This window comes from Chlorocebus sabaeus, chromosome 11 (assembly GCF_047675955.1).
Source record: "Chlorocebus sabaeus isolate Y175 chromosome 11, mChlSab1.0.hap1, whole genome shotgun sequence".
NCBI classification, from domain to species: Eukaryota; Metazoa; Chordata; class Mammalia; order Primates; family Cercopithecidae; genus Chlorocebus; species Chlorocebus sabaeus.
Window position 1 is genome coordinate 10,427,659 of NC_132914.1, and position 70,024 is coordinate 10,497,682.

At 40.6% G+C, this 70,024-nt stretch overlaps 1 protein-coding gene and 2 pseudogenes across 1 annotated transcript; 1 reads left to right on the forward strand and 2 right to left on the reverse strand.

The window, feature by feature from the left end:
* Nucleotides 1-17,873: 17,873 nt before the first annotated feature.
* Nucleotides 17,874-18,876, reverse strand: LOC103218543 (non-selective voltage-gated ion channel VDAC2 pseudogene; annotated as a pseudogene).
* A 2,305-nt stretch (nucleotides 18,877-21,181) lies between these two features.
* Nucleotides 21,182-28,663, forward strand: LOC119622682 (heterogeneous nuclear ribonucleoprotein A1-like; annotated as a pseudogene).
* A 15,025-nt stretch (nucleotides 28,664-43,688) lies between these two features.
* On the reverse strand, nucleotides 43,689-65,005 carry KLRG1 (killer cell lectin like receptor G1). The gene is made up of 5 exons (XM_007967537.3): nucleotides 64,834-65,005; nucleotides 62,235-62,339; nucleotides 59,238-59,407; nucleotides 46,121-46,221; nucleotides 43,689-45,786 (listed from the first exon to the last, which is right to left on the reverse strand). The coding sequence occupies exons 1-5, from the start codon at nucleotides 64,913-64,915 to the stop codon at nucleotides 45,675-45,677; spliced, it is 570 nt and encodes a 189-aa protein (XP_007965728.2). The 5' UTR covers nucleotides 64,916-65,005; the 3' UTR covers nucleotides 43,689-45,674.
* Between the last annotated feature and the right edge of the window lie 5,019 nt (nucleotides 65,006-70,024).

Below are 70,024 nucleotides of genomic sequence, written 5' to 3' on the forward strand. Positions count from 1 at the left end.
ATGTGTTACTGGAGAAGTATAAGTAAGTACAGGTTGAGTATCCCTTATCCAAAATGCTTGGACCAGAAGTGTTTTGAATTTTGAACTCTTTGGATTATTTGAAGTATACTTGCCAGTTGAGCATCCCTAATCCAAAAATTGGAAATCCAGAATGCTCCAGTGAGTATTTCCTCTTAGCATCACATCAGCACTCAAAAAGTTTCAGATTTTGGAGCACTTTGGATTTCAGAGTTTTGGATTAGAGATGCTCAACCTGTATAGTATATCCTCTCTTAACATCACTGATAGGTTCTTAGAAACTACAACTTTAAGTGACATGACATAGAACAAAACCAATTTTACCCTAGGCTAATCCATATAACCAAGGAATAAGATCTAGTGTTCAGTAGCAAAATAGGGCAACTATGGTTAACAATAATTTATTCTTCATTTAAAAATAACTAGAATGGTGGAGTTGGAATGTTCCTAACACAAACAAATAATAAATGTTTAATGTGATGAATATCTCATTTATCATGGGATCATTACATATTGTATGCTTGTATAAAAAAAGTACCCTATAAATACATGCAACTATTATGTATCCATAAAAATTAAAGATTAAAGAAGTCAATGAACCATTATTTTTCATAAAAAGTCATAGGAAAATTTGCCTTTTTTAAATTTTGCACATAACTTTGGTGATAAAAATTATATTTAAATTTAAAAAATAAAATGAGCTGTTTCTACAGCATATATCTGATCACAGAAACATCACCAAACTTCTAAATGAAGACCCAAAACACTGCTAATATTGAACATTGAAATAAATGTGATAAATAAATAAAAACAAGGCAACTCCCCAATTTATGGTGAATCACTGAGTGACAGCATTCATAGTGTTACGTGACCAACAGATTCATATGACCAGTGCACAATAACAGACCAATTACACGGAGACAGCAGGATTTGCAGCAGAGAAAGAGTTTAATGTTCACAGGGCACCAAGTGAGGAGATATGAGGAGACCCTCAAATTCACCTCCCTGAAGAGTTCTGGGCGGGAGCTTTTAAGGGGATCGTGGAGGGTGAGGAGCTGGAGAATTGGGATCATTGTTTGGTTGGGTAAGGCAAATGAGTTCGTCAGGACATGAAAACTGCATTCTTTGGTGAGTCAACTCCTATGGGGTCCTTCAGACCAGCTGATGTCAGTAGTTTCACTAGTATGCAGGACCTGAAAGGATATCTCAAATGGAAAACTTTACATTTTATAATGTTCAAGTTGTTAACTGTAGAGCAGTTAAGGGGAACTACGATCCAGGGTCTGTGTGATTCTAGGGCAACAGGCAGCAAACAACTAGGAGGAAGCAGGTCGAAGCATAGGCTGACCTAGTGCTTAATGCTGAGCGTGCTGCAAGCTGGGTTTATTTTCATTTCTCCCCCTTCCTTCTTCCTGATTACCTTTACAAAGTTTATAGGGATGGTTTCCATAGTGGTGATGGGTTAAGTCAAGGAAGAAATGTTTACAAACCAAAATTTTGGTAGAAGGTGGCACCTCCTACCAGCATGCAGTTCAACAACAAATGAGAACAAATGTGGTGGGGCTGCCAAGCATTTTCATCCTGCCTCATTTATTGCCATGTATTTGTATAATTATCATCTACTTTACAGGGTAGACATCTGATGGATCCCATTCTAGCCATTAATTTCACAAATTATTGTGAAGTTTTTACTTCACAATAATTTGTATTCATTCTTTCTTTCTTTTTCCAAGCGACTTATTCTAGTTCAGGGTCACAGGTGGTCAGAGCCTTTCCTGGTAGCTCACGGCCAAGGTGGGAACAACCCTGGACAGGACATCCCGTCGCAGGCACACTCACACCCACCCTCACACTCAGACTGGGACCATGGAAACGTGCCAGTGAACCTAAAGCGCATATCTCTGGGATTTGCAAGGAACCTGAAGTGCCCAGAGGAAACCCACACAGACATGGGAGAACATGCAAACTCCACATAGACAAGTGGCCCTGACTGGGAAGTATTTTTTTTTTCTCATCAACATTATAACAAAACGAGGTTGAACAGAAACAATCTTATTGGAGGGCCTGCTGTATAGGAACAAGTTTTCTAAGGAGATTTCAAAAATGTAGAAGCACAAAAGAGGTAGACAGGTTAATTTTTTAAAAGGCAATAGTGAGTATCTACTATCTGCCTGGCACTGCTTTAAGCATTTTGTTGGTATTAGGTAATTTTATCCTCACAATCACATCGTGATGTAGATACTATTATTAATCCTATTTTTTAAATGAAAAACAGAAGTTTGGAGAAGTTCAGAAACGTTCCCAAGCTCCAAGTGAAAAATGAGGCAAGATTTTAACCTGGGCATTCCAGCTCCAGAGTCCATGCCCTTAACGACTTCTCAGTGCTACTCAGCTGTGAGGAAGGAGACAACTGTCTCCTCTTTTGAGACTTCAGATGATGGTGGGAGGCTGAATGCAGAAAGACAGATGTGCTTGAAAGAAGAGAAAGTATGTAAAAGCAAAGCAAGAAAAAAAAAAAAAAGAAAAGAAAAGAAAAATGGGGCAAAGAAAACAGGAAAGGCATCTGTGAGACCCTCGGGTGAGTTCATGTCTGAGAGCTGTTGGCATCAGCATGGAGCGATTGTCCCTTTCTTCTGTGAGGCACGTGGTACTGGTAGACTGTGACCAGGGCTGCTCATGATTTGAATTTGCCTTTCCCAAAGTCAGACTATGCTGAGGGAGGCAAAAGGGTAACACCTACAAAAGGTCTTGCTTAGAGTCTCTTTATTTAAAGATTATGTGGCCTTACCTTCTTTCTTCCCAGAGTAGAGAAAGAAAAGAGCCCCTCAGTGTCCTCAAAAGAGCCAGTAGACTTATAACTAGATAATACGATGGAGTCCAAGATTATGAATCATCCACTATCCTGTATTTAATAAAAGAGTCAGAGAATCTCCATCCTCAGAAAAGGATCCAGCCATGCCCGCAGATACTGGATCCAGCCATGCCCGCAGATATTGGATCCAGCCATGCCCGCAGACACTCTTACATAAGGCACATGCGATTCCTGTTGTAAATCTCAATCACAAGAGGGCTACATCAGCATGGGGCCCAGATTTGCAGGGCTTCCCAACAAATGGACCCAATGGAGAATGCCACCTTTGTGCATAGTGCTGTATTTGATGGGAAACAGAGGAACAGAGAACATCCTGTTGATTGGTCTCTGACTCTTAATGCTCTGATATTTTTGTCTAATTGCAGTGAAAAGATCTAAGTAAGGCTTAGGACAGAAAAGGAAGCAGTTCTCAATTGGGGCCTATGGTAAGAGAGTTAGACATGGTTTAATGTTGAAAAGTCAGGACAGTGTTGATGGCAGTGATAAAAAGTGAAGCTAGAGAAATCAGTTGAGACTCATTTATCAAGGGTGTTAACAGAAGTTTACATGTTAGTTTATAAGTAATAGTCTTAGAGGATTGCTCCTCTCCACAGCTGGCCTCCTGGAAGGGTTGCTCCTCTCTGCAGGTCTCTGAAGCTGTCAGCAGAGAAGGTAGTTCCTCTCTGCAGCTGTGTCCTCTCTGTAGACAGGTCATCCTGACATCTCCTGTCAGCAGAGAGGAAGCCCTGGAGAGGGCTGTTCCTCTCTGCAGCTGGCCTCCTGGAGAGAATTACTCCCATCTCTGGAAGTCTCTGAAGCTCTCAGCAGAGAGGGTAGTTCCTCTCTGCAGCTGGTCTTTCCATTGAGTCCTCTCTCCATTCTCTCCATCCTCTCTTGCTCTGGCTGAGCCTGGGGCTTTTATGGACCTCGGAGAGGAGGAAGTGTGTGCTGATTGGTCCATGGGCATCCATGGGTGGGCAGGAAGAGGCACCACAAGTCCCCACTCCAGTTGGTGGGACTGGCAGCCTGGCCCCCAGCCTTCAGGCCCTTCCTGGTCTGAAGGTGCAGCCTTACTAAGGACCTGCCCCCTTCCTCCCAGGACTCTGCCTCCTGCTTCCATTCATGGCCCCCAAGTCCCCATTCCAAGATCCAAGCCAGTGCCAGGAGCAGAGAGAGGCCAGGCAGTGCAAGCAGACACCCCTGAGCTTGCAAAGACAGGAGTGTGGGAGGGACCTTCCTGGGCCCATGAGGGTGCACAGTGCAGAGATGCCCAGGTCCTGTGCCAGGGAAGCTCCTGCCTCACCAGCTTGGAAGGGGCAAGGTTCCCATGGGCCCCTGGCTCCTGCTTGCTCCGTGGAGCACGAGGCCCAGGTCTGCAGCTGCAGACTGGGCGGCTGCAGCTGCACCCAGAAGAGCAGATCCTGCCTACTCCTGCCCCCTCCAAGAGCACAGGGAGGCTCATATCCACAGCCGCATTTGGGTAGCTGTAGCCCCACCCAGGAGGACGGGGCTCCTGCCTGCTCCACAGAGCAGGAGGCCTGGGTCTGCAGCTGAGATTTGGAGGACTGAGGTTTGCAGGGCTGCAGCAGCACCTGGGGGAGTCCCCACCCCAACTCAGAAGAGGCGGAGCTCCCATTGGCTCCATGGAGTGTGCAGCCCCAGCTGCAGGGGGCGTGATGGCAGCAGCCAGTGCCATCAATAGGAAGCTAATGAAATCTTTTAGAGACAACAGTGGCAAGATCAGATTTTGTTTAGGATGATAACAAGTGGCAGAGTTAGTGTGAGAGAGACAGGTCCAAGGAGAGTATTACAGTAATCCTTATTTCTCATGGAAAATTTTCCTGGAAAATGGACTATAAGTATATTCTACTTCTTAAAACTGTATTTCTTACCACTTAGGGAAAGCCAAAATGCTTTGCACCAATGTGACAAGTTTTAGACCAACTGAAAGCCTACAAAGAGCTCTATTTTAAGAATTGAGTCTACTATAGATTTCAGGTTCAGCTTCCTACGAAGATTTTTTTTCTGGAGTTTATTAAAATCAATAATTGACAATAGGTGGCAAGTCAGGATCAATAATTACTGTGTTCTCAGAGTAGTTATGCATCTTGATTTGAAGTGAGGAATGGGGGAGTACTATAAGGTTAGACACAGACTAATAGGATTCTGAAAGACATATACTGATATGTAAGACATATATAGTGGATATCAGATTCATGCCCCAGATACTGAGCGGTATTATTTTCAAATACGTTTTTAATGTGCTTCCCCTACACTTACTTGTTCCTGTTTGGATGGCTTAGCAGAAGCTCCGAGATGCCCTTTTCATATACAGTAATAAAAGAAAGCCACAGGGTGGCAGCAAAGGTTAAAAAAGTTGAGTGCTGCCACTTTATTAAAAATCTTGTAAACATAAAAATAAAAATAAAGTTAGGCAACGGGAACAGAAGAGAGGAGTAAAATAACCATAGAAACCGGAAATGAGAAGATAAAATAAGGTGCTAGCACAAATCATCCTTATCTATGGGTAGAATTGCATCCACAACCCTGGAAATAGCTGATTTTTGCTTTAAGCTTTGTTTTCTTAGAAACAATATATTCTACAAGAAATAGCACATCCCTTTATTTTTCGTAAATAAAATATGACTCGAAACCCCAGCTCCATTGGACTGACAGGAAACTTATTTCAGACATTTTGGGTTCTTCATACCTGGTGACCAAATGCAGGATCAGGATATTGCACCCACTCCACCACGGCCATCTGTCTGTGTCCGCATGACCATTTTAGATCCACCATTCTGTGGCCACATGATCATTCTTGGGGGTAGCAACCTTTGACCAAGAACAGGAGGCTGGGCCTGGAACCCAACCTTCCAAGTGCTCCACACAGACCTTCCTTCTGAAGCCCTGATACTTACTCAGAGAGTACCAGAAACTAGAGAAGGTCCCTGCTCTTAAGGGACTCACTGACCTCTCTCTGTCCAGCCTAAAAGAATCATTTTAGTCTTGGGAAAGTCCCCCTCAGCATAAACTTCTGTCTCTTAGTTGGCTTTCTTCCTTCTCAAATTCTGTTTCTCTTGTTTATTCTTTTAAGATTAAAAGCCAGGTAACCCTGCCCCAAACGTTCAACTCCTTCAAGATTTTCTGCATAGCCAACCATGTAATCTGTGAACAAAAAGAGTTTCATTTCTTCCTTATCAGTTTGTATGCCTTTTATTTTATTCTCTTCTCTTATTTCATTAGCTAGGAATTCCAGGACAATGATGACTAGGTGTAGTAAGAGTAGACGTCCTCGTCTTGTTCAGGATTTGAGGGGAAAGTATTTAGTCTCTCACCGTTAAGTATAACGTTAGCTGTAGATATTTTTTGTAGATGTTCTATATACAGTTGAGTTTGCTGAGAGTTTTTATCCAGAATGAGTGTTGAATTTTGTCAAATGCTTTTTCTGCATTTACTCATATGACCAAAAGTTTTATTTCTTTAGCACTTTAATATGATGGATTACATTAAATGATTTTTGAATGTTGAACCAGCCATGCATAGCTGGAATACATCCCACTCTTCATTGCACATAACTATTCTTACACATTGTTGGGTTTGGTTTTCTAATATTTTGTTGAGGATTTTGGGATTTTTGTTCATTAGAAATATTAATCTGTACTTTTCTCATCTTGTAATGTATTTCTCTAGTTTTGGTATTAGGGTAATGTTGCTCTCATAGAATGGATTAGGAAGTGTTTCTTAGTTACTTGTTTTCATTTTTATTTAGTTCAACATATTTTTTTAATTTCTCATAAGACTTCTTGGACCTATATGTCATTTAGAAGTATGTTATTTAATCTCCAAATATTCTGGAATTTTCTAGCTATCTTTCTGTTATTGATTTCTAATTTATTTCCATTGTTTTCTGAACACATACTTTGTTTGATTTCTATTCTTTTAAGTTTATTAAGGTGTGTTTTTGAACTAGGATATGACCCATCTTTAAGAATGTTCCGTGTGAGCTTGAGAAAAATGTGTATTCTACTGTTGTTGGATGAAATATCCTATAGATATCAATTAGCACCAATTGATCGATTGTGCTATTCAATTCAACTATATGCTTACTGGTTTTCCTTCTGCTGGATCTGTCAGTTACTGATAAATGGGTATTGAAGTCTCCTGTAATAGTGGACTTGTATATTTTCCCCTGCAGTTCTATCGATTTTCCTCCACATATTTTGACCTCTGTTGTTAAGTATACAAAACCTCAGGATTGTTTTGACTTCTTGGAGAATTGGCCCCTTTTTCCTTGCTCTAAGATGTGCTTTGTCTGAAATTAATATAGCTACTTCAGCCTTATTATTAGTGTTAACATGGCATATTTTTCTCCATCCTTTATTTTCAATCTACCCTTTATATTTACAGTGAGTTTTCTGTAGACTACAGATAATTTAGTCTTGTTTTCTTATCCACTCTAATAGTTTGTCTTTTAAATTGATGTCTTTAGACTATTCACATTCTGATTTATCATTCATATATTTAGATTTACTCTCTACCTTATTTTAATTGTTTTTTATTCATTTCCCTTGTTCTTTGCCTTCTCAGATTCTAATTAAGAAATGTATACTATTTCATTTTGTCTCATCTCTTACCATATCAATTATACTTAATTCAAACAAACATTTTCAGTGCTTGCCTAGAGTCTGCAATACACATTTGCAACTAATCTAAGTCTGCTTTCAAATAACACTGCACTGAGTCACAGGTGGTACACATACCTTATAAAAGAGAACTGCCAATACCTCACTCCCATCCCTTATAACATTCCTGTTACCCATTTCACATATCTGTAAGTTTTATTGCTACTAATAATATTTTATGGCTACTAATCTTTTGAACAAACTGTTATCTGTTAGGTCAGTTAAGAATAAGAAAAATAAAGCCAGGTGTGCTGTCTCATGCCTGGAATCCCAGTGCTTTGGGAGGCCTAGGCAGGAAAAGCACTTGAGGCTAGGGATTTGAGACCATCTGGGCAACACAGCAAGACTTTATCTCTAGAAAAAAATTTAAATTTAGCTGAGTATGTTGGCATGTGCCTGTAGTCCCAGCTACTCAGGAAGCTGAGGTGGGAAGATCCCTTGAGTTCAGGAGTTTGAGGCTGCAATGACCTGTGATTGCAGCACTGCACTCCAGCCTGGGTGACAAGGGAAGACTCTGTCTCAAAAAATAAAAATAAAATGAAGAACAAGAATAAGAAAAATGAAAGACTTTAAATGCTCTCCCTTTCTTTACATAGGTCCAAATTTCTGACCTGTATTGTTTTCCTTTTCTATGAAGAACTTCTTTTAACATTTCTTGAAAGCCAACAATTTCTCTCAATTTTTGTTTTTCTGAGTTTTTACTTTCCTTCATTTTTAAAGAACAATTTACCTAAACATACAATTCTAGGTTGGTGGCTTTTTTCTTTCAATACTTTAAATATTTCACTCCACTCTCTTGTTGCTTGCATGGTTTTTGAAGAGACATCTGCTGTAATTCTCACCCTTTGTTCTCTATAAGCAAGGCATTCCCTCACTGTAGCTTCTTTCTAGATTTTCTATTTGTCTTTGACTTTCTGCAGTTTGATTATAACATGCTTAGATGCAGATGTCTTGGTATGTATCCTGTGTGGTGTTCTCTGAACTTCCTGGATCTGTAGTTTGGTGTCTGTCAGTAATTTTGGAAAATTCTCAGTCATTATTACTTCAAGTATTCCTTTTGTTCCCTTATCTTCTTCTCCTTCTGTTATTCCCATTTTGTGTTTATTATACCTTTCATAATTGTCCCATAGTTCTTGGATATTCTGTTCCTTTATTCTCAGCCTTTCTTCTCTTTGGCTTTCAGTTTGGGGAATTTTCAGTTTCACTGATATATGTTCAAGCTCACTGATTCTTTCCTCAGCCATGTCCAGACCATGTTACATAGGTAAACGTGTGCCATGGCGGTTTGCTGCACCTATCAACCCATCACCTAGGTATTAAGCCCATCATGCATTAGCTATTTTTCCTGATGCTCTCCCGCCTACCCCCCACAGTCCCCGTGTGTGTCGTTCCCCTTGTGTCCATGTGTTCTCATTCTTCAGCTCCCACTTACAAGTGAAAACATGTGGTCTTTGGTTTTCTGTTCCTGTGTTAGTTTGCTGAGGATAATGGCTTTCCGCTCCACCCATGTCCCTCCAAAGGACATGATCTCATCCCCTTTTTATGGCTGCATAGTAGTCCATGGTGTATATGTACCACATTTTCTTTTTCCAGTCTATCATTGATGGACATTTGGGTTGATTCCGTGTCTTTGCTATTGTGAATTGTGATGTATGAACATACGTGTGCATGTATCTTTATAATAGAATAGAATTACTGTACTTTTATTCCTAGCATTTCTTTCTTTCTCTTTCTTAGAGTTTCAGTCTCTCTGCTGATATTCCCCCATCTCTTCTTGCATGTTGTCCACTTTTTCTATTAGATCCTTTAGCATAATAATTATTATTTTAAATTTCCAGGCTGTTAATTCCAAAATCTCTGTCATATCTTAATCTTGTTGTACTTGCTTGGCCTCGTCAAAATGTGCTTTTCACCTTTTAAAGTGCTGTGTAATTAGTTGTAGAAGTCTAGACTATTACATATTGGGTAAAAGAAACTGAAGTAAGTTATCATGAGGTTTTATGTTTATCTAGCTAGGAGTTCGGCTGTGTTTACTTTCTTCGTGTCTTTATTACAGGCTAAAATTTCCTCTGTTGTTGTTTTTGTCTCTGGGATTCTCTAGAGACTTCTTAAATAGGATCTAAGCCTCACAGGTCAGATGACAGCTGTGGTATCTTCTCTCACAAAACTATAGTTCTATCAGTTTTCTGAGTGATGGTTTGCCCATAACCTCAGTTCTTTGGTGGATCTAAGGAAAGGTGTTGATTTTCAGTATTTCAGTTTTTTCCCCTGTTTTGAGGGTGGCAGTGGTGACTTCCAAGCTCTTTGTAAGTCATGCCAGAAACCAGAAGTCCTTCAATACTTTTCAACCTCTTTCTCTGTTGCTGTTTGCATATTTTGTGTCTTGCTTCTAACTTCTGTGTAGTATTCTACTAAAATAATTTGCATCCACCAAAATTTTATTCACTCCTTTAGTGACAGATATTTATGATACTTCTGCTGTATACAGCAATGTTCTGAATATCCTAATACATGTCAATTTATCAACCTATGTGATAATTACTCTGGGTTATAAAGCCAGGATTAGAATTGTTGAATAAAATGATATATACTATCTTAAATTTAGTATTCAACCAGAATGCTACACAAATCTATACTCCCTCTGGTAGTATACAAGGGGGTCTCATTTCCCCTATGTTCTTGCCAATATTTACCACTATCTAGGTTTCTAATTGTTTGTTCTTTTTTTTTTTTTTTTGAAATGGAGTCTCACTCTGTTGCCCAGGCTGGGTACAGTGGGGCAATCTCGGCTCACTGCAACCTCTGCCTCCTGGGTTCAAGCAGTTCTCCTGCCTCAGCCTCCCAAGTAGCTGAGACTACAGGTGCATGCCACCACACCTGGCTCATTTTTGTATTTTCAGTAGAGACAGGGTTTCACCATGTCGGTCAGGCTGGTGGCAAACTCCTGACCTCAAGTGATCCACCCATCTCGGCCTCCCAAAGTGCTGGAATTATAGGTGTGAGCCACCACGCCAAGCCTGTTTGTACTTTTTTTTTTTTTTTGAGTAAATATATTATTTTTTGATTCTTTAAACTTTTCCTTCTTTGATTACTAGAGGAGTAAAGTGTCTCTTCATAGTAGTTACTGGGATTTCTTTTTCTACAAATTATTTATTCATATATTTTGCATATGTTTCTTTTTTTGTATTTCATCATTTCTAAGTTGTGCTTTGTTTACAGTTTAAGATCCTTGAAATTGGGATACATAATACAATAAATTAATATCTGTTTCATCTATCTGCTATTGTATAAAAAACCACCCCAAAATCTAATTTGCTTAAAACAACAATTTTATATATTTCACAGTTCCATGGGTTGACATGGCTTAGCTGGATGATTTTTCTCATGGTCTTGCCAAGAGTCGCTCATGAAATTGCAGCCAGATGGCAGCTGGGATTGGAGTCATGTGGAGACTCCACTGGGATTCTGAGAGACTGCTTGCGCTCTCTCTCTCTCTCTCTCTCTCTGCATGTAGTCTCAGGACTTCATTTTATGGTCTCTCCAACAGACTAGCTTGACTTGTTACATGGCATTTCAGAGCTCCCAAGAACAAGAGCTTCAAAAACTGTAGGAAGAAGCTGCAAGGTTTCTTTGACCTGGCCGCAGAAGTCATGTATTACTTCCATTCCGTTTGATTAGTCAAGTACATGATAAGGTCAGCTAGGATTCAGGAAGAATGAAACAGACTTCACCTCCTGAGGGAGGGGCAGCAAGATCACATGACAAAAGAGCACGTGGTTGCAGATATTATTGTGGCCACCTTTGGAAACACAAATTGTTATGAGCTGCCATTTGGCCACAAATTTCATCTCTCTCCCACATATAAAATGCACTTAGCCTCTTCCTCAAAAGCCTCGTCTTCTTAAGTCTAAGATTTCATCATTTAAATCAGATGTGAATGGAGTCCTTTGGGTGAAGTTCCGTAGGTACTACTCCTTGAGCACAGAAGACAAAATATCTCAACCTGAAGACATTTGAACTTAAGAAACAAGATATCAGCCAGGCGTGGTGGCTCACACCTGTAATCCCAACACTTTGGGAAGCCAAGGCAAGTGGATCACCTGAGGTCAGGAGTTCAAGACCAGCCTGGCCAACATGGTGAAACCCCATCTCTACTAAAAATACAAAAATTAGCTGGGCATGGTGGTGGGCGCCTGTAATCCCAGTTACTTGGGAGGCTGAGGCAGAGAGAATTGCTTGAACCTGGGAGGCAGAAGTTGCAGTGAGCCAAGAGTGCACCACTACACTCCAGCTTGGGCAACAGAGCAAGACTCCATCTCAAAAAAAAAAGATGTCTGCCATGCACACAAACCCAAAAAAGATGGTGAGACAAAGAAAGAATAAGGGCATAAATATTCCTATTGAAAAAAATTGAGAGAACAGGAAGCACACAGCAGTCACTTATCATAGCAATTCTGGCTGGGAACACATCGCCATTCCTCAATGAGGGCCCAGTCCTGCACTCATCGAAGTGCTTCTCCATTCCTCTTCCTTCTACTTTCTGGGTTCTAAGCTCCTCCTTTTAGGTTATCTTTTCTTTTCTATAAGACATTGCCCATATTTGCAGGTCAGTATCAAACTGCTTCCTGACTATAAAAATTTGAAGACTCAGAGGCCTCTTTTTATTTTCAACTGTCTCTTCCTTTCAGTACAAGGTAGCGGAATTCTTTTAAAAACTGTGTGGACTGGCTGGGCGTGGTGGTTCACGCCTATAATCCCAGCACTTTGGGAGGCCAAGGCAGGTGGATCACGATGTCAGGAGATCGAGACCACAGTGAAACCCCGTCTCGACTAAAAATACAAAAAATTAGCCGGGTGTGGTGGCAGGGGCCTGTAGTCCCAGCTACTAGGGAGGCTGAGGCAGGAGAATGGCGTGAACCCGGGAGGCGGAGCTTACAGTGAGCCGAGATCGCGCCATTGCACTCTAGCCTGGGCAAAAGAGCAAGACTCCGTCTAAAATAAATAAATAAATAAATAAAATAAAAACTGTATGGACTTCTTTTCTGTCAACTTATAACCCATTCCAGTAAACAAAAGCCACACTGATAAATCACTCTAAGACAGATTCCTCTCTACCTCGCACTGAGAAGAAAAGTGGGGCTCTTAAGTTTTTTAGAAGCCTCTACTCTAACAGAAAAGGTCTAAGAAACACATCCTTGGGATTTTTTAGTAGACTTTTTGCCTAGCTGAGAGGGTTCAGGAGGCATTATCTTAAATCTTTCTGAGGTCTAAACAAAGGTCTACAGCTGTAATCTTGAAATCTTGACCCTGAGGCCATACTTTTAGTGGCAGTGCCCTGAATTTGCTCTTTCGCTCTGTTGTCATTTATTATTTTAATCATCTTTTACTGGAAGAGAATGGAGATGAGAAACAGTTTTCTTTTCAATCCTAAAATATCTGGCTAAGAAATGTGTTTTCTCTAGATTCTAGTTGAAAACTGAGCAGTTACTTCTTTAGTTCATCTCCAACTTTACCTTATCACATGCAGCTGAAAGAAACCAGCTGGTACATTCAACATCCTAGGTGGATACTTCCTTAGTCACCTTATCACAGGCTGAAGCATTGCTAAACTTTCTGCCACTACATTACACAAGCGACCTTTTATCTAGCTCCCAATAAAAAATGTATTCCTTGTCCTTCTAGCCTTTACAAAGAATTTCTTAGAGGCCCTTCCAGATTCTTCTCATCACCTGGTCCCCAAACCAATACCACATATCTTAGATTTTTGTTAAATCATCAGCCTTTCATAGTACCAATCTCTGTTTTGGTGATAAATTGTTGCGTGCCAACCACTCCAAAACTTAGCAGTTTAAAGCAATTATCATTTTCTTATTTCTCATGGTTCTATGGTTGACTGGGGTAAGGTGAGAGGTCTCCCATGGGGTACCCCAAGCAGTTAGAGAATACCTAGAGCTGGAATTACCTGAAGATTTGACAAGGATACTGGGACAACTTGACCTCTCTCACCCTCCAAATAGACCTAGTTCCTCTCTACCTAGTCTCTCCAGCAAGTACTCCAGTAACACTTGTTACAAGGCAGGTCAGGCATCCCAAGTGCAAATGTGTCAAGAGACAGTGGAAGTTGCAAGGCTTCTATAACCTAGCTCTACAAGACACACAACACCACTCCACAGCACTCTGTTGGTCAAGTGAGTCACAGGGCTGGACTGGATTCAAGAATAGTAAAAATAGACTGGAATTCTTGGAGAAGCAGTGTCAAGGACACATGGCAAAAATTCCTGTGGTGCATTAAAATATGCATGTCAAACAGGTGCAGTTTATGGTACATAAATTACATCTCAACCAAGTTTTTGGTTTTGTTTGTTTGTTTTTGAGATGGAGTTTCGCACTTTCACCAGTGATTCTCCTGCTTCGGCCTCCTGAGTAGCTGGGATTACAGCCATGAGCCACCTCGCCTGGCTAAGTTTTGTATTTTTGGTAGAGACAGGGTTTCACCATGTTGGCCAGGCTGGTCTTGAACTCCTGGCCTCAGATGATCCACCCCCCTCAGCCTCCCAAAATGCTAAGATTACAGGCATGAGTCACCACACCTGGCAATAAAGTTGTTTTTAAAGGGTATGTCTGTTGGAAGATATGCAGTGATATGCATCTTTGGAAACAGTCTGCCACAGCATTTTGCACAGTTGCTGTCAGGTAGGTCGTGGTCATGATTTACTTGCCTTTCCCTCTTCATGCATAATCTTAGTTGTTTTCCCATTGACATTCTCATTGAACAACCACCATCTCTCAGTGTTCCAATCAACAAACCATTTAATAAGCAGTTGAAAAAGGAATCTGAATTCTAGTTGTTGCTTGAAATCTTTCAGCGATAAGTTCTTGTAAGATCAAACCATTTTGAGCATGAAGAGCTGCAGAATGGTTTTCAACAGTTCGCAAAACAGCCCCAGAGACAACAGCGAGGCATCCTTTTAGAAAACGTCCTGTGATGTCACAGACCACACAACCGTGTATAAAAGCACAGAATCTGAAAGTGATTCAGAAGAATTACATTCTAAATAAAAGTAAGTTTTAGTAAAACTTAATATCAGAGATGAAGATGGGAGGGAGGCACTGGGCAGAAAAGCTAGCTGACATTCCAAATATATCATTGCTATTTCATGACAGGACAATAAATATTTAGGTTGAACAATACAAAAGTGTCCTTCTTATAGATCCAAACCATCAATGGTGAAGAACCTCCTGATTTATAGCCTAATGAGTCCTACAGAATTCTGAGAAAAGATTTCCCGACTTGGATAGCCCAACACAGAAGGCGCTTAAACAGAAAAATGAAGAGCATGGTATTTATCTGTCAAGATGAGGTGAGAGAAGTCATATTATATGTTATTGTTTGATGACAGACAAGGCCTAGGAACTTAGCACTGTGTAATTCTGTGCCATATACTGAAATTGTATACTCACGGTAATGGACCATTTCAAAATGGTAGCAAAATTACCATGATCCTACTTCTCTCCTACTTTTCAGAAAGTTTACTTTCCTATAATTGAGTGCCTTCTTTTTATTAAGAATCTGAAGTGTTTCTCAGTCTTATCTTCTCTTGTCTTTTTCTTTACTAATTAGCCTTCTATTATTGATAGTTCCATTTTCCTTCTTACTGAAAGGTATCGTTTCTTTTTTCTTTCTTACTCACTGTCATTCTAGTAGTGTCCATAGCTGGCAATAACCTGAATGCATTGCACAGGCATTTTTGCGAATCAAATAATCTATCTTGGAAATGTACAGTAACAAAGGAAATAATTGAATGGCCACTAATGAACTATTTGTGTCTGAGTATTATAAAAAGAATGCACAAATTTTTCTAGAATCAAGGTAGTAAGAAAATGTTTTTTCCTCTAGTGATTGAATGGAAGAGACTTTACCCTTGATTGGCTACTAAACAAACAAAGAAATAATCCTGGAAGAGAATCTGTAATCTCAGCACCCTCTGAAAAGTCACTGGACTGACTGCTTTAGCAACTGTCATTAATAGTGTAATTACTATCATTGACCAAAAGAGGGCAGTTAAATCCTATAATGAGCTAATGAGAGCACCGTGTAGTAAGACATCAGTTGTCAAAGTGGTGTCATAAGGAAGAGGAAACAGAGGAAAAGGTCATGAATAGAAAAAAAAGTTTTTTAAAAAAACATAAAATTATACATATGTCAAGAACAAATAAGATTGTTTGGTCAATCCTAAGTTGCTGTGTACACAAATTATTAGAGAAAAATACTTTTTAATCATTCTATTTGTAAAGTCATCAGAGAAGGAAAACACAATCTCACTTCCTAATATTTCACACATGCAATCTAAGCTGGTTTTCTCATTCTTCTATTCTCGGTAAAAGCAGAGAGTAGCCATCAAAAACAACAAATGAGAGAGGACAAAGAGAATAGATGCGGAGGTAAAGAGATAAGCCTTGAATGTAATAACTAATGTTTTATTTAGCAATCATCTACTTTATACGTGTGACCGACTTATGGAACGAACAGAATTCATATATTACAATCAGGAAAGAGCTTTATTCTCCAACCAGAGCCTCCATACCCTTGGACAACTTATCAGACAAATGATTTAGCTCTTCTAATAAATTCAAGCTACTCTAACAGTCTCATTTGACTATCTGAAAAAGTTTAATCCAGTCTAAATTAAAATGTTATTCTTATAACCAATTCATTCTCTGTTTCAATTTTTTTTTTTTTTTTTTTTTGAGACAGAGTCTCACTTTGTCACCCGGGCTGGAGTACAGTCCACGATCTCTGTTCACTGCAGCCTCCACCTCCTGGGTGCAGAATCAAGCGATTCTCCTATCTCAGCCTCCTGAGTAACTGGGATTACAGTTGTCTGTCACCACGCCTGGCTAATTTTTGTTCTCCTCTACATACAGCTCTCACAAACCAGCAGTGGGGAAGTGACACTGCCCTTCAGCCTCAAGAGATGCGGAATTGGAAGAAAAGGGAAAAGTCTTGCTCTGGTACTATTGTTATCTGGCCATGATTTTGTGGAAGATACCTGGGATGTTTTTTTGATGTGTCAGGTTTGCTAGGCAATAGTCCCCTGTTACTCGATCCAACACTAATCTAGATATTTATTGAAAGTATTTTCTAGATTTTGTTAAAGCCCGTAACCAGTTGATTTTAAGGAAGGGAAAGTATCCTAGATAATCTAGGTGAAACTGCTTCAATATCAGTTCAAAGGTCTTAAGAGTGGAATTAAGGCTTCCCTGATAAACATGCATTTCTACCTATAGACAGCAGCTTCAGCAGCTTCGGTTTGTGCTAGAGTCTCAGCCTGCCCTTCCTGGCAGCCTGCCTTATGAATTTTGGAATTGCCCAGCCGTGAACCAATTCCTTGCAGGGTCTTGTTCTGTTGCCCAAGCTGGAGTGCTGTGGCACAATCACAGCTTATTGCCATCTTGAACTCCTGAGCTCAAGCGAGTCTCCAGCCTCAGCCTCCTGAATAGGTAGGACTATAGGCAAGCACCACCACACCCAGCCAATTTTTTATTTCTTTAAGGACTGGGGAGTCCCACTATGCTGCCCAGGCTGGTCTCAAACTCCTGGCCTCAAGCAAGCCTCGTGTCTTGGCCTCCCAAAGCACTGGGATTACAAGCATGAGCCACTGCTGTGCATCTTTTAACACAGCCAGGTCTCACTGAATTACAGGGATATGTTCTGATAAATGTAACCCTAAGCAACGTTGTTTTGTGCAAAGGTCATAGACTGTATTTACATAAACCTAGATGGGATAGCCTACTCCACACCTGGGCTGTGTGGTATAGCCAATTGCTCCTAGGCGACAAACCTGGACTGCATGTTACTGTAGGCAATTGTAACAAAATGGCACATATTTGTGTATCTAAATGTATCTAAACATAGAAAAGGTACCATCAAAATACAGTATAAAATATTTATGGTACACCTCGATAGGGCTCTTACCATGAACCGGGTTTGCAGGACTGGAAGTTGCTCTGGGTGAGTCAGTGAGTGGTGAGTGAATGTGAAAGACTAAGACATTACTGTACATTACTGTACATTACTGTAGACTTTATACACACTGTAATACTGAAGTTACACTAAATTCATTTAAAATTTTTTTTCTATGGTTTTCATAAAGGTTTATTTCACGATTGGTGGGTAGTGCATTTAACAGTTAAATATACTTAAATTATATATAGGTGGCTGCATGGTTACAGCATATTGGTAACTAGATACATAACCAATTCAACTAGAAACCAGCTAATGAGTAGCTGTTTAAATATTTAAAATATAGCTCTTGTTTAGATCCTTTGCTTTGATCACCTTCTTTGTGGGGAGAGTCTGCTGGTCATAATGAAAATGTATTAAAGCCAAATCTTCTGATATCCATTGCCATTTCTTTCAACTGGATTAAGTCTCCAACTCCAGGACAAACCCAGGTGTTTGGCCTCCTGCATTAATGTGCTTTTTAGCTAGCAGAGCAGAAAGTGCCAGCTTCACAGCAGGCCTCAGAGTCTGAGTGTAAATGAAGTCTCTTTCTTTCCACTCCCATTAAACTAGAGTTGTTGACTTTTGCAAAAACAGAAGCCGTGAAATGCAACTGATATTTAGCGTCAATGACAAAATGAGTACAGTTGGTACTTGATGTCCAAGCAAAGTGTACTGAAGTGTCAAGATTGTCACATACCTTCTGATAAACTGAGCCTCCAAATTCTGTCCCATTATTGTTATTAGTGTGAAGCTCGAAGTCCCCCATCCAGTAAGCCCACTGCAGAGTTATTTCTTGTCAGCTTTGACTTGGCACTGTCAGTGGTCATCCGGTACCCAGCAAGCCAGCCCTCGTAATCAAAGACGGCTGAAGCACAGACTGCAGGTCCAGCAAAATCAAAATTAACATCACAAGCAAGGTTTCTGCACTCCCTCTCGCAAGAGGATTGATTTTACCACTTTTGTTTCCTGTGATTGCTAAGAAGGTGGTATCAGATATTCGTTTCAAACCTTGACAAACCTGGTCCAATTGTGATTTCTGTTCCCAGAGTATTATCAGCGTCTCATTTTTCTGGGAAAGTCACACCATACTCACACCGTTTATATTTGGTCTCCAAGACCCCAAAAGCTTTTCCAGTGTCTGTATTAAATGAACCAGATGTTGACAATCCCACAGCACTTCATGACTTTGTTCTCATATCCAGTTTTACCAACCCCAAACCAAATCCTTTGTTAAAAATATCTCTGGCAACTTTGCCAAGGTTAACATATGATGAAGAAATACACACTGGCCCCATGCAGGTCTGCCCATAGGTCGCCATGGTGAGGCCACAGTAAGAGGTGATCTGGTGGTCTCCTAAGGAGGGCCACGGCCACCAGTCCACTCTCAGCTGAGGCTGCCCAGCCGGCTCACAGTCAGGCCACACCTGCTGTGAAGTGAAGTCTCTTTCTTCAGTAGTAAATTAACCTTAGCTTATTCTAATTTTTTTACTTAATAAACTTTTTCCTTTTTTTTTAACTTTTATTTTAGGTTCAGTGGGTACATGTGCAGGATTGTTACATGGGTAAATTGCATGTTGCGGGGGTTTGGTGTACAAATGATTTCGTTACCCAGGTATGAACACAGTACCCAAGAGGCAGTTTTTCCATCCTCACTCTCTCCCAACCTCCACTCTCAAGTAGGCCTCAGTGTCTTTTGTTCCACTCTGCCTCCCTGTATACTGAATGTTTAGCTCCCACTTACAAGTGAGAACACGTGGTATTTGGTTCTCTGTTCCTACACTAGTTTGCTTAGGATAATGGCCTCCAGCTCCATCCATGTTGCTGCAAAGAACATGATTTTACTTTTTTACAGCTGTATAGTATTTCATGGTGTATATGTACCACATTTTCTTTTATCCAGTCCACCATTGAGAGACATCTAGGTTGATTTCATGTCTCTGCCATTGTGAATAGTGCTGCAATGAACCTGCACATGCATGTGCCTTTTTAGTAGAATAATTTATATTCCTTTGGGTATATACCCAGGGATGAGATTGCTGGGTGGAATGGTAATTCTGTCTTTTTTTTTTTTTTTTTTTTTTACTTTAAGTTCCAGGGTACATGTGCAGAACGTGCAGTTTTGTTACATAGGTATACACATGCCATGTTTGTTTGCTGCACCCATCAACCCGTCACCTGCATTAGGTATTTCTCCTAGTGCTATCCCTCCCCCAGCTCCCTACTCCCTGACAGGCCCTGGTGTGTGATGTTCCCCTCCCTGTGTCCATGTGTTCTCATTGTTCAACTCCCACTTATGAGTGAGAACATGCGGTGTTTGGTTTTCTGTTATTGTGACAGTTTGCTGAGAATGATGGTTTCCAGTCTCATCCACGTCCCTGCAAAGGACATGAACTCGTCCTTTTTTACGGCTGCATAGTATTCCATGGTGTATATGTGCCACATTTTCTTTATCTAGTCTATCATCGATGGACATTTGGGTTAGTTCCAAGGTAGTTCTGTCTTAAGTTCTTTGAGAAATCTCCAAACTACTTCACTTTTTTGTATTAACACACAGTTTACCACACAAATGTATTGTACAGCTATACAAAAATATTTTCTTTTTTATAGTCTTATTATATAAGTTTTTTCTATTTAATTTTTTTTTTGCTTTTTAAATAGTTTTGTTAAAAACTAAGACACAAACACATACATTAGGCTAGGCTTACACAGCTTCAGGATCATCAATATCACTGTTCTGCTTCCTCATCTTGTCCCACTGGGAGGTCTTCGGGGGCAATAACACTCATGAGGCTGTCCTTTCCTGTGATAACAATGCCTTGTTCTGGAAAACCTCCTGAAGGGCCTGCCTGAGACTGTTTTACAATTAACTAATTTTTTTATAGATAAATATAAAGAACGTACTCTAAAATAACAATAAAAAGTATAATGGCCAGGCGCGGTGCCTCACACCTGTAATCCCAGCACTTTGGGAGGCCGAGGCGGGCAGATCACCCGTGGTTGGGAGTTTGAGACCAGCCTGGCCAACATGGTGAAACTCCGTCTCTACTAAAAATACAAAAAATTAGCCAGGCATGATAGTACATGCCTGTAATCCCAGCTACTCGGGAGGCTGAGGCAGGAGAATACCTGGAACCCGGGAGGCAGAGGTTGCAGTGAGCCGAGATCACACCATTGCACTCCAGCCTGGGTGACAAGAGTGAAACTCCATCTCAAAAAAAAAAAAGAAGTATAGTATGTTAAGTACATAAATCAATAACAGAGGCATGTATTGTCGTCAGGTTTTCTTTATCATACATAACCGTATGTGCTATAGTTTTTACACGACTGGCAGTGAAGTAGGTTTGTTTACACCAGCATCACCACAAACACATGAGTAATGAGCAATGTGTTGTGCTGTGATGTTGTGACAGCTGTGATGTCCCTAGAGATAGGATGTCACTAGGAATTTTTCACCTTCATTATAATCTTATGGATATTCTTATGTCAGATACGTGATCCATTGTTAACCAAAACATCATTATGCAGTGCATGACTGTGTGTATCTCTTCTCCCGGTTCTGCTTCTCTGGTTGAAACCTGACTGGTACAATACACAAACACCAATTGTCCCTCCTGGTGTCCTTTGATGGGTCTTAGGAGATCCTACACAGAGATACCTCCCTGGGGAATTTCTGCAGGGCATCGTTCCCTGATACAGGTGAGATGCTCTCTGGAAGGCCTCCTGTGACTTTACCTTAGCTCTCAACTTCTAGTGAAGCATCCAACATGGCTTTTTTCTTGTAGGCTCTCCTCATCAATAGGGAGCCCGCTTGGATGAAGCCCTTTGTAGAGGACTGAAACCCACATCTGCTTCTTCTGGGATGAGGGGAGCTCATATACCCGCTCACCAAATAACAAAGCTGCACCTTGAAGCCACCCCACCTTACCCTGTCATCAGGCGCAACTTCTGCTAACTTCTCACCACTGGGCCTCTCTAAACAATAGTCACACAGAAGTGTCTTTGTCCTCTTCAATAACGGACATAGGTCAGGTTCTTCCAAACACTTTTTTGTTCTCCATGCTGTCTCAAATTTGCAAGCTCCCGTAGTCGAGCAAGCGTAGAGTCAAGGAGTAAGACTCTGTCCACCTTCAGCAAGCAGCGCCCAATCTCTCCAAAGTGCCCTCTTGTTTCACCTCTCACTTGGAATCAGGGTGGGAGGGGATATACCCCAGTCATCCTTTTTGGTTTAAGAGTCTCATTCTGTCACCCTAGCTGGAGTGCAGTGGTATGATTGTAGCTCACTGTAGCCTCTATCTCCCAATCTCAAGCAATCCTCTCTCACCTCAGCTTCCCTGGTAGCTGGGACTACAGACATGCACCACCATGCCCAGCTAACTTTTTTATTTTTTTTATTTTTATTAGAGATGACGACTTGCTATGTTCCCCAGGCCAGTCTTGAACTCCTAAGCTCAAGCAATCTTCCTGCCTTGACCTCCCAAAGTGCTAGGGTTACAAATGTAAGCCACCACACCAGACACCAGCAATCTTTCAATTCACAAATTTTTTAAAAGAATTTATCTCTGCAATCATGTAATCACCGGTAGGTTCTTCCTGCCCTCTGCACAGGCAACAGCAATTCACTGAAACTACGGCACAGCAGTAAAGAAAGAGTTTGATTGACAGGAGGCTAACTCATGGAGTAGAACCAGAAGTATCACTCAAATCAGTCTCCCTGAAGGCTCGAAGTTTAGGGGTTTTAAAGGATGGTTGGTGGTCAGAGGGCTAGAGAATGGGGAATCTTGATTGATTGGGGTCAAATCATAGGGGTGTGGAAAACAGTCTTCATGCACTGAGTTGCCTCTGGGTAGGGCCGCAGGACTGATTGACTCATGAGTTGCAGGTCTGGCTCGAGTCAGCTGGTCTTGAGAAATGTAACAGTCTGAAAAAAATCTCAAAAGGCCAGTCTTGGGTTCTATAATAGTAGATGTTATCTGTAGGAGTAATTGGGGAAGTTACAAATCTGGTGACCTCCAGAACAATGGCTGGTTATCATTTAACTTTGCCTACATTTCAGCAGAATTCAGGCCCCTCTCATAATCCCAACCTGTGGCCTTTCATTGGTTGTGCAGGTGGTTTAGTTTTAGGAAAGGGCTATTATCATCTTTGCTTTAAGGTGAAAGTATAAATTAAGTGCCTCCCGAAGTTAGTTTGGCCTACACTGAGGAATCACCGAAGACATCTTGTAGCTTAGAAGCAAAATGGAGTCGACTATGTCAGTTTTCTCTACTGTCATAACTTTGCGAAGGTGACTTCATTAAGCCTCTATCTTTTCCTGATATAGTCTGTTGGTAATTGTCCTTAGACCAGTTTTGGAAAGTCCTGTAGGGTGTGCTAAGAACTCTCTTTGGAATATAGGATTTCTTAACACCTATTGTTCTCAGCTTTAAATTTTAGCCAAAATTCTGAGTCAACCAAAAAATAATCTCTTTCTAATAATTTGTTATACTCAAATAACAAAATTTGAGTTTTTTGCACCCTCAAAAAAATCAATTAATCATAGGTGAGCTTCTGTGATGATTAATTTTATGTGTCAGCTTAACAGGGCCATGAAATATCCAGATACCTGGTTAAGTATTACTTCTGAGTGTGTCTGTTCAGATGTTTCCACTAGAGATTAGTATTTACATTAGCAGACTGACTAGAGCAGATGCCCTACGTGGTTGAGCATCATCCAATTCACTGAAAGTCCGAACAGAACAAAAAGACAAGGGAAGGAACAGTTCTCTCTCTTTCTCTCTCTCTCTCTCTTTCGCGCCCCCGTCTCTCTCTCTCTCTGCTGACTGTTTGAGGTGGGATACCAGTCTTCTTCTGCCCTCGGACTGTGACTTACATCATCAGCACTCCTGGTTCTCGGGTCTTCAAACTTGACTGGAACTTATACCATCAGACCTCTAGTTCTCAGGCATTTGGACTTAGACCAGAACTCACACCATCAGTTCTCCTGGTTCTCAGAATTTGGGGCTTGGACTGGACTACATCACCAGCTTTCCTGAGTCTCCAGCTTGCAGATACCAGACTGTGGGACTTCTCAGCTTCCAAAATCATATGAGCCAATTCCTCATGATGAATCTCTTTCTATATCCTATTGATTCTGTCTCTCTGGAGAACCCTGATTCATATAGATTTTGGTACGGGGGACTAAGCTCTGATTTTTTATCTTGCCCAAATTCTTACCTAAGGGGTCTAGGGAATCATGCCCTACAAACCATAAATTCTCATCAGATGGGTTTTATTTGACCCTATGTATCGTGACTTACTTTTCAATCTGACTCTGGCATAACATTACAAGACAATGAAAAAGTATTTCACCCCAAAATATATTTCCTGGCCGTACCTTGAAATTGCCCTGCAAAGTCTCTTCTGGGAAAAATCCACAGAATCCCCTTTCCCCTTTGTTTTCCTTCCTTCCTTTCCAGATCCAGGAGATAATCAACTGAGAGCAAGGCACCCTTTTAGGTCTGATAAGAAACATTTCACAACGTGCTGCCTCTCTGAAGTCTGCTATCTGAGAGATTCCTCTGCACAATAAAACTTGGTCTCCACAATCCTTTATCTTCACCTGAACACTCCTTTCTGTCGATCTCAGGTCTTTGTTGTGGGTTGAACTATGTCTCCCCAAAAAAGATATGTTGAAGCCCTAACCCTCAGTACCACAGGATGTGACCTTCTTTGGGAATCGGGTTGTTGAAGATGTAATTAAAGATGAGGTCATTGTGGAGTACTGTGGGCCCCTAATCCAATATGACGGGTGTCCTTATAAGAAGACAATCGTGTGAAAAAAGACACAGGGAAATTGCCATTTGAAGACAGAGGATTTGAGTGATCGGTTACAATCCAAAGAATACATGGGGCTCTTGGAAGCTGGGAGAGATGCATGGAACAGATTCTCCCCGAGAAGGAACCAACCCTGCCAACACCTTGACTTTGGGCCTCCAGAACTATCAGACAATATATTTCTGCTGGCTTTAGCCACCAGGTTTATGGTACTTTGTCAGGAAATTAATATGGGTCAGACAAACTCAACCAATTATCAGCCAGAAAATATTTAAATTTACCTGTAGCCTGGAAGCCCTTACTTTGAGTTGTCCCGCCTTCCTGAATGAAACCAATGTATTTCTTAAGTGTATTTGATTGATGTCTCATGCCTCCCTGAAATATATAAAACTAAGCTGTGCCCCGACCACCTTAGGCATATGTTCTCAGGACCTCCTGAGGGCTGTGTCATGGGCCATGGTCACTCATATGTAGCTCAGAATCAATCTCTTAAAATGTTTTACAGAGTTTGACTCTTTTTGTTGACAGTATTTTGGCGCCCAAATACATGGGGCCTCAGAGAAGACTCACGACGTGGAAAGAGTAGCCCGAATCCAGAGCTAAGGTCCCAGCAGGGGCCCATTGAAGTCCCACTGAGTTCAAGTTTCTCTCCTGGTAGAACTGGTAAGTCCTCCCGAGCCCCAGACCTCCCTTTGGTTGACGGTCCTTGATTTATTCTGAGCTGGTTTTCTCCTAGGAAATTGTTGTTTAAGGATCCTAATTCTACTTCAGAGATGCATTCTAAAAGGAGTTCTCTATTGCTTTTTCTCCTAAAATTTATCTTGATTCAGTTTGTCTGTGTGCATTTGCGTGAGGAACTGAACTGTTGTTTTCATAGCTAAATGAGAGACTGAGTGTTTTAGCTCTGAAGAGAAAGGGCATTTGCTCCTTGCAGCTGAAATGTGCCCCTGGGTGACCAGGGGCCTCACAGGTGTGTCGGGGGGGGGGGTTGAGCCCTCGCCAAGTGCAGCAGCCCTGCAGGGAAATCCCCAAAAAGAATTAATTCTAAAATTGTAAAATTAATTTCTGCCCACACTCTCATGCCGTTGCAACCTAGGCCTCCACAATTTGACTATTCTCTCACTACCCCCTGCCGGGAGATCCCATCTGGTGTGCTCACTGCAATACCTGTTCAATTGAAAACAGCTCACCCTATCTTGTCAACTTTTACACAGAACATCCCCACTCCTCTTTGCCTTAACTACAAGCCAACTGTTTCTTAAAAATTATGTCCTCACAAAATGAGGCTACCAAGTTGCAAGGAGAGTGGAAGTAGTGGAAGAGAGGAAAGTCAGCATTGTTGTTGTTGTTTTCCTTGCTGACTCCAGACACATTGTTTCTTTATCGTAGAAAAATGGTTCCTTTAGGCTGGGCACAGTGGCTCACGCCTATAATCCCAGCACTTTGGGAGGCCAAGGGGGGCAGATCACAAGGTCAGGAGTTCGAGACCAGTCTGGCCAACATAGTGAAACACTGTCTCTACTAAAAATGCAAAAAATTAGCCAGGTGTGGTGGCAGGCCACTGTAATCCCAGCTACTTGGGAGGCTGAGGCAGGAGAATCACGTGAACCCAGGAGGTGGAGCTTGCAGTGAGCCAAGATCTCGCCATTACACTCAAGCCCGAGCGACAGTGCCAGACTCCATCTCAAAAAAAAAAATGCAATGGTTCCTTTAATGGATAGTGATAATGGCTGCACAACAGGGTGAACGTAATTAATGTCACTGAATTACACACTTAGAAATGGTTAAAGTGATAAACTGTATATTATGTACACTTTATCACAATAAAAACAATACCCCCAAAAAATCGCTTCTTTGAGGCACATGCCACCTGCCCACCCCATTCACTACCCCTTCTCATCACTTTCATCTTCAAACTTTTTCCTTCCCTCTCAATAATCCAAGACTTTGCCCAGAACTCAGTCCATCTTCTCTCTTCCAAGTTAGATATCACGACTGCAAAAATTAACTGCAGATCAAAATGTGAAACCAAATAATAATTAAAGCCCGTTTAAGAGAGGGCAGGGCACAGTGGCTCACACCGTAATCTCAGCACGTTGGGAGGCCAAGGCGGGTGGATTACCTGAGGTCAGGAGTTTGGCCAATATGGCGAAATCCCGCGTCTACTAAAAATACAAAAATTAGCCGAGTGTGGTGGCACGTGCCTGTAATCCCAGCTACTTGGGAGGCTGAGGCATGAGAATCGCTTGAACCCGGGAGGCGGAGGTGGTTGCAGTGAGCCGAGATCATGCCATTGCGCTCCAGCCTGCGCAACAGAGTGAGACTGTCTCAAATAAATTAATTAATTAAAAATATAAACTTATTAGAAAAAAAAATTTGGAAAAATACAAGTAAAATCCCAAGCAGGCAATTCTAGGTGGAATACCAAAATCCACAATAAGGGGGAAAAAATGACAGTTTTGACTTTGTTAAAACAAAATGAGGAGGGGGAATTGGGGAGATATTCGTCAAAATATACCAAATTTCAGTTGGAGAGGAGGAATAAGTTCAAGAGGTCTATGGTGCAACGAAGTAACTGTAGTTAATAACAGCTTATTCAGGCCGGGGGCTGCGGCTCACACCTGGAATCCCAGCACTTTGGGAGGCCAAGGCAGATGGATCACTTGAGATCAGGAGTTCAAGACCAGCCTGGCCAACATGGTGAAACCCCGTCTCTACTAAAAATACAAAAATTAGCCAGGCCTGGTGGTGCACGCCTGTAATCCCAGCTACTTGGGAGGCTGAAGCAGGAGAATCGCTTGAGTCCGGGAGGCAGAAGTTGCAGTGAGCCGAGATCGCACCACTGCACTCTAGCCTGGGCAACAAAAGTGAAACTCCATCTAAAAAAAATAAAAATAAATAAAAAATTAAAACACATACACACACAATGTACTGTATTCTTGAAAATTGCTAAGAAAATAGATTTTGCCTTTCTGCCCTTGGACGCCACCGAGGAAGCATCATTAAAGACTCTCTTCTCCCTGCCGTCATGTCTAAGTCAGTCTCCTAAAGAGCCTGACCAGCTGAGGAAGCTCTTCATTGGAGGGCTGAGCTTTGAAACAACCAATGAGAGCCTGAGGAGCCACTGTGAGCGTGGGGAATGCTCAGGACTGTGTGGTAATGAGAGACCCAAACACCAAGCCCTCCAGGGGCTTTGGGCTTGTCACCTATGCCACTGTGGAGGAGATAGACGCAGCCATGAATGCAAGGCCACACAAGGTGGATGGAAGAGTTGTGGAACCAAAGAGAGCTGTCTCAAGAGAAGATTCTCAAAGACTAGGTGCCCACTTCACTGTGAAAAAGATGTTTCTTGATGGCATGAAAGAACACACTGAGGCCTCCTGTAATCCCAGCACTTTGCAGGGCCGAGGCGGGGGATCAAGCAGTCAAGAGATCGAAACCATCCTGGCCAAAATGGTGAAATCCCATCTCTACTAAAAATACAAAAATTCCCCGGGCGTGGTGGCGCACGCCTATAGTCCCAGCTACTCCGGGAGGCTGAGGCAGGAGAATCGCTTGAACCCGGGAGGCAGAGGTTGCAGTGAGCCAAAATCATGCCATTTCTCTCCAGCTTGGGTGACAGAGCCAGATTCTGCCTCAAAAAAAAAAAAAAAAAAAAAAAAAAAAGAAGAAGACACTGAAGAACATCACCTAAGAGATTAGTTTGAACAGTTTGAAACACTTGAAGTGATTGAAATCATGACTGACTGAGGCAGTGGCAAAAAAGGGGGTTTTGCCTTTTGTAACCTTTGACAACCATGACTCGGTGGATAAGACTGTCATTCAGAAATACCATACTGTGAATGACCACAACTGTGAAGTTAGGAAGGCGCTGTCAGAGCAAGAGATGGCTAGTGATTCATCTAGCCGAAGAGGTCAAAGTGGTTCTGGACACTTTGGCGGTGGTCGTGGAGGTGGTTTTGGTGGGAGTGACAACTTTGGTAGTGGAGAAAACTTCACGGTGGTGATGGTTTTGGTGGCAGCCATGGTGGTAGTGGATATGGTGGCAGTGGGGATGGCTATAATGGATTTGGTAATGATGGAAGCAATTTGGGAGGTGGTGGAAGCTACAATGATTTTGGCAATTACAACCATCAGTTTTCAAATTTTGGACCCATGAAGGGAGAAATCTTTGGAGTCAGAAGCTCTGGCCCCTGTGGTAGTGGAGGCCAATACTTGAACAAACCAAGAAACCAAGGTGCCTATGGCGGTTCTAGTAGCAACAGTAGCTATGGCAGTGGCAGAAGATTTTAATTAGGTAACAAAGCTTAGCAGGACAGGAGAGTCAGAGAAGTGACAGGGAAGCTACAGGTAACAACAGATTTGTGAACTCAGCCAAGCACAGTGGTGGCAAGGCCTAGATGCTACAAAGAAGATATGTTTTACACAAATACTCATGTGCATGGGCAAAAAATTTGAAGACTGTGTTCGTGACTAATTGTATAACAGGTTATTTTAGTTTCTGTTCTGTGGAAAGTATAAAAGCATTCAACCAAGCGTTTTAGTGTAGACTTTTTTTTTTTTGCACCCATGCTGTGGATTGCTAAATGGAATAGTCTGATCGTGATGCCGAATAAACGTCTTTTTTAAAAAAGAAAAAGAAAATAGATTTTAAGTGTTCTCACCCCACACACATAAATATGTGAGGTAATGCATATGTTAATTAGCTCATTTACCCATTCCACAATGTATATATATTTCAAAACAACATGTTATATGTTGTAATATATACAATTTTTATTTGTCAATTAAAAAAAAACAAAAACAAGTCATCCACAGTGATACACGCCTGTGGTCCCAGCTACTCAGGAGGTTGAGGCAGGAGCATCACTTGAGCACAAGAGGTCGAGGCTACAGTCAGCCATGATCACAGCACTGCACTCCAGCCTGGGCAAAAACATGAGCACCTATCTCTAAAATGTACACACACACATACACACAGTCACACACAGACACACACAGATACACACACACACAGACACACACACAATTTTTTAAAAACTTATAATGCATGAATAGAAAGAAAATAAATGCTCCATAATGTTTTAAGAAAACAAATAATATAAAATATTTGCAACACATATGACTGACAAGCAGGTGGCATGTGCCTCAAAGAGTGCCTACAGATTGATAAGAAAAAAGACAAAAAAAAAGCAACCCCTGATAGAGTGAATAGCCAAAGGATATAAACATGAAACTCACAGTAAATACAAATAACTAACTTACTTGAGAAGATGCTCAAAGCCAGTAGTAGTCTGGAAAGCACAAATGATGACAAAGCTATAACATCCCTCTTTCCCCACAAAAATAGTAATAATAATAATTAGCCAGAATTTAAAACATTGAGAACACACGGAGCTGAGAAGGACCTAGGTCGGGTACCGTCATCCGTTGCCAGCGGGAGTAAAATTGCTCCAGCCTTTTTGAAAAGTAATCCATTGGTATTATTAACACTTTTGCTTTGGCATTTGTTTTGGCTCATGATTTCAAAACACGAGAAAACAGAATACATGTACAAAAATGTTCACTGTGATGTTTTATTTCGTCTCCTACACTATTACTCCCAAATCTTTTCCTATACATGTCCCTCACTTCAGGGACCCTATTATTTGGTTTTCTCACCTACTTCTCTTTTTTGACACCTTTTCTCTTCCCCTGAAACCACGCTGTAACATCCTCTCCCTCCATCCTTCTTGCTATTTGATTTCTCTATTTTTATGACTAATCCCATGTGGCCTGCTGCTAAAAATTATGCAATAGTACAGACTGAGATCACTAACAATATATGGCCTTCTGCCGCACCCAAGCTCACAGAGCTGCCCAGCAATGTCGTGCCTCCAGGCAGATGCCTCTCTTTGCCCTTTGTGATTATTTTTTATTTATTTATTTATTTTTTTTTGAGACGGAGTCTCGCTCTGTCGCCCAGGCTGGAGTGCAGTGGCCGGATCTCAGCTCACTGCAAGCTCCACCTCCCGGGTTCATGCCATTCTCCTGCCTCAGCCTCCCGAGTAGCTGGGACTACAGGCGCCCGCCACCTCGCCCGGCTAGTTTTTTTGTAGTTTTTAGTAGAGACGGGGTTTCACCGTGTTAGCCAGGATGGTCTCGATCTTCTGACCTCGTGATCCGCCCGTCTCGGCCTCCCAAAGTGCTGGGATTACAGGCTTGAGCCACCGCGCCCGGCCGCCCTTTGTGATTATTCAAAAATTCCGCTGTCCATAGACCCCCAAACCTATTATTTCCTCTCTCCTTCTTAGTACATGACCTTGTCTTTGATTTCACTGAGAAAACGAAGTTCACCAGGCAAGAACAGTTTACTTCCCTGTCACTTGTAATAAACCCATCAGAATCCTCACCCATCTTTCCTTCTTCCGTGGGAAAGGGCTACTCTTCGCTCTTTCTACCCAAGGTTACTTCTTCCAGTTGTCCAGTCAGGTTCATATTCATCCACTGACTCAAGAATTTTGGTCTCTAAAGGATCCTGTCTCACATGCCTTTTTTTTTTTTTTTTTTTTTTTGAGATGAAGTCTCACTCTGTCACCCAGGCTGGAGTGCAATTGCGCGATCTCAGCTCACTGCAAACTGCACCTCCTGGGTTCAAGTGATTCTCATGCCTCAGCCTCCTGAGTAGCTGGGACTACAGGCATGTGCTACCACGCCCAGCTAATTTTTGTATTTTTAGCAGAGACGGGGTTTCACCATGTTGGCCAGACTGATCTCAAACTCCTGGCCTCAAGTGATCTGCCTGCCTTGGCCTCCCAAAGTGCTGATTACAGGCACGAACCACTGCAACCGGCCCCACCCACATGCATTTTTAATATCTCCCTTTTGACATAATTTTGTTAGCTCAGGTTACAAAATGTGCTACTCTCTTCTATCTGTATTTTAAGGTATATTGACCAACATATGACTCTACTTAGATATTATCTCTTTCCTTCCTGTCTTAACCAAACTCTGAACCATCTGAACTCATTGTTTCCACTTCCTTACTTGTATTATCAGTCTACTAAAATTTCACCTGTCACCACCACACCAGTGAAGAATGATAAACATGACCTTCATATTGCCATTTCCATTGAATACTCTCCTCTCATTATGTTACTTTACAACTCTTTGACATTTTGTTCTAATGAGCGCTCCCTCCCCCTTGAAAACCACTTCTTTAGCTTTCATCACATCATTTTTATGCTCTTTCCTCTGTGCCACGAGTTTTCTTCTCTCCTCTTTATTTCCTTTCCCTTCTCATTGCTAATATAGAAACAAAGACTTTACTATCACCAAAACTTTGCCATGTGAGAGCATTACTAGCAAGAGAAAGATGTGTATTGTAGATGTCCCAATGTGAAGAATCTGAAAGACCTCCTTCTAAGGAAAAACCCCTCATTATCCTTCAAAAATGGAACCAGGAATGAAGTCATCATAATCATGAAGAGCCTGGGGTTCACCTTATCTCTGCCTTGTGAGGGTATAAAGATATAGGCACCCAAATTTATACATTGTTGGAGTGTTTAAATTGGTGGGACCATTTAAAGCTGTCCTAAAATTTAAAATGCATATTGCCATTAATTCAGTGATTTCCCCCAACATATTCACACATATGCAAAATGTATAAAAAGAACATTTATCTAAAATCTATAGTAAAACCCACAGGACCAAGAACAGATAAAACAATTTTTAAAAAGAAAAACAAAGTGGGAGGACTATACTACCCTATAGTCTTACTTATAGACTTACTATAAAATTACAATGGGATAGAAGTGACAGGATAGATATACTTTGAAAAGGAACAGAAGAGAATGCAGAAATAAACCCATGTGTTGGCCAGCCATGGTGGCTCACGCTTGTAATCCCAGCACCTTGGGAGGCTGAGGCAAGCAGATCACCTGAGATCAGGAGTTTGAGACCAGCCTGGCCAACATAGTGAACCCTTGTCTCTACTAAAAATACAAAAATTAGCCAGGCATGGTGGTGCATGCCTGTGATCCCAGCTACCCAGGAGGCTGAGGCAGGAGAATCACTTGAACCCAGGAGGAGGAGGTTGCAGTAAGCTGAGATCATGCCACTGCACTCCATCCTGGGCAATAGAGTGAGACTCTGGCTTGAAAAAAAAATCCGTGTGTTCATGATCAATTGATTTTCAACATAGGTGCCAAAAGAATTTAATGGGAAAAGGATACTTATTTCAATAAATGGCTCTAAAATAATTGGGCATTTATAAGAAAAAAAAATCTCAACCCATACCTCACACCACATATAAAAGTTATAAAAAAGCAGGCTGGATGCGCCAAGGTGGGCGGATCACGAGGTCAGGAGATCGAGACCATCCTGACTAACATGGTGAAACCCTGTCTCTACTAAAAATACAAAAAATTAGCCAGGTGTGGTGGTGGGCGCCTATAGTCCCAGCTACTCAGGAAGCTGAGGCAGGAGAACGGCATGAACCCAGGAGGCAGAGCTTGCAGTGAGCAGAGATCACACCACTGCACTCCAGCCTGGGCAACAGAGCGAGACTCCATCTCAAAAGAAAAAAACAGACTGGATGCTGTGGCTTATGCCTGTAATCCCAGCAGCCCAGGAGACCAAGGCTAGAGGACCACTTAAGGCCAGGAGATCAAGACAAGTCTGAGCAACACAGTGAAACCCCATCTCTACAAATTTTTTTTTTTTTAATTGGCCAGGCATGCTGGCATTCACCCGTGGTTCCAGTTAGCTGTAAGGCTGAGGTAAGAGGATTTTGAGCCCGGGAGTTTAAGACTACAGTGAACCATAATGATGCCACTGCATTCCAGCCTGAGTGACACAGCAAGATCATCTCTTTTATTTTTATTTTTATTTTTTTTTTAATTTTTTTATTTATTGAGACGGAGTCTCGCTCTGTCACCCAGGCTGGAGTGCAGTGGCCGGATCTCAGCTCACTGCAAGCTCCCTCTCCCGGGTTTACACCATTCTCCTACCTCAGCCTCCCGAGCAGCTGGGACTACAGGCGCCTGCCACCTCGCCCGGCTAGTTTTTTGTATTTTTTAGTAGAGACGGGGTTTCACCGGGTTAGCCAGGATGGTCTCGATCTCCTGACCTCGTGATCCACCCGCCTCGGCCTCCCAAAGTGCTGGGATTACAGACTTGAGCCACCGCGCCCGGCCCATCTCTTTTAAAAAAAAGAAAAAGAAGTTAAATATATTACCAACCTAAATGTAAAACCTAAAACTAAAAAATTTCTAGAAGAAATCGTTAAGGCAAACTTTGTGGCCTTGGACTAGGCAAAGATTTCCTTAACAACATACAAAAAGGTAAGCTAGAATGCAAAAGATTGAATAGGAAAAGAAAATCAAAATCTGTTTCTCCCATACTATACTCTCATAACAGAATGCTTTTGTGACCAAATGCGTAGGGATGTTTCCCCACATGCCAAGCAAGCGATTGATTCTGCAGTGAATTCTCCAGAGGTCACCAGCTGAGTGTCCTCTAACTCAATTCAATTCTGATACTATCTACCTGGAGGTAGCATCAGATCCCACAAGGTCGGGGCTCAGTCCCACAAGACTGTCTCCCACTTCCAATGCCAGTCCCAAGCACAGGATGTGGCCTGAGTTTCTGACTGATTAGCTTTAAATCTGGGTATCCCTGACACCCTCCTCAGGTCCAGTTTGCTGGATGGCTCACAGAACTCAGGAAAACACTTAAGGTTTATTCATTTATTTTAAAGAATATTACAAAGGATGCAGATGAATGGCCAGATGGAAGAGATGCATGGGGTAAGCCATGTAAGAAGGTGCACAGATTAGGCTGGGCGCAGTGGCTCAAGCCTGTAATCCCAGCACTTTGGGAGGCCGAGACAGGCGGATCACAAGGTCAGGAGATCGAGACCATCCTGGCGAACATGGTGAAACCCCGTCTCTACTAAAAATACATAAAAAACTAGCCGAGCGAGGTGGCGGGCGCCTGTAGTCCCAGCTACTTGGGAGGCTGAGGCAGGAGAATGGCGTGAACCCGGGAGGCGGAGCTTGCAGTGAGCTGAGATCCGGCCACTGCACTCCAGCCTGGGCGACAGAGCAAGACTCCGTCTCAAAAAAAAAAAAAAAAAAAAAAAAAAGAAGAAGAAGGTGCACAGATTTTCCAGGCCCCACACAGGTGCACCACCTGTGAGAAACCACCACCCGTTCAGCTGTCCAGAAGCTCTTGGAACCAGTTCTTTTGGGTTTTTATGGAAGCTTCGTTACATAGGCATAATTGATAACATCATTGGCCATCATTGATGGCCGTTGATCAACTCAACCTTCAACCTCCCTGGAGTTGAGGGGTGGAGCTGAAAATTCCAGCCCTCTAATCATGCCTTGATCTTATTGGTGACCACCCCGATCCTAAAACTGTCTAGGAGCCCCCAGCCACCAGTCATTCATTAGCATACATAAGACACTCTTATCACTCCGGAGATCCCAAGGGTTCTAGAAGCTATATGTCAGGAAATGGTAGGAAGACAAAATATATATAGTCATGCACACATAACAATGTTTATGTCAGCAATGAGCCATATATACACTGTGTTCCCATAAGACTGTAATGGAGCTAAAAAATTTCTGTTGCCTCGTGATTCCATGAAGTTGTAGCTCAAGGCACTGCATAAACACTGTTGTAGTGAGGCAGGTGCAAACAAACTCACTGTGCTGCCAGTCACATAAAAGTATAGCACATACAATTAGGTACAGTACATGATACTTGATAATGATAATAAACAACTGTTATTGTTTATGTATTTAGTATCCTTTTGTTTTTTTAGAGATGGGGTCTGGCTATGTGGCCCAGACTGGAATGTGGTGGCTATTCACAAGCACAATCATATCACTCAACAGCCTCAACCTTCTGGGCCCAAGGGATCCTCCCATCTCAGCCTCCCAAGTAGCCAGGATTACAGGCACATGCCATGGCACCCAGCTATTTCTTATATTTTTAATCATTATTTTAGAGTCTATTCCTTCTACTTATTAAGAAAAAAAAGTTAACTATAAAACAGCCTCAGGCAGGTCCTTCAGGAGGTGTTGCCAAAGAAGGCATTGTTATAATCGCAGGTGTCAGCTCCATGCCTTACTTCCCAAGAAGACCTTCCAGTGGGACAAGATGTGGAGGCGGAAGACAGTGATACTGATGATCCTGTCCCTGTGTAGCCCTAGGCTAATGTGCATGTGACCTGATGATGATCAGGTATGATGAAACAGTTCATATACCTGTTTACCATTTCAATGTCTTCTTTTGAAAAATGTCTGTTCAGATCTTTTGCCCATTTTTAAATCGTGTTATTAGATTTTTTTTTTCCTGTTGAGTTGTTTGAGCTCCTTATATATTCTGGTTATTAATCTCTTGTCAGATGGACAGTTTGCAAATGTTTTCTCCCATTCCATAGGTTATCTCTTCACTTTATTAATTGTTTCCTTTGCTGGGCAGAAGTTTTTAACTGGATGCTATCCTATTTATTCATTTTTGCTTTGGTTGCCTGTGCTTGTGGGGTATTACTCAAGAAATCTTTGCTCAGACCAATGTCCTAGAGAGTTTCCTCAATGTTTTCTTTCAGTAGTTTCATAATTTGAAGTCTTATATTTAAGTTGTTAATTTTATTTAATTTTTATATATGAAAAGAGAGGAGGATCTAGTTTCTTTCCTTTTTTTTTTTTTTTTTTTTTTTTAATAGAGATGAGGTCTCACTGTGTTGCCCAGGCTGGTCTCAAACTCCTGAGCTCAAGTGATCCTCCCACCTCAGCCTCAGAAAGGTCTAGTTTCATTCTTCTGCATATCAATATCCAGTTTTCTAGCACTATTTATTGAAGAAACTGTCCTTTCCCCAGTGTTTATTCTTCATACCTTTGTAAAAAATGAGTTCACTGTAAATGTATGGATTTACTTATGAATTCTCTATTCTGTTCCATTGGTCTATGTATCTGTTTTTAATGCCAGTGCCATGCTGTTTTAGTTACTATAGCTCTGTAATATAATTTGAAGTCAGGTAATATGATTCCTCTAGGTTTTTGTTTGTTTGTTTGTTTTGGTTTTTTGCTCAGGATGGCTTTGACGATTCTGGGTTTGTGGTTCCATATAAATTTTAGGATTACTTTTTCTATTTCTGTGAAGAATGTCATTGGTATTTTCATAGGAATTGTATTAAATCTCATCTGATGCTTTAGGTACTATGGATGTTTTAACAGTGTTGACTTTTCCAATCCATAAACATGGAATATCTTTCTACTGTTTTTGTGTTCTCTTCAATTTTTTGCATCAGTGTCTTATAGTTTTCACTGTATGGTTTTCACTTCTTTGGTTAATTCCTAGTAATTTTATTTTATTTGTAGCTATTGTAAATAGGATTACTTTCTTGATTTCTTTTTCAGATTGTTCACTGTTGGTATATAGAAATGCTGCTGATTTTTTTGTAGGTTGATCTTGTATCCTGCAACTTCACTGAATTTGTTAATCAGTTTTAATAGTTTTTTGGCAAACTCTTTTAGGTTTTTGCAAATATAATATCATATCATCTACAAACAAGAATGATTTGACTTCTGCCTTTCCAGTGTGAATGCTCTTCCTTCCTTTCTCTTTTCTGATTGCTCTAGCTAGGACATCCAGTACTATATTGAATAACAGTGGTGAAAATGGGCATACTTGTCATGTTCCAGATCTTAGAGGAGACACTTTCAGGTTTTCCCCATTACGTATAATACTAGCTGTGGGTCTGTCTCATATACAGCTTTTATTGTGTTGAGGTATGTCTTTGTATACCCAATTTTTTAGCGTTTTTATCATGAAAGGATGTTGAATTTTATCAAATGCTTTTTTGGCATCAATTGAAATAATCCTATGGTTTTTGTCCTTCATTCTGTTGATATGATGTATCCCATTGATTGATATGTGTATGTTGAACTATCCTTGCATCCCTGGGATAAATCCCATTTTGTCATAATGAATGATCTTTTAAAATAATGTGTTGTTGAACTCAGTTTGCCAATATTTTGTTGGAAATTTTTGCAGCAATGTCTGTCAGGGATATTGACATGTAGGGTCTTTTGTTTGTTTGGGATTTGTTTTTGTTTTTGTTTTGAGACAGAGTTTCACTCTTGTTGCCCAGGCTGGAGTGCAATGGCACGGTCTTGGCTCACTGCAACCTCCACCTCCCTGGTTCAAGCAATTCTCCTGTCTCAGCTTCCCGGGTAGCTGGGATTACAGGTGCCCACCACCACGCCTGGCTAATTTTTGTATTTCTAGTAGAGATGAAGTTTCACCATGTTGGTCAGGCTTGTCTTGAACTCCTGACCTTGGGATCTGCCCACCTTGGCCTTCCTGTTTGAAATTTTTTTAATGTGTCTTTGGTTTTGTATCACGGTAATACTGGCCTCATAGAATGAGTTTGGAAGCATTCCCTCCTTTTCTATTTTTTAAAATAGTTTGAGGGCTGGGCACGGTGGTTTGCACCTGTAATACCAGCACTTTGGGAGGATGAGGCAGGTGGATCACTTGCAGTCAAGATTTCAAGACCAGCCTGGCCAACATAGCAAAACCCCATCTCTACTAAAAATGAAAAAATTAGCCAGGTGTGGTGACGCACACCTGTAATCCCAGCTAGCACACCTGTAATCCCAGCTACATAGGAGGCTGAGGCATGAGGAATCACTTGAGCCCAGCAGGCAGAGGTTGTTGTGAGCCGAGACTGTGCCACTGCACTCCAGCCTGGGCAACAAAGCAAGACACTGTCTTAAAATAAAATAAGATAAAATAAAATAAAATAAAATAAAATAAAATAAAATAAAATAAAATAAAATAAAAGTAATTTGTGTAGGATTGGTATTAGTTCTTCTCTAAATGTTTGGGAAATTTCAGCAGTGAAGCCATTCAGTCCTGGGCTTTATTTTCCTGGGAGACATTTTGTTACAGCTGCAACCTCATTACTTATTGTTGAGCTGTTCAAGTTTTGGATTTCTTCATGGTTCAATCTCGGTAGGTTGTATCTGTCTAGGAGTTTATCCATTTCTTCTAGGTTTTTCAATTTATTGGCTTATAGTTGCTTGCAGTAGCCTCTAATCATCCTTTGAATTTCTGCCATGTTGGTTGTAATGTCCCCTTTTTTTAACCTCTGATTTTACTCATTTGGATCGTCTCTCTTTTTTTCTTAAGTAATATGGCTAAAGGTTTGCTGATTTTATCTTTTAAAAAAACCAACTTGTGGTTTCATTGATCTTTTGTATCTTTTTTCATGTCAATTTCATTTACTTCTCCTCTGATCTTTATTATATCTTTTCTTCTACTAATTTTGGGTTTGGTTTGCTCTTGCTTTTCTAGTTCTTTAAGATGCATTGTTAAGTTGTTTATTTGAGGCATTTTTACTTTTTTGATGGAGGCGGTTTTAGGTATAAACTTCCCTCTTAGTACTGCTTTCACTTTCCCTATAGTACCCTCATAGATTTTCGTATTATGTTCCCATTATCATTTGTTTTCAGAAGTTTTTTTATCTTCCTTCTTAATTTCTTCATTGGTTCACCTGTCATTCGGTAGCATATTTTTAATTTCCATGTGTTTATATAGTTTTCAAAGTTCCTCTTGTTACTGACTTCTGGTTTTTTTTTCATTGTAGTCAGAGAAGATACTTGACATGATTTCAATTTTTTTGAACTTTTAAAGGCTTGTTTTGTGGCCAAATATATGATCTATCCTTGAGAATGATCCATATGCTGAGGAGGAGAATGCATACTCTGCAGCCATTAGATGAAATGTTCTGTAAATATCTATCAGATCCACTTGGTCTATAGGACAGATTAAGTCTGATGTTTCTTTATTGATGTTCTGTCTTGATGATATCTCTAATGCTGACAGTGGGGTGTTGAAGTCTTCAGCTATTACTGCATTGGGGTCTATCTCTTTCTTTAGCTCTCATATTTGCTTTATATATCTGGGTGCTCCAGTGTCAGGTGCATATTTATTTACAATTAATTGTTATATCCTCTTGCTGAATTGACACCTTTATCATAAGGTCAAAGAGACCTTGTCTCTTTTTACAGTTTTTGTCTTGAAATCTATTTTATCTGACATAGATATAGCCAGTCCTGCTCTTTTTTGGTCTCCACTGGCATGGAGCATCTTTTTCCATCCCTTTGTTTTCAGTCTATGTGTGTTTTTATAAGTGAAATGTGTTTCTTGTAGGTGACAGATCATTGGGTCTTGTTTTTTTTATCCATTCAGCCACTCTATGTCTTTTGATTGGAAAGTTTAGTTCACTTACATTCAGTATTGTTATTGATAAAACCTACTCCTGCCATTTTGTTATATGTCTTCTTGTTGTCTTGCGATCTTCTCTTCCTTCTTTCATTCCTTCCTGTTCTTCTCTTAGTGAAGGTGATTTCTTCTGGTGGTATGTTTTAATTTCTTGCTTTTTATTTTTTGTGTATCTGTTGTATGTTTTTTGATTTGAGGTTACCATAAGGCTTGCAAATCATATCTTGTAACCCATTATTTTAAACTGACAACAACTTAACACTGATTGACTAAACAAAAAAGCAGAGAGAAAACTAATAAAAACTCTACATTTTAACTTCATGCTACCACTTTTGAACTTTTTGTTGTTCCTGTTTATGTTATTGTACTGTCCATGTCTTTAAAAGTTGTGGCAGTTATTCAGTTTTTGGTTAATCTTTTAGTCTTTCTACTCAAGATATGAGTAGTTTATGCATCACAATTACAGTGTTACAATATTCTGTTTGTCTGTGTACTTACTATTACCAGTGAGTTTTGTACCTTCAGATGATTTCTTATTGTACCTTATGTTCTTTTCTTTCAGATTGAAGAACTCCCTTTAGCATTTCTTATACAACCGGTCTAGTGTTGACTAAATCCCTCTGCTTTTGTTTGTTTGGGAAAATCATTACTTCTCCTTCATGCTTGAAGGATGTTTTCACTAAATACATTACTCTAGGGTAAAAGTTTTTTTCCCTTCAGCACTTTAAATATGTCATGCCACTCTCTTCTGACCTGTAAGGTTTCCACTGAGAAGTTTGCTGTCAGACAAACTTCTCCTTTGTATGGAGCTCCTTTGTATGTTATTTGTTTCTTTTTTCTTGTTGCTTTTATGATACTTTCTTTATCCTTGACCTTTGGAAGTTCAATTATTAAAAGTAGTCTAATTTGAGTTAAGTCTACTTGGTGTTCTATAACCTTCTTGTGCTTGAATATTGGTATCTTTCTCTAGGTTTGGAGAGTTCCCTGTTATTATGCCTTTACTTTCTACCCTGACCTCTGTCTCTACCCCCTATTTAAGGTCAATAACAATTAGATTTGGCCTTTTGAGGCTATTTTCTCCATCTTGTAGGCATGCTTCATTCTTTTCTGTTTTTTCTGTTGTCTCCTCTGCCTGCATATTTTCAAACAACCTGTCTTTGAGCTCAGTAATTCCTTCTTCTGACTGATCAATTCTGCTATTGAGAGACTCTGATGCATTCTTCAGTAGGTTAATTGAATTTTTCAGCTCTAGAATTTCTGCTTGATTTTTCAAAATTATTTTTGTTAAATTTTTGCTCTCTTTGTTAAATTTCTCTGATAGGATTCTGAATTCCTTCTCTATGTTATTGATGTGGTTTGGTTGTGCCCCACCCAAATCTCATCTTGAATTGTAGCTCCCACAATTCCCACACGTTGTGGGAGGGAGCTGGTGGGAGGCAATTGAAATATGGGGGTGGGTCTTTCCCATGCTATTCTCTTTATAGTGAATAAGTCTCATGAAATCTGATGGTCTTATGAAGGGAAGTTTCCCTGCACAAGTTCTCTTCTCTTGTCTGTTGCCACGTGAGACGTGCCTTTCACCTTGTACAGTAATTGTGAGGCCTCTTCAGTCACGTGGAACTGTGAGTCCATTAAACCTCTTTTTTTTTTTTTTTTTTTTTGGTAAATTGCCCAGTCTCAGGTATGTCTTTACCAGCAGCATGAAAATGGACTAATACAATATCTTGAATTTCATCGAGCTTCCTCTAAATAGCTATTTCACATTATCTGTCTGAATGGTCACATATCTCTGCATTCTGAAATTGGTCGTTGGAGCCTTATTTAGTTCATGTGGTGAGGTCATGTTTTCCTCGATGGTCTTGATGCTTGTGGATGTTTATTTGTGTCTGGGCATTAAAGAGTTAGGTTTTTATTATAATCTTTGCATTCTGGGCTTGTTTGTACCCATCCTTCTTGGGAAAACTCTCCAAGCATTCAAAGGGAATTGAGTGCTGTGATCTAAGTCTCTGATCACTGTAGCTACATCTACATTAGGAAGCACCACAAACCCAGTAACTGTGACTCTTGCAGACTCATAGAAGTACCACCTTGGTGGTCTTGGGTGTGATAGAAGAGAATTTACTAGATTACCAGGCAGAGCCTCTTGTTATCTTCCATTACTTTTCCCCAAAGAAACAGGGTGTCTCTCTCCATACTGAGCTATCTGGAGCTGGGGGAATAGCGACACAAGCACCCTTGTGGCCACCACCACTTGGAGTGCACTAGGTCAGACCTGAAGCCAGCATAACACTGGGTCTCACCCAAGGCTTGCACTGGGTCTCGCCCAAGGCTTGTGGTGACCACTACCTGGCTATCACTGATGTTCCCTCAAGGCCCAAGGGCCCTTCAGTAAGCTTATAGTGAATGTCGCCAGGCCCAGGTCTCTATCTTCAGCGCAATGGGCTCCCTCCCCTCTGACGCAGGGCAGATCCAGAAATGCTATCCAGGAGCCCGGAATCAAGAACCCCAGGTGCTTACTTGGTCCTCTACCCCACTGTCATCAAGCTAATACCTACGCTGCAAGATAAAGTCCCCATTAGTCTTAGGTTAAATCTCTCCTTATCTATGTCCAAATTCCCTCTCATTTCCTCAAGCAGAAGGAGTCTCTCCTCATGGCTACCATAGCTAAGAATGTGTTGGGTCACACTGGAAGCCAGCATGACACTGGATCTCCCCAATACCTATGGCAAATACTGCCTGGGTACTGCTGCTGATTGTTCAGGGCCAAAGGGCTCTTTAGTCAGTGGGTGACAAATCCTGCCTGGACTAGGTCCTTTCTTTCAAGGCAGCATGTTCCTTCTGGTCCAGAGTGTGTCTTAAAATATCATCCAGAAACTAGGTCCCAGAATAGGGAGCTTAGGACTCTGCATGGTGGTGCTCTATCCTTCTCTAGCTGAGCTGTATCCAAATGGCAAGGCAAAGTCCTCTTTAGTCTTCCATCTCCTCTCCTCAAGTGGAAGGAAGGAGTCTCTCCCAGAGCTGCAAGCTCCACTGCCTGGGGTTGGAGGACGGGTTACACAGGCACTCCCTTGGCTACCCAGCTGGGGTCTCATTAGGTCACGTTCCCTCCAAGTCCACTGGCTCTGAGCCCAGCATAGCACCAGGACTTGCCCAGGAATTGTGGTCCTTGTAGCCTAGATTGCCTTTCAGGTTTATTTAGGATCCCAGAGTGCTTTAGCCTGCAGTGATGGGACTAGCAGAAACTCATTTTCCGACCACTGCGACGGGCCATTCCCCTGTGGCTAGGGCTGGTCTAAATGCTCCCTCTGTGGGCAATGGCTGAATTCTGTCCCACGTTGCTATCTGCTTTGACAGGGCAGCACTGAGTGCCACTGCTAAGTCCCATAGTCACTGCACTCTTCCTCCCCAAAACACAGACTCTCTCTCCACCCCACACTGTGCTGCTGGGAGATGGGGAAGGGGTGGCACTGGCAAATCAAGACTGTCTCTCCTGCCCTCGTCAGTGCCTCTTTTGTTGAGATGATGTTAAAACCAGGTACTGTGACTGCTCATCTGATTTTTGGTTCTTACGAGGCCGCTTTCTTGTGCGGAGAATTGTTCCGTTTGTATTCCTACAGGGGAAAAATCGGTGGAGGCTTCTTGCTCCGCCTCCTTCTGGGTGTCCCTGGATTTTCTTCATTTTAATTTTGTGACTGCTCTGTTCTTATCTTTAATAAATGTCTTATTCTGGCCGGGCGCGGTGGCTCAAGCCTGTAATCCCAGCACTTTGGGAGGCCGAGACGGGTGGATCACGAGGTCAGGAGATCGAGACCATCCTGGCTAATACGGCGAATCCCCGTCTCTACTAAAAATACAAAAAAAAAACTAGCCGGGTGAGTTGGCGGGCGCCTGTAGTCCCAGCTACTCGGGAGGCTGAGGCAGGAGAATGGCGTGAACCCGGGAGGCGGAGCTTGCAGTGAGCTGAGATCCGGCCACTGCACTCCAGCCTGGGCGACAGAGCGAGACTCCATCTCAAAAAAAAAAAAATAAATAAAATAAAATAAATGTCTTATTCCAAACACTGAATGTCCCAGATATGTTTAATGTATAATGTCCATCAAAGGAGTCCGCTGTGCAATGTAGGTGCTAATCAAAAAATGTTCATTTCTAGTTTTACCAAACTTTATTTCACTAGGTAAGGTACAAGAATTGAGTTACTAACTGACCCCAGCCCTTCATAAACAAGTCTAAGGAATAAATAAGCAACCAGGAAGTAAACTGTTACTTCTCTTGTAACAACCTTAAGGGAGACAAAGCAATGAAGAACCACACCCAGTTCTGATAATAGGTGGATAAATCCTTATAAAAGCCCTGAACCCTAGTCACAGAGGAGGTCTGCACACATCCTGCCTGCTCAGGTGAGAATTTAAGACCCGGCTGTAGTTCTCCTTTTCTTCTCTTTCAATAAGTAAATGACATTGTCCACCCTGCAGTAGCTAAGCCATGGCCCACATGGAATCACTATCATTACATCCTTAATGAAGTGAGTCACTACCGTCATATCCGTAATTCAGGGATACTTCCTGCACCAGAACCAAAGGAAAGAGATCACTAGGAGACAGAAGCTTGTTTCCACAACTTCCTTCTATGAGCACTGTATCCAGATTAACTGGCCCTTTGCCTTTTTAGAGTTAGCTACTGAAGACTCATACTGGTGAGTTAGGGAGGATTAGGATATACGGTTTTTCTCATCTTTAATTCCTCTAATTTACGGGCTAACAGAAATAACTAGAATGAACAGTTTTCATTATTATTTATTATTTATCCATTTAATTATTTGTCACTGAATGTAAGCACCGTCTTAGGTATTTGGGATACAGTGGTAGATAAGATACAGTCCATTTAAAAAAAAAAAAAAAAAAACTGTGAAAGATAAAAACAAAAGATTACAATCCAGGATCATCAACACTACAGAATTATGGTCTATTTCATTACTGCACCTTCTCTCCTTATGTATGTCCAAATTCTACTAAGGAGAAATAATAAAGTTTTTCTTATTTTTGAGGCCTTAGTACCCAAGATAATCTGGTGATCCAACCACATAAAGTGTTTCTGTAAACTTTCCTCTATGAAAATGCCTTATCGAATTGACTGCTATCTTGAAATTAATATGCAGGTCAAACAGTCACAGAATGGAAAAGATACAATCACACATTGGTTAATTCAACCACATCTATGTACACTCAGAAAATAAACAAAATCAATTACGACCGGATTTTTGCATTAAGTGTGAAGACCTGAGAAGGAGGAAGTACCACCTTGCCCTCACTCACTTCCCACAATTTATATTCTCACATTAGCATTATTTATTTATTTTCCTTTTAGAGATGGTGTCTTGCTCTATCTCCCAGGCTGGAGTGCAGTGGGGCAATCATAGCTCACTGCAGCCTCAAACTCCTGGGCTCAAGCCACCCTCCCACCTCAGCTGCCCAAATAGCTAGGACTACAGGTACACACCACCATGCCAGCTAGGTTTATTCTTTAGAACAAAGCTTGATTTGCAAAGAGTCACTGTTAGGATAAAAATATACCATCAGGGATCAGTAATGCACTAGAGGAGTATAGCAATAACGTACTTATCTACTATATAAGCAATAGCATATATTGGCATAGATTTTATCAGATTAGTTCAGAATATAATATGAAAAAGGTATATTTTTGACAGAGATGGTTGGGATGGGGATGAGAGTGGCAGCATTAGTTGCCATACTGAGAAATACAAAAAAAAAAAAAAAAACTTATCTATTTCAAAAGTTTGCTTATATCTGGTCTTTAAATTGTTCACATAATATCTAAATAGTCTCAAAGAGAATCCATCAGTTAGGCATCAATCCCCAGGAGGTTGTCTTGCATCTAATGTCATATCTGAGCAAGTTCAATATTTGCTAACTACATACTCATGGCTTTCCCAACAGCCAGTGGCCAGCTCCCTCCTTTTAGGGATACATGACAGATCTGAGGGTTAGGACAGAGTGGTCATCCATCAAGGTCTGACCTTCTTACACACCCACTGTAAAGGAACTTCACAGCTTGAAGCTTGAAGACTATTTTTGTTGATGGCACCACATGTCTGCACCAAGCTATTAGAATAAATCCTGTAAGAAATCAGAAAAGTCAATCACTTGAGGCCGTATGCACAGAAAAGGAGTTGAAAGGCATGAAGGGATAAAAATTGAGCGAATTCTTTCTCCCTATTCAGGCAGAAGAATTAAAATTGTTCATTAGCCTCTCTTTAAAATGTGATCACCTTTTTTTATTTATTTTTTTGCCCTTACCCATTGTTCATTCCCTTTCTTGTTCCCTATTTCCTCTCCTTTTCACTTTTTCCTCTCCTCTCCATCTGCTCTTCTTAATCTATTCCCCAAGTATCATAATTTGGCTTTCCTTTTTCCTCTCTCTCTTTCTTGGCACTCCTTTGAAGCCCCTTACCTTGAGAAGTTTAGAGGTGATCCATCTTCCCACCTCCAGCCAGAATTGTTCCTCAGACCAACCCAGCGAAAGGCCTCACTGAGGAAATCTTGGAGCAGGCTCTAAGAGAAAGGTTGAAAACCAAAAACGAGACCTAGTGTCACAGTCAAACAACTATTCCTTTCCGTGTTGGATTCCTAATACTAAGTTAAGTAATTAATTAAAAGACAAACTAGCATTCTTTACACCCTCCATCACCACCACTCTTAAGGACTGAATGCTTCCTAAAATCAGTATGTTGACCCCCTAACCCCTAATGTGATGATACCTGCTGGTGGAGCCTTTAACAAGTAATTAGGTATAGATAAGGCCATGAGGGTGGGGCCTCCGTGATGCAATTAGTGTCCTTACAAGAGGAGGAAGAGACCAAAGCACTCTCTCTGTCAAGTGAGGATATAACAAAAAGGCAACCATGTGCAAGCCAGAAGTAGGTCCTCACCAGGAGCCAGAGAACCTTGATGTTGGATTTTCCAGCCATCAGAACTGAGAGAGAGAAACATCTGTTGTTTAAGCCATCCAGTCTATGGTATTTTGTTTGAGCAGCCCAAGATAAGACAACTATTCACTCTAAATAACTAATTTCTCATTTAACATCTAATTCTAAAGATGTGTTAACTGCAGAGAGGAGCAGCATCCTAGAATTGACCTTTCTATCCATATCTGGATTCTTATAATGTAGCAAATAAGATAATATTACATATCTACCTTCCATTGCAATTTTCTCCTTAATTAAAGGGAGCACCTGACAGGTATTCAGATTATTTCAAAAGAAAGAAGCTCCACATTTGCTGCAGAAGTGGTCATCTTTCCCATCCTTAAATATGTAAATTATGATTAAACCTATAGCAATATTCTTGGTTTTTTTCCAAAGTCTCATTTTCCATGTCCTTGTCAATCTTGTATATGGCAAGAAAAAAACAGTTCTTAAGGGAGTAAGTTTAAGGTAAAGGTATATCGGCTACACCACTTATGTGTGCCACGTTACCCAACAGAACAGAGATAAAAGATCCTTCGATCTGCAAAGTCTGATATTCAAATGAAGAAGTTTATATCCTAAGAGAATTGCCTCTATAAATGAAATAAAATAAAATATTAAAGATTAAAATAGATTAAAATAAAAGGTTAAAAAGATAATCCAAGGTAATTTTGTTGTAGGATTTAGTGTTGGTGTAATTAACAATTACACGTTCAATATTTTCTAATGACAGCTTAATTGGTCAAACACCTTTGGAATAAAATATTCTTTTATATCTAGAAACTACTAAGAAAGCAACACAATTTCAACTGCCTATGGTGATTATTATACCACCAGATGTCCCATTTTGATGTTGTTTTTATTCCACTCCTGAAAGATGATTGCTGAAGAGTAAGAATTTATGGGCTCTGCTCTTAACTGTCTCTCTTTGCCTACTTGGACCCTGCACGAGCACAAATAGAGTTGCTCTTCTAAAGTTAAGAGAAGGCCAGGCACAGTGGCTCACGCCTGTGATCCCAGCACTTAGGGAGGCCGAGGTGAGTGGATCACTTGAGGTCAGAAGTTTGAGACCAGCCTGGTGAATGTGGTACAAAACTCCCAACTCTACTAAAAATAAAAAAGTAAAAAAAAACATTAGGCATGGTGACGGGTGCCTGTAATCCCAGCTACTTGGGAGACTGAAGCATGAGAATCGCTTGAACCCAGGAGGCAGAGATTGCAGTAAGCCGAGATGGCACCACTGCATTTCAGCCTCGGTGACGGAGTGAGACTCTATCTCAAAAAAAACAAAATAAAATAAAGTTAAGAGAGGCAAAAGGCCTCTTTGCACTTCTAGTAAAGACACGACAGGAGAGAAAAGGAATCTTTTGTGCTATTTCTCATGGCCAGAATAACCTCTATTTTCTCTTCACTGGGTTTCGGTCCTGTTTCCATTCAGGACATGACTGTGGTGGTTCCTAGATGAAGCATTTGAAAAATGAGTACGACTTGTTTATCAATGCTTTTCTTCCCAAATAATCTATGCCTTATGATGACTTTGTTCTCTCAGAACCCAGTATCCTGAAAACAATTATCTCTTACATTTGTATTGCACTCTAAGGTTTGCAAAATCCCTCTGTGTTCATCCCCAGCATCATTTGAAATACTACATACACAGTGTGGCATTTAGGAAAACAAAACAGAAACAAAATTCTGGAGGCTCCTGGCTCCCTCCTTCTATCTGAAGATGAGCAGGTGGTTTAATCTGGCTGAGCTTCAACTTCTTTATGAGGGTTTAGCTTAGATACTTTCTAGGATTCTTTCCAGTTATGAAATTCTTGACAATCTTGGAAGGTAGGCAACTATTATTATCCTCACCTTTAGAGATGAGAATTTGAGGTCATGTGGGTGAAAGAATTCATCCAAGAATTGGATCCTTATCAAATAATCATCCAAGTTTTCTCTCCCAGTGCTAAACTTTTCATCACTCTGTGCCCCTGATTAATGTCCTCCAGTGGTCTCACTTTTCACACAGAATAAAATCTAAAATCCTTATAATGTACACACAGTCCTACATAATCTAGCCCCTGCTAACCATTTACTCACTTCCTAGGTGCCAGCCACATGAGCCTTCTTTCTGTTCCTTTCACATGCCAAGGTCATTCTTGCTTTAGGGTCTTTGCACAGCTTTTCCCTCTGCCTGGACTATCTTTCCTGAGATTTCTACATGGCTGTCAATCAGGTCTAGATATCAACTCAAATGTTCCCTCCTGAAAGAGGCCTTCCTTAACTAACCAATCTAAAATAGTATTCACATTTACTATGACATCATACTGTTTCATTTCCTTTAAAGCACACATCACCACATTCATTTGTTTAGTTTTGTCTGTCTCTTCTGAAGACAATGAAAGCACATGTAACATGTATGCAATGTGTAATGATCAGAGCAGGGTAATTAGCCTATCGCTTCAAACATTTACCATTTCTTTGTGTTGGGAACATTCAAAATCCTCTCTTCTAGCTATTTGAAAATATACAATAAATGATTATTAACTCTAGTTACCCTGCAGTGCTGTAGAGCAAGGGTCTCCAACCCCCAGGCCATGGACAGTACCAATCTGTGGCCTGTTAGGAACCGGCAGGAGGTGAGTGGCTGGGTGAACCAGCATTACCGCCTGAGCTCTGCCTCCTGTCAGATCAGCGGATCAGCGGCGGCACTGGATTCTCATAGGAGTACAAACCCTATCGTGAACTGCGCATGTGAGGGATCTAGGTTGCCTGCTCCTTATGAGAATCTAATGCCTGATGATCTGAGGTGGAACAGTTTCATCCTGAAACCACTCCCCACAAAGGTCCATGGAAACATTGTCTTCCACGAAACAGGTCCCTGGTGCTAAAAATGTTGGAGACCACTGCAATAGAACATTAGAACTTATTTTGCCTATCTAGCTGTGATTTGTATCCTTTAACATAACTCTCCCTAACCTCCCCTTCCCCAGCCCTTCCTAGCTTCTTCTATCCTCTGTTCTGAGGTCAACTTTTTTTTAGTTTTCACATAAGCAAGAACATGCAGTGTTTAACTTTCTGTTCCTGGTTTATGTCACTTAACATGGTGTCCTCTAGCTTCATCCATTTTGCTAAGAATGACAGGATTTCATTATTTTCTATGGCTGATTAGTATTCTAGTGTGCATACATACCACATTTTCTTTATTTCATTTTTTATTATTATACTTTAAGTTCTGAGGTACATGTGCAGAATGTGCAGTTTTGTTACATGGGTAGACACGTGCCATTGTGGATTACTGCACCCATCAACCCGTCACCTACATTAGGTATTTCTCCTAATGCTATCCCTCCCCTAGCCCCTGACTCCCAAATAGACCCGGTGTGTGAGGTTCCCCTCCCTGTGTCCATGTGTTCTCATTGTTCAACTCCTACTTATGAGTGAGAACATGCAGTGTTTGGTTTTCTGTTCTTCTGTTAGTTTTCTTTATTCATTTATTTGTTGTTAAACATTTAGGTGGATTTCATATCTTGGCTATTGTCAATATTGCTACAATATACATGAGAGTGAACATATCTTCAACATACTGATTTTATTTCCTTCAGATAAATACCCTATATATGTAAATATGTGTCAATTTTTAAAATGTTAATAACAAAATTAAATTTAAAATATCATTTTCCTTAAAAATAAATAAATTAAACAAAATATAAACATAATAACAGCAACAACTCTTGACTACCATATCCCTAGCACTTAGAAAAATACATAAAATTATACTCAATAAATGCATACCAGGCAAAGTGGCTCATGCCTATAATACCAGCAATTTAGAAGGCCAAGGTGAGAGGATTACTTGAGGCCAGGAGTTCAGAACCAGCCTGGACAACATAGTAACACTCTATCTTTACAAAAATTTAAAAATTCAGCCAACCGGTCATGGTGGCATGTACTTGTAGTTTCAGCTACTTGGGAGGCAGAGGCAGGGAGAAGGATCACTTGAGCCCCAGGAGTTTGAGGCTGAAGTGAGCTATGATCATGCCATTGCTCTCCAGCCTGGGTAACAGAGTGAGATCCCATCTCTTTTTAAAAGAATTATGTTTAATAAGTATTTATAGAAATAAAGAACACACAATCAGGTATTATGCTGCAAGAAGTTAAAACCCTCTGTACACAAACTCTGTATTTTTTACTTTCTCTCTGTAAAACTCTTAACTGTGCATGCTGGGGGTAAGGAGGTAGACAGGAGAGTGAATGAAGTATATGACAGATGAAATGACATTGTAATTTTTAGCATAGCTTAAAATTTTTGCATTTCTTAACCAACTTGTTTAAAGAATTATTTAAATTACAAAAAAAAGAATGGAATTTTTAAAATATTTTCACAAAATTGGTGTGGTAGTGATAGCCACGATCTAAAAGATTCAAAAATAAATGTTACTGCATTCAAAGTATATAAAATTTGAGTATATGTGAATCAAAAATTATAAACTAAATATTTGAAAAAATAAATTAATTAAAATTAACAAAAGGAATAAAAGAGTAATTCCCAATTTCTCCGTTGGAATTATGAGAAAAATAGTCCATTTCTTTTTCTTTCATTTCAAGAGGAGGAATGGCAGCTAATGAAGCACAGAAATTGATAAAGATTTGCTCAGAAACTTCAATTAGAGTCTGAAGAGCTAGGATTGGGTAATGCCCACGTACAAACCCCAATCCTGTGCTCATTTACTACCCTCAAGACCCATATAATTCTAAGTCACTCGATCAGTCAGTCCTTTTACAACTTCTCATTGGTGAGGCTGGATATTGAAAATGTTTATTATGGCACCTTCACTCGAAAATCTTCCAGTTGGAAGAGGCCTTCAAAACCATAGTGCTAAAACCTATTCTATGTACTCATGGATGTGTGTGTGTGTGTGTGTGTGTGTGTGTGTTAGAGTGAGAGAGAGAGAATATAGAAGCAGCATGAAAGTAGAAATTGTAGAAAGTATAACTGTAGAAACAGCATGAAAGTATAAATGAGTCTGCTGCAGTGGCTGACACCGGTAACTCCAGCACTTCGGGAGGTCAAGGCAGGAAAATCTCTTGAGCCCAGGAGTTCGAGATCAGCCTGGGCATCATGGCAAAACCCCGTTAATACAAAAAATATGAAAATTAGCCAGGCAAGGTGGCACATGTCTGTAGTCCCAGCTACTTGGGAGGTTGAGATATGAGATAAGAGGATCATTTGAGCCTGGGAGGTGGAGGTTGCAGTGAGATGAGATTGTGCCATTGCACTCCAGCCTGGGTGAGAGTCTCAAACAACAACAACAAAAGTATAGGTAAAGGTGGTGACTGAGAACTCTTGTCACCCAGAGAAGGTGTGAGCTAGAACACTTAGGTGTTATGTCACTTAGCGTTTGTAATGTTTGCTTATATTTTAGAAAAAATGCAAACCCTAAAAGCAAAGTGAAGATAAAATCCAAACAAACAAAATCAGGTGCACTTTTTCTTTTCTTTTCCTTTTTTGCTTTTTTAGTTCAACATTTATAACTTCCACACACACTTCTGTATGTAATATTTTTAACTGAAATTAAAATATCATTAAGGCACAAAGCATATTCCTTAAACTTCCAAATTAACATGGTTTACAGAATGTATGTAAGTTATTTCAACCCATATTAAGAAAAACTAACAATACATTGAAACTATAAAATCATATCTTTTGATTAGCCAACTTAATTCTAAGGAATATAATGTAAATAAGTGACCGCAAGCAAAATGATTTCTATAAACATGCTCATAGCTCATGACAATTGAAAATTAGTAGAATTGTATCTAAGAATATGAAAAGATTTAAGCAATAGTGAAATGATGCAGAATGTGTAAAAATACTGTTTAAAACTAAAATAAAATCTGGTTGCAATTTTTTATTACCTGGAATAATTTAATGCTTAGTAAAAACCAAGAATGAAATAATACTATTTGATAAAAGCAAAATATAAAATAACGGGTTCCAAAACGCCTAAAACCATAGCATAAAGGTATTTTTAGACAGTATAGCTCTGCTTTGTCCCACCAAACCCATGGCTAAAATCATCCTGAAAGCAGTGACGGGAATTCCCACAAGGGAGAGCCTCAAACCATCATGAGATGGGGCTGGTTGGGATACCATAGAATAAAGCACTCAACGTCAAGGTGATCTGTGCAAAGCATCTATTACGGGAACTTACAGAGGGCTGCAGCAATCCTCACGATGGACAGTCAGAGAAAAGGAATGTTTGACCTACGTATGTCCACAGCAAGGGGGTCAGAGATGGAGCTTTTATGAGGGTTTAAGGAATCTGACTTAGGGCTGGGGCTACTTTATTTCAGTGTTTTGAGCTGCAACCTAGATACCTTTATCAGTGACTGGAAATATTCAAGGCTGGGGTTTGGGTTGGAGCCTGCAGGGGAAAAACCTGTAGCTGGGTGGGTCATAGGGCGGTCAAGGCCCTCTGCGATTTTCAGCCAATGCACAGAAAGCAAGCCAGGAACTGGGGAACCCTACAGCCTCATATTTTCAAATAATATCATTATTGTGTTTTTCTTCAGACACTTTTCCAGGTGAAGTATTTAAAGCAAAGGATGTAATTACTAATTTGAAAAAAATTACAATACAGAGTACTCATAAGGTCTAAAAATAATTATATCTATTGCTTTAAATTTAGAGATGTTTCACTTGAAAACGCATCTCAAGATTGAGTAAAAATATAGAGCGTATTACTTGAAAATGCAACTTACTGTCTAAAAATAAGTTTAGCCTGTTTCCAGACTTTTCAGATATCCTATAATATGAACACATTAATTACCATCATCTAAAAACATGCAAATAACATTAAGAAATTTCAAAGGAAAATTTGACAGGTTACAAATTACTACAGCTTAATATCAATAAGAATTTTCCCTATAATTTTGCGTAAGTACACACTGCTAAAAGTCAATAAGCCCTGCTCTATAAACCATCATTTGCTCCTCTTTTTAAAAGCTTGTGGAAACAATGTCCGTTAACAGATGGATATCCAAGTTCACAGGAGCCTTATTCTCAATAGGATAAATGGATAAATGGACAAATAAAATGTAGTATATCCATAAAATAGAATGTTATTCAGCCATCACTTTGATCCATGTTACAACATGGAAGAACCTTGAAAACATTATTCTAAGTGAATAAGCTAGACACTGAAGGACAGAACAGGCAAATCCATAGAGACGATAAGTAGAATAGTGATCACCAGGAGCTAGAGGGAGGGGAGTTATTGTTTAAGAGGTACAGACCTTCAGCTGGGGATGATGAAAAGGTTGTGGAGATGATGGTAGTGATGGTTGTACAACAATAGGAACGTACTTAATGCCACCGAACTGTACACTTGAAAATGGTTAAAATAGTAAATTTTATGTTAGGCATATTTTCCCACAATTTTTCAAGTTAAAAAATAGTGGAAATATCCTAGCTTATCATGCCCATCCCTTGTTATGCAGTTCACACTAGCTGCTTAATCTGATTATAAAGAAGCGTGACAAAAGGCACACATTACCAGACTGTGAAGACCTCCAGAGTAAAACAGTTCCCCTACCATCTACCCTGTTGCCAGCCATTTCTTTGAATCTTCTGACATATCATCTCAGATTTCCTCATAAACAAAATACTCAATTCAACAAGTCATAATTTACTCTGTGATGTATCTTTTACTGAAAGCCTGTCTTGGGACACAGAAGAGCAAAGTAAAAGTTATTTTTGGCTCTGGACTTTATATTGTTGTTTGAGATTTTTGTGTTTCTGAGACAGAGTATTACTCTGTCTCCCAGGCTGGAGTGCAGTGGCCTGATCTTGGCTTACTGCGACCTCTGCCTCCAGAGCTCAAGTGATTCTCCTGCCTCAGCCTCCTGAGTAGCTGGGATTACAGGCGTGCACCACCACGCCCGGCTAATTTTTTGTATTTTTAGTATAGATGGGGTTTCACCATGTTCCCCAGGTCTTGAACTTCGAACCTCAAATGATCCACCCGCCTTGGCCTCCCAAAGTGCTGGGATTACAGGCGTGAGCCACGGCGCCCAGCCGGTCTAAAAAGTTTTATCTTCACTTTGTACATGAGGAAACTGAGAGTCAAAAAGGTTAAGAAAGTTGCTGAAGTTCACACAGCTAGTAAGAAATATAGTAGAAGCATACTCGTGACTGTCTGAGAGAAACCAAGCTGTTTTCATTACCCGATTAAAAATATACAGAAAAGTGACTATGTTACCGTAGTGTTTGTATTGCTGTACCCAAAGAAGGAAACCTTGGGTATTATTAGATGTAAATCCTAAATATGTGAGAAGCCCATGCCAGAAGTTCAGGGAATCCCAAGTTTAGGAAGACAGGTAAAGTTGAATGAGAGGTTGTTACAACAGTAAAGTTGGATCGTATAATTCCAAATTATGATAATGAGGAAGAGAGATATTATAGGGCAAGGAACATCGGAATAGATTTAAAGAAATCAAAGCAGTTTCACTGGGAACTCACTAATGAATACATACTTTAAAATAACATACCAATAACTATAAGGAATCAGGGCTAACAACATCCAGGATGAACTGAGCTTGGTGGGGGGGGGGGGGGGGGAATGGCAAGAAAAATCAAGAATTTGAATATATCTAAACATCTAAAGACATACTCAAAGGGCAAGAAGGAGTAAGGGCTGATGCCATAATGTTAACACAAAAATGAGAAAATAACAGAGCAATTTAATTTCCATTTTGTTTTTATTTTCTCTATCAAGAATAATCTTAAGGTCCCAGAGAGAAAAAAAGAGACAATAAGTAAGCATCTCACTATTTTAAATATATTTAAGCCTATAATCCCAGCACTTTGGGAGACCAAGGCGGGAGGATCACTTGAGCCCAGGAGTTCAAGACCACACTGGGCAACATAGTGAGACTTCATCACAATAAATAAATTTAAATCTCCACGGTCATACAATGTACATTCTGTATGTCAAATTCAAAAAAAATTTTAAATATGTATAGAAAAGAAACCAGAAGACAATTAGTAGAAAAAGTTATCTTGTTGAACATGTGCAAAATGGATTCCGGAAGCTGTCAAATGCAATATTTCTATAAGTGACTCTGAAGGTGAGTTGATGTGGATTTTTTTTTTTTTTTTTTTTTTTTTGAGACAGACTCTCACTCCATTGCCGAGGCTGGAGTGCAGTGCTGTGATCACGGTTAACTGCAGCCTTGACTTCCTGGGCTCAGGCAATTCTCCCACCTCAGCCTCCCGAGTAGCTGGGACCACAGGTGCATGCCACCACACCCAGCTAATTTCTGTATTTTTTTGTAGAGGCAGGGTCTTGCCATGTTGCCCAGGCTGGTCTTGAATTCTGGGTTCAGGCAATCCACCTGCCATGGCCTTGCAAAGTGCTAGGATTACAGGTGTGAGCCACCGTGCCCACTAGAGTAGAATTTAAAATTTGGCTCTGCCAGATTTGTAGCCTTAGACTTATACTCATTAATTCTCTGGTTTTTTTTTTTTTTTTTTTTTTTTTTTTGAAACAGTGTCTCACTTTGCTGCCTAAGCTGGAGTGCAATGGTGCGGTCTCAGCTCACTGCAGCCTCCACCTCGTGGGTTCAAACGATTCGGGTGCCTCAGCCTCCCAAGAAGCTGGGATTACAGGTGCGCAACAGCATGCCCAGCTAATTTTTGTATTTGTAGCAGAGACGGGGTTTCACCATTGTAGCCAGGCTGCTCTTGAACTCCTGACCTCAAGTGATCCACCCACCTCAGCTTCTCAAAAGTGCTGGGATTACAGGTAGGAACCACCACGCCCAGCCAATTCCTCTGAATTTTACTCATTCACCAACAAAATGGGGATGTGAAACTCTATTTTTCAGAATTGCTGTGACGATTAAGAATACTATACATAAAGGCCGGGCGTGGTGGCAGGCGCCTGTAACCCCATCTACTCGGGAGGCTAAAGAGGAGAATCGCTTGAACCCTGGAGACAGAGGTTGCATTGGGCCGAGATTGTGCCACTGCACTTCAGCCCGGGCAACAAGAGCAACGCTCCTTCTCAAAAAGGAAAAAAACCAAAAGAATACTATACATAAAACACCTGGCAAAAAGCAGGTGCTCAATCCACGGTAGCCTCTGTTATTGTACACTTCGCCGTAAGTGATCTAAGATAGGAGGTGAACTCTACTTAAGTATCTCAATGAAAGATGACCATTTAACAGCATGAGAGGGATATTTTCCATAGGCCTGTAGATTCTACATACAGCAACGAAATCCTCTAGCACTTTCCACCAATGGAATGCCAGTTTGAAAAACTTCAGTTTTAACAGATCCATAGAGCTCTCTTTTTTATTTTTACTTTTTGCTCTTTTGGTAGTGGCTCAGACCCCAGTATGATACTAGAAACATTGTACATACCTCAAAATAGTATGTAAATCTTGCCCTGCGAACAAAAGAACAGTAACACTAGAACAAGAGACGCAGCAGGTCAGGTAAAAGTCAATTCGGTTCTACAGAATCTGACAAAAGTCAGAGCAAGAAAAGGAATCAAAGCAGAGAATCAAGTAAGATTCCAGAGGAGTGTCAAAAGTCAAACTTATGACATCTAGCAGGGACATTCTACCCTCTCCAGCACTGACCTGGCCCCACGGAGCCTTAAGAGAAAATAAACTCAATTTGGAAATGCAGTGAGTGTACCTCTGCTGGTTTTACTCAACAATAGTCTCAGGAATGGCGGCATGTAAGGAAACAAAGGAGGGACAAAATCCCTCTAATGATCCTGCCCTTCCTCTGGATACCTCAGAGAAACAGCAATATTGCCATTTTCCCAGATGTTCTGGGCCTTCATCCTTTCCCTCCTCACCTCTCATGATCACACTGTGAAATGTATAGTAGCTGCTACACCACAATTTTCTGTGGCAGTGTCTTGTGCTATGACTCACGACTCCTGTTTATGAGTTTTGCCCTCAATGTTTCAAATTCACGGCTCACTTCTGCTATTTACTTCAGTCAGCTCGAATCCTCAGAGTCACTATATCAGAATAAGAATAGGGGTTGCTACAAGGTCCAGAAAGCAAGGCTATTTTGCTGGAGGCCATAAAACTAAGATGGCATGTTTAATGAGTATGACTCAATGCATTCTGCCACCTCACTTAGAGAAGACTTAAAAAAAAAATGTTAGTCACATATGTGGAATGATTTAGAGTTTAGATTCTATGTGGAATTCCAAAGGAGTAAGTGTTTCTTTGACAGAAAACAAGAATCTGTATGCTTTATATAGGTAGCTGTATAGGTAGTTATAAAATTTAGGAACTCTGTGTTCTCCCCAGCTGCTTTAGAGGAACCTCTGGATTTTTTCCAAGGTAAGTTAATATAGTTTAATTCTCAATAAACTGTTCTCTGTGACTAGATTCTACCCCAAAAAAGAAAACAGAAAACAATAGCAAAACACAAAAATCAGTATTAAATTCGTGCTAAAGACGAAACTAAGATTTCTTGTTTTCCTTATAGATGTTATTTATGTAGACAAATTACAATTTGATTTTTATACTAGGCAACCTCAGGATGTCAATTCCTTGTGTTGCCTTGAGATGGTCTAGGACCAATAGCAAGTTCTTTTCCAAGAGATTGCTGGGTGGATAGGAAGGATCTGAGGGGCCTGAAGGAAGTGGAGGCCACCACACACACACACACACACACACACACACACACACACAAACACAGGTGCTTATATCCCAACTTTCTTGACACTGCAGTCTGGAACTTACTGGATTCCAGTGAATAAAGGGAAAACTTTTTAAAAGAAGGCATTTAAGCCCTTATCACAATCACTCTGTCCCCGTGATCTCTATCTTTACCTCCCTGCCAAGTTCCACTGTATAAGAATCTGCTGCCAGGCCTGGCACGGTGACTCACGCCTGTAATCCCAGCACTTTGGGAGGCTGAGGCGGGCAGATCACGAGGTCAGGAAAGTGAGACCATCCTGGCTAACATGGTGAAATCCCGTCTCTACAAAAATACAAAAAATTAGCCAGCGTGGTGGCGGGCGCCCGTAGTTCCAGCTACTTGGGAGGCTGAGGCAGGAGAATCACTTGAACCTGGGAGGCGGAGGTTGCCGTGAGCCGAGATCATGCCACTGCACTCTAGCCTGGGTGACAGAGGGAGACTCCGTCTCAGAAACAAACAAACAAACAAGAAAAAACCCAACAATCTGCTACCTTGTTGTTGGACCTGTATGTTTCCGGACCTAAGACTTCTTTTAACTAGAGCTGTATTTCAGGTCTAATTCCTCTCCAAAACACTCACCATCCTTCTGCCTCCTTGCCCCACATACGCACTTACATGTTATGCAAGCATCTGGGTTGCTGTAACTGAGGTTTGTTGGAGCAGACAGCATAAGAGTAAAGAGTGGGGAAGGAGAGGGAAGAAGGCGGAAGTAGAGGAAGAGGAAAGAGAAGAAGAGGGAAGCGGAAGAATACAGTATCCCCCTCAAATCACAGATTCCTTCTGTTCCTCAAAAGAGGATACATGATCCATTTAAACAGCAGCTAAGAAAAACAAAAGAAACAAAAACAAAACCCCTACATTTTCTAAATGTTTGCATTTACCATTTCCTGTTTGTCCGTTATCATAAGGAGGTGTGAGTCTCTGGCTAGGCAGAATTCCAGACTAGAAATCCAGTCCTTTTTCTCCACTGAGAAATAATAACAATGGTTACCATATTTCATCCAGTGGTCTGGGCAGCTAGGACAGCTGGCACAAGTAGAGTACTTGGAGCCTAGGAAAGAAGAGGACCTGGTTCACATCTTCATGGACCACTCAGTCTTGGAAATGAAATGGGAGATAAAATGGAATATGGCAGTCCCAGGTCTTCCCTGCTCCACCACTTTTCAGATTAAGGGTTAGAGAAATGTGTAACAATGCATGGTCTCAATTTGAATACCTCATAATGTCCACCCTCATCATCTACTAAGTATGTATTCCACTACACAAGAATAGGACTATAACTGAAGGAGCAAAGAAGAAAATGTACAACAATCTGCCTGAAAACTCTGGAGCAAGTACTTTACTTGTGCTAGAGATCTCTGTGCACATGTAATATACACACACCAGATAACTGTGTGCTTGTATGATATGTGTCTGTGTACTGTCTTTGCTCAGTGCATACATTGCATAATTGCATAATGTATATTACTTAAATCAGGCAGAATCATTCAGAATGCCCAACCAAAAATGCACAAAAAAAAAAAAAAAAAAAAGAAAGAAACTAGGAAAAGCAAACTTAACTAGAATGAAAGGTTTTGCTTTTTTATTATCACAGATGTAACTCTCACCATTGAAAACTGGAAAAAAACACTTATACTTCAGCAAAAAGAACTTACGTTGATATTTTTTTAAAAGGGTTTTCTGGCAGAGAAGCATAACAGGTGCTAAAGTGAAAAGTGATAGAATGTTCTAACCAAGATCTTTTAAATACGGAAAATCCGCATTCCTTTAAAATGGTTGGCTCATAGTTTTGTTAAGATGAAAGGGAGCTGGCCAGGCATGGTGGCTCACTCCTGTAATACCAGCATTTTGGGAGGCTGAGGCAGGTGGCTCACATGAGTCCAGGAGTTCAAGACCAGCCTGGCCAACATGGTGAAACCTCATCTTTACTAAAAATACAAAAAAATCAGCCGGGCATGGTGGCACCCGCCTGTAATTCCAGCTACTTAGGAGCTGAGACATGAGAATCACTTGAACCCAGGAGGCAGAGGTTGCAGTGAGCCAAGATCACACCACTGCACTCCAGCCTGGGCAACAGAGCAAGACATTGTCTCAAAAACAAACAATCAAAAATGAAAGGGAACTGAATATGCCTTCAAGGTAATTCCAACCAAGATTCCAAAATTCTACTGATTTTCTACTTCAGTTTCAATACTTAAACATATTTGCATAAACTCACCGTAAGCACAATTCTACAGTGAGCAAGTATGAGCCATTATATTCCATGAGCACATGTGTAGATATATAATTGCAGAATACAGTATATATCTACTCTAGATTTGTGAGTTACAAAGTGAGGAAAGTAGTACTTTTCATACAAATATTAGATAATTGTTCTCTAGGAAGACCTGGCATACAACCAATGTAAGTTTTGGAGATCAAGCTGTTAAATTGGCACCTTATAGATTTGTGCTTTTTCCATATGACTGTGACATTAGTCAGCCTGGATTAGAAATTCCCAACTTCCCTAGGAGTTCCTTTTTGTCAAAGGTCAGACTTGGATCTGAGGTAGAAACCCTGGAGCTAAACTCTTAGAATCCTAATAAATTGGCAGAGCGCAGTGGCTCACACCTGTAATCCCAGCACTTTGGGAGGCTGAGGAGGGCAGATCACGAAGTCAGGAGTTCAAGACCAGCCTGGCCAACATAGTGAAACCCCATCTCTCATAAAAATACAAAAAATTAGCCAGGCATGGTGGCGGGTGCCTGTAATCCCAGCTACATGGGAGGCTGAAGCATGAGAATCGCTTGAACCTGGGAGGCAGAGGTTGCAGTGAGCCGAGATCACGCCATTGCACTCCAGCCCAGGTGACATTGTAAGCCTCCGTCTCAAAAAAAATTTTTTTTAATTAAAAAAAAAGAATCCTAATAAATCACTTCTGTATAATCTGTCACTATCATCCCCTAAAAACATAAACCTAAGCTAGGACTCTAGACTGTAAAACAATAAACTGAGAGCCCTCTAGATCACTAGATTTAAGGACTTAGAAGAACTAAACTTAGAAAAATTAGTTTCAGAAAATGTGAAAGCACCGGACTGGCAAAAAAAAAAAAAAAAAAAAAATCAGAATATGTTTAATTACATTATGATATATCTATATGTGAAAAGTTAAACATCATTAATATTATAATTCAAGTATCACAATACACATGGCAGTACAAAAATGTTTCTGGCAACATAAAATTAAAAAGCAATATGCAAAATTATGAGCATACTATGATAAGAACTATTCTCAGCCTTGCATTAGAAGAAAGAAAGGTGGGAGAAATTTTAAAAGGACTTGATTGCAGTTCTATTAAGAAAATATGGTCAGGTGCAGTGGCTCACACCTGTAATCCCAGCACTTTGGGAGGCCAAGAAGGGCAAATGCCTTGAGCCCAGGAGTTCAAGATCATTCTGGGCAACATGGTGAAATGCCTCTACAATAATAATAATAATAATAATAATAATAATACAAAAATTAGCCAGGCATGGTGGTACGTGCCTGTGGTCCCAGCTATTCGAGAGGCTGAGGTGGATCACTTGAGCCTAAGGAGGTCAAGGCTGCAGTGAGCTGTGATTGTACAGTGGCACAGGGTCCACTGGTATAGCAGCACACAAATCTATCACCCACAGCCTGGGTGACAGAGGGAGACCCTGTCTCAAAAAACAAAAAGAAAATACACACTGACACAAATGCACATGGTCAAAGATGAGGAGGCTATACCCAGGAAATAGTTGTATAAAGATGTCGATGTATTTTGTTTGAATTATTTTTTGATTTTTCAAAGCTCCTGCTATGTTATATTGCTTTTATAATATAAAATGAAAGATTAATTTTGGTTTAAGTCTGCACTTACCCTGGCACAGGATCCACTGGTATAGCAGCACACTCATAAGAACTGCAGTCAGAAGCCCCAGAGCTATTGCCACAAGGCAAGAACAAGAAGGCCTGGAAGAGGAAGCTGCAACAACAGAGAATCAAAGCGCAATCCTGAGTCAGAAGATAGGTTGAAAGAAAAGAGAAAGTCAGGGAAGGATACCGCATCTTAAAGCAATTTGGCCTAATGGAAACTGAGATCCAGGCCATAAAGTTTCCTTTTCTAGATGTATCAGGAACTTGCTCTAAAGTCAAAGGTAACCATTAACACCTGTATCAAAGAACTTACTGTATTCATCAAGATAAAGAATGCTTTTTTCCTTTGACATTGTGACTTTTACTGTCTCATACTCAGGTGGTGAGAATACAAATTGGTGCCTCTTTGGAGGACAATTCGGCAATATCTACCAAAATGGCAAAGGCATTTACCCTTTGACCTAGAAATTTCTCCTTAAGAAATTTTTCCTACAGATACTCACATGTGCAAAATGTCATATTTATTCATGGCAGCAATATTTGTAGGAGGAGAAGACTGAATACAATCTACATTCTATCAGTAAAAGACCTGTCAAATACATTTTTGATATATCCATAAAGTGAATATACAGTTTCTAATAAAGACTGGCTTTTTTTTTTTAACTGATATGGAATATTTTGTAAGATATATAGTCAAGACAAAGAAACATTCTGCAGAACAGGATATGCAAATATCTCTGCAAGCACACCCAAGAATCTGATAACATTGTTTGCCTCTGGAATGGAAAAAACAGTCACTGGAGACAAGATAGGAAAAAGACTTTTTACCTTATTTTCTTTTGTACCTTTTGAATTTTGAACCATGTAAACATATCATCCATTCAAAATTTAAATACATAAAATTTAGATAAAAATAATCTACATTTCAAAAGTGCTTTGTAAACTGTCATTATTAAAAGAGCAGTAAGTTTAGGTTGATGCCATGTTTAAGCATAGGACACTACTTCACGTTAGCTATGTTGCATACAACCTAAATCTAAATTTCAAATTTGAAAAATGGAAGTATTTTCAGCAAATCTTTATTTTAAAATCGAAGGTATCTCATAGTCCGATAGTGTAAAAATTACGTGTAACGAGCAAAACTCTGTGAAGTAAGATGATATTTAAGTTCTAATTTTGACTCCTTTGTTTAATAACCTTGAATTAGGAAATTAAACTTGCCTGTTTGGGCTTCAATTTTCTGTTTACATTTTAGATAAATTATTCTATCTATGTGTGTATCTATGGAGTATTCTAAACTTCTTAAAGAAAAAAATATATAATGAGAGATGCCTTCATAAAGAGAGAATTCTGCATAATAAGTATTTGGACTGATGAATCCAAAGGCATTAGATTTCTAGTAAAACTTTTAAAAAGACATTTGCATCACAGGAGAACATTTAATGAAATACACAAATGTTCATTCTTGTGTTATGCTAAATTTAAAAAAGGTATCAAAGCATAATTGTATTTGTGTAACCATAAGCCAATTCAAGAAGTAAAATAAATTTTTTAAATTTACTTTAAGTGTATATTGAAAGTCTCTAAATAGTTCCAAGTAGGTTCCAATTTATCACCAGTTGTGTGTGTGACCTTGAACATATACTTTGAGATATACATTACTTCTAACTTAATATTTCTATTCCTTAGAAATTAACACAGATATAATTCAAAACTAGGAAAAGATTACACAAATAAAGATGTCCAATGCTGTATAATTTATAGTAATAGAAATAAGTCTAAATATCCCAAGTATACTAGAATGATTTAGCAAATTAAGGCAACACTCTCAAAAGACATTAAAAATTATAATAGTAAAACTATGTAGTAAAAAGAGAGAAAGCTTAGGGAACTACCCTAAAGAATATACCTCGTGGGAGTTTACTGCCTAAGATACAAAATCAAGGATTAATTTTGGCATTTGCACTATTACCTATCTGTCTCAGATAATGTTCTCTCGGGGCTCTATGTACAAATGGCTCTTTTGCCTTCAAATCCTCAGTCACAGAGACTATTATCTGTAGTGTTCTTGATACTTTTTCTTCCCTGTTTCTTCCCTGTCACTATTCTAGTGCAACACTGAAGTTAAAAAAAAAAAAAATCTAGATATGTAAATCAGTTTCTTTCCTGACAAAACTCTTAGTATTATCCACCAGCAAAACTATTGGTGTCCTCCTCATTCCATAGTCAGAAAAACAGCCATACTTTTAAACAGCTGGTCCAAGGTTACTCCAAATATAGCTAAAGAGATAAAGTTCTCCCAACAAAGTTCCCGCTTTAGATAGGAGCAAGAAGGAATAACGGCAATGCCCTAGGTTGGGTTTCTAAGATGCGATCAAAGAAGTGAATGGTTAGAAAAGGGTTTACCTGAGGCCTAAGATCAGATCCTGTACCATACACCAATTTTTCATATTCCAACTCTGGACTTTAAACTGAATCAAAAGTATTTCCTCAAATTATCCTCGATTCTTCTGCATCCTCTGCTTTAAACTTACTCTATGCCCCATTCATCCGTAGCCTACTGTCACTATGCATCGTCTTCCATGCTACCTTGGTTAACTCACATTTTTGCTGTGGTCCGTAGTCATTCTGGGCTTGGGTTGCCGTAGGCAACTCTAACATGGAATAAATGACACTGTCAGTCATCTTCAGCTAAGATCTTTCACATGCAGTTGAGAGAGTTAAATTATCGAAGTGTGAAGGGATATGTATCAGTCAGGAAACAGCCCAATCTCTAAACTGCTAGCAGGAAACTTGACAAAAGCAGAAGTAATTTTTCAGGAAATGATTCAAATTTGGGGACTGCCTATAGAAATTAATATTTTAAGTTGCTATTTTTTTGCCCCAGATACTCTAGATGCTCATTAAATAGATATTGAATTGATTCCCCACGTCACCTAATTCTGTTGAGCAAGGAAAAATTGCTCTCAAGTCCAGCAATTTCAGTTATGGAAACTAAAATAAAAGTGAGAGTGGTTACTAGCTATGAATTTCTCTCAGAATTTTTTCTCTGCTTTGTTTCCTTCTGAAAAATGTCTGCCAAATGAGACTGTATGTATGTATAGATGTATGCCAAGTGAGACTGATTTCATCATTCCTTGGAACTTTTGGGCAGTGATAAGCAATAATGAAATGGACTGTTGGGTGCATGCCTGGAATCATGGGAGAAATGGACTATTGCCCAGATATGTTTTGTGAATATGACATAACCACATCTTCCCCAAAACATTGTTCAAATTGTGCTATCATCTTTACCCTTCACAGTATCAGAAATTCCATTAAATTTTTTCTGTTGTCTTATTTTTACATGCAAAGATGACTAAAAAGAAGAGCAAAGTAAACAAATACATTCTAACATCTTAGTAATTTATTTTTAGTAGGTGAAAAGTTAACAAAAAGTTAAAGTAGGCCAGGCATGGTGGCTCATGCCTGTAATCTCGGCACTTTGGGAGACTGAGGCAGGTGAATCACCTGAGGTCAGGAGTTCAAGACCAGCCTGGCCAACATGGTGAAACCCCGTCTCTACTAAAAATACAAAAAAATTAGCCAGGCATGGTGGTGGGCGCCTGTAATCGCAGTTACTCAGGAGGCTGAGACAGGAAAATCGCTTGAAACCGGAAAGCAGAGGTTGCAGTGAGCTGAGATCACACCATTGTACTCCAGCCTGGGCAACAAGAGTGAAACTCCATCTACAAAAACAAAACTTAAAGTAAGGAAAACAGAAAGGGTATTGAAACTCCTAAGAATGGATAAGATCATCAAGATAGACTGTATAAGGATAAAAGAAGAGAAACAGGGAGTGCATATTAATAAAAACAAATAAAAACAAAATTTCTGCCTCCAGTCATGACAGAATGGCATTAGACTTACTCTCCAATCAAAATATTACACATGGCAAAATACACGAGGCAGCTATTTTCAGGAACACACAGGCAGCACTGTGATCCTTGAGAGAACACAAAGGTGTGTGCTATGATCACCCTAGCTTTCTATCTAGGACCACTTTCTAGTAGAGAGCACAGAAATGAATCCTAAACAGAACAGCAGTCTTACTAAAATGAGGAGGCAGAGACTGGAGTTTTAAGCTGCTTAAATGGCTGGAATTTGCAGGGCAGGGTAATTCACAAGAGAGAGGCACCCTTAAGACTATGTAGGAATTCACCATACGTCTGTAGATAAGTTCTAGGCTGCGCAGACATAGGACAAAACTCTGCAAGTCCAAGCTGAAATAGTTCCTGCAGGGCCAAGAGCTGAACAGGGAGAACAGAGGTGATGCACTGCTTAGTAGCACCAACCAAAGACAAACAAACAAAAAAAACCTTAACATCACCAAAGAGAGTCACCGATAGTTTAGCTGCCTCTGAGAACAAATTTTCACACCCTTAATATGAAGGCAAACAAACAAAATGTGGTCTATACATACAATGGAATATTTGTCAGTCTTAGAAAGGAAATCCTGTCATACTTTACAACACTGATGAATCTTGAAAACATTATACTAAGTGAAATGAACTGATCACAAAATGACAAATACTATGTGATTCCACTTATATGAGGAATCTGAAGTAGTCAAACCCATGGACAAAGAAAGCAGAATGGTTACTGAAAGAAGTTTGGAGGGAAAAGGAAAAGGAAGTTGCTTAATGGATACAGGGTTTCGGTTTTGCAGTGTGATTAAGTTCTGGAGATATGGTGTACAACAACATGAATATTCTTGTATTCACTTGCTTGGACTATCACAACAAAATACCATAGACTAGGTGACTTAAACAACAGAAATGTATTTATATTCTCATCATTCCACAGACTGAAAGTCGAAGATCAAGATGCCAGCAGAGTTGGTGTTTGGAGAGTGCTTCCCCCGTAGGTTGCAGACTTCTCACTATATCCTCAAGTGGCCTTTCCTCAGCGTGTGCACAAGGGGAGAAAGAGTGGGCTCTGGTCTCTCTTTTTACAAGAACATTAATCCTATCAGATCAGGGTCCCACCCTTGTAACCTGATTTAACCTTAATTACTTCCTTAAAGGCTCCATCTCCAACTATAGTCACACTGAGGCTTCAATATGTGAATTTGGGGGAGACAAACATTCAGTCCATAATAATACTTAACACTACTGAATTGTATGCTTTAAAATGATTAAGATCATTTAAAAACAAAAGGAAGGTGTATTAGTCCATTATTGCACTGCTATAAAGAAATACCTGAGGCTGAATAATTTATAAAGAAAAGAAGTTTAATTGGCTGACAGTTCTGCAGGATGCACAAGAAGCATAGTGGCATCTGTTTCTGGGGAGGCCTCAGGAAACTTACAGTCATGGTGGACAGCAAAGGGAAATGTCTTACATGGCCAGAACAGGAGCAAGAGAGACCAGGGCAGGGCGGGGGAGGGTGGCGGCGGGGGGAGGTGCTACACACTTTTAAACAACCAGATCTCGTGAGAACTTTATCAGGAGAACAGCTCTAGGGGGATGGTACTAAACCATTCATGAAAAACCATCCCCATTATTCAATCACCTCCCACCAGGCCCCATCTCCAACACTGGAGATTACAATTCAACGTGATATTTGGGTGTGGACACAGATCCAAACAAACCGTATCAGAAGGCAACATAGGAATCAGGGGCTCTTTGAAGAAATGGCTAATTCTAGGGCCAGAACAGGGAAAATACAAAATAAGCTTGGAGGATCTCCTAGTCGTTTTTTTTTTTTTTGAGACAGAGTCTTGCTCTGTCCCCCAGGCTGGAGTGCAGTGGTGTGATCTCAGCTCACTGCAAACTCTGCCTCCTGGGTTCACGCCATTCTCCTGCCTCAGCCTCCCGAGTAGCTGGGACTACAGGCACCTGCCACCACACCTGGCTAATTTTTTTGTATTTTTAGTAGAGACAGGGTTTCACCATGTTAGCCAGGATGGTCTCGATCTCCTGACCTCGTGATCCGCCCGCCTCGGCCTCCCAAAGTGCTGGGATTACAGGCTTGAGCCACCACGCCCAGCCTGATCTCCTAGTCTTTTAATGTTAAAAAGTAAGCAAGTTAAAAAAAAAAAAAAAAAAAAAAAAAAAAGGGAGCCTATCAGGACACAGGAACCAAACTGGAAAAGCTCCCAATGGAACAGTATCAACAACAAAATAAATGACAGTATTGAATTATAACACAAGGGGAAAAACTATATAATCCGTACTGATTTAAATAAATAAATGAGTAAATAAATAGGGGAGAAGTGACAAATCTTCCTTACAGAAGGTACCAAATAATATACGTAGATAGTCCCCATTCATGATGTGGAATTTAACTCTCCTCCCTTTGAGGGTAGTCAGGGATAAGAGACTCACTTCTAAAGATTAAATTATGGATAAAAGGAAACAGTAACTATTCAGTAGAGAATCTTGGCAAGCCGGGCGCGGTGGCTCAAGCCTGTAATCCCAGCACTTTGGGAGGCCGAGACGGGCGGATCACGAGGTCAGGAGATCGAGACCATCCTGGCTAACACGGTGAAACCCCGTCTCTACTAAAAATACAAGAAAATTAGCCGGGTGTGGTGGCGGCGCCTGTAGTCTCAGTTACTCGGGAGGCTGAGGCAGGAGAATGGCGTGAACCCGGGGGGGGGCGGAGCTTGCAGTGAACCGAGATCGCGCCACTGCACTCCAGCCTGGGGCACAGAGCAAGACTCCGTCTCAAAAAAAAAAAAAAAAAAAGAGAGAATCTTGGCAAATATCACCTCAACCACATGAACAGGGTTCACTACGTGAACCACCAGTGATGAGTCTTGTTGATATCATGTACCCCCTAATATGATGCAATGATAAAAGCACCTAACCACTAAGGTTTGTTCCTCAAAATCCATGACCCCAGGGTGATATTATATATATGTATATATTGGTTTTCATCCACAGTTCCTGGCTCCTAACTCCTATGGTCCCTGTTTTTTTTTTTTTTTTTTTTTGAGACGGAGTCTCGCTCTGTCGCCCAGGCTGGAGTGCAGTGGCCGGATCTCTGCTCACTGCAAGCTCCGCCTCCCGGGTTCACGCCATTCTCCTGCCTCAGCCTCCCGAGTAGCTGGGACTACAGGCGCCCACCACCTCGCCCGGCTAGTTTTTTGTATTTTTTTAGTAGAGACGGGGTTTCACCGGGTTAGCCAGGATGGTCTCGATCTCCTGACCTCGTGATCCGCCCGTCTCGGCCTCCCAAAGTGCTGGGATTACAGGCTTGAGCCACCGCGCCCGGCCGGTCCCTGTTATAATCCTTTCTTATAATGTTGAGTGTGTCAGGCCTCAAGGGGAAGGCCTCTGGCCTTCTCCTGCCCTCCTTTCATCTGCCTCAAGGCAGGACTCTAATTTTTCTCTGCCTTTCTGATTGTGGGTCTTAAGACCTTCCCCAGAGAGGGTCCTGCCCTTTACTGGGGTGATGACGGACGGGGAGGGGGTCAGGAGCAGGAATGTCGATGTCCTGAAGCTTCCATAAAAACCCAAGAGAACTGTGTCAGAATGCTTCCAGATGACTGACCCTGTAGAGGTTCCTGGAGAGCAGTCTTCCCAGGGAGGGCATGGAAGCTCCGCACCCCTTTCCCCATATCCTGCCCTACAGTTCTCTTCATCTGTATCTTTTGTAATACCCTTTATAATAAACTGATAAACATAAGGGTTTCCCTGAGTTCTGTGAGCTGCTCCAGCAAATTAATTGAACTCAAAGGGGAAGTTGTGGAAATCCCAGCTTGCAGCTTATTGGTAAGATGTGCCAAGAGGCCCGAACTTGTGACT

What these genes read in the sequence shown, in the direction of transcription:
- KLRG1 (XM_007967537.3), bottom strand. Translation starts at nt 64,915, where the DNA reads ATGACTGACAGTGTCATTTATTCCATGTTAGAGTTGCCTACGGCAACC. An exon ending in CTACGGACCACAGCAAAAAT is followed by an intron (nt 62,340 to 64,833) that starts GTGAGTTAACCA and finishes CTGTTGTTGCAG; the next exon opens with CTTCCTCTTCCAGGCCTTCT. An exon ending in CCAGTGGATCCTGTGCCAGG is followed by an intron (nt 59,408 to 62,234) that starts GTAAGTGCAGAC and finishes CTTCTTTCCTAG; the next exon opens with GCTCCAAGTACTCTACTTGT.